At 34.3% G+C, this 72,089-nt stretch overlaps 1 non-coding gene across 1 annotated transcript; it reads left to right on the top strand.

Moving 5' to 3' along the window:
- The first annotated feature begins 42,180 nt into the window (after positions 1-42,180).
- On the top strand, positions 42,181-42,310 carry LOC126021074 (small nucleolar RNA SNORA22). The gene has a single exon (XR_007499688.1). It is a non-coding gene; the product is annotated as a small nucleolar RNA SNORA22 (small nucleolar RNA).
- Positions 42,311-72,089: the final 29,779 nt, after the last annotated feature.

Genomic DNA, 72,089 nt, shown 5'->3' with positions numbered 1-72,089 from the left:
GCAAGACAAACCCATAGACACATTAAAATTCTACAAAAATATGGCACAAAATTTCATAACAATAATCCCTCTCAGTGTCAATGGATTAAAGGCACCAAATAAAACGTAGAGTGACAAAATTTATCAGAAAATTAAATCTACAATTTTACTGTCTGCAAAAAGCATGATTAAATACAGAGCAAACAGAAACAAAATCAGGGGCCGGCGAGGTGGCGCTAGAGGTAAGGTGTCTGCCTTGCAAGCGCTAGCCAAGGAAAGGACCACGGTTCGATCCCCCGCTGTCCCCCCAAGCCAGGGGCAATTTCTGAGCGCGTAGCCAGGAGTAACCCCTGAGCATCTAACGGGTGTGGCCCGAAAAACCAAAAAAAAAAAAAAAAGAAGAAACAAAGTCAACAGTTAGAGGAAAATCCTTCAAGCAAATGGCTCCCTTAAAGAGACTCGGTGACTTGCTTGAAAAGACACATGAAAAAATGCTCCACATGATTAGTGAATCATCAGGGAGATGCAAATCAAAACAACGATGAGATACCACCTCACACCACAGAGAATGGCTCACATCACTAAGAATGAGAACAAGTAGTATTGGCAGGGATGTGGAGAGAAAGGAACTTATCCACTGCTGGTGGGAATGCCGTCTAGTTCAACCTTTATGGAAAGTGATATGGAGATTCCTCCAAAAACTGGAAATCCAGCTCCCATACGATCCAGCTATACCACTCCTAGGAATATACCCTAGGAACACAAAAATACAATACAAAAATCCCTTCCTTACACCTATATTCATTGCAGCACTATTTACCATAGCAAGACTCTGGAAACAACCAAGATGCCCTTCAACAGACGAATGGCTAAAGAAACTGTGGTACATATACACAATGGAATATTATGCAGCTGTCAGGAGAGATGAAGTCATGAAATTTTTCTATACATGGATGTACACGGAATCTATTATGCTGAGTGAAATAAGTCAGAGAGAGAGAAAAACGCAGAATGGTCTCACTCATCTATGGGTATTAAGAAAAATGAAAGACATTCTTGCAATAATAATTTTCAGACACAAAAGAGAAAAGAGCTGGAAGTTCCAGCTCACCTCAGGAAGCTCACCACAAAGTGATGAGTTTAGTTAGAGAAATAACTACATTTTGAACTGTCGTAATAATGAGAATGTATGAGGGAAATGGAGAGCCTGTTTAGAGTACAGGCGGGGGTCAGGTGGGGAGGAGGGAGACTTGGGACACTGGTGATGGGAATGTTGCACTGGTGATGGGTGGTGTTCTTTACATGACTGAAACCCAAACACAATCATGTATGTAATCAAGGTGTTTAAATAAAATTAAAAAAAAGACTCAGTGACCATACTAATAGCATACAACATAGACTTGAGGCTCAAAATGTTTATAAAAGAAAGATGTCATTTCTTAACGATATAGGAATATGTATATTAGTAATAAAACCTGCTCTTTGACTTATGTACCCAATGATGGGTCAAAAAAATTAAAACAACTGATAATAAACTTGACCAAAATATCAATAGCAATAGAATGGTAATTGGAGAATTCAACACCCTTGATTTGTCAATCAGGGTAAAGTTCAAGGAGGATATACTGGATTTGAAGGAAAATAGGAAGTGAGGGGCTTAGTATATATATCTTTGAACACACAGAAGATAAATACACATTCTTCTCCAATGCATATTAGTTATTTTCCAATATAACCACATAATGGGTCATAAGACATACTTCCATAAAATCAAGAGAACATAAATTGTATCAACTATTTTCTCAGATCATGATGTACTAAAATTAGAAGTGAGTCACAGGCTAGGGAGATAGCACAGTGGTAGAGTGTTTGACTTGCACACACTTGATCCAGGATGGGCCTGGGTTTGATCCTCTGCATCCCATATGGTCCCCAAGCCTGCTAGGAGTGATTTCTGAGTGCAGAGTCAAGATAATTAACCCCTGAGCGCTGCCTGGTGTGGTCTGAAAACCAAAATTAATTAATTAATTAATTAATTAATTAATTAATTAAATAGAAGTCAGTTACAAATGGAAACAAATTGATAAATTTAAAACATAGAAATTAAACAGCTTACTACTGTAAAATATGTGTGTAATAAAAAAATCAGGTAGGAAATCAAAAGATTGCTAGAAATAAGTGAAAGTGATTTTACTTTTTCCATCATACATTTTAGTTGTCTTCATTCTGTAACTCTCTCCCTCTTTTTCTCACTTTTTCTATTACGTTGGTTTTCTTCTGATTTCCATTTCATCAACATCCTAACATCATAGCTTTAAAGTTACATTGAAGTTTGAGAACCTTTTATCTTTATGGGATTCTTTCTGAACTTTTATTATCATTTGTTAATGCAAGTGAATGGCTTCTCTTTTCATGGTGCCTAGAGCTGTGTGAGGACTAAGAATAAGTGTATTGTTTTGTATTTTTGTGCAAGCCTATATTTCAGTCTGATATTTATATATACTAATTTCAGCAAAATAGACAGCTTTTTCTTTCTCTCTCTACAATGCACTTGAAAATTTTCTCCTAACTTTTTCTTTTTGCATTTACACTACATATATTTTTTGCAGAAACTATAGTTTTGCAGCCTTGAGAATAAGAAGATAAGTGTTATAGCCCAACCTTTCTGGTACCTAACAGTGGCTGCCTTATTGATATCCAGCTAGCCAGTACAGAAAATAGGTGTACTTGAACATGACCAACAAATAGCAATTGTAGTATTAAGCATTCTTGCATAATTACAGGGTATTTTCATTTGTTGTATAGCTACAGCTATTTTGCTAGGCTCAAGCAGATCTGGAAAATATCTATGGTCTAACATTATTATGTTAGTATTATGTCTGTGAGTCCATATTGGACACTTCTTGGTCTCCAACCAGAGCTACAAATATTCCCAAAAAGGAATAAATAGGACACAGAAGGTGATGAAATATCCAGTGCATATAATTTTGTTATTGATATGACAATTTCCTGCCAGCTTGCAAGAAGTTGCTGAGATAGAGGCTGCCATTATTTCCAGTCCTAAATGCCTTCATTGATTTAGTTATTGCCCATAACTAAGTTCAGTAAGATATAACTAAAAGTGGAGTGCTAATGTTATACCTGTTGCTCTTTTATCAAGACAAGGCTCTTCATCTTTGCTCCAATCCACACACTTCCATGAGGGGTCAGGCTCTTTAGCTTTGATGTCCCAGTTGCTCCTTGTTCTACAGAGTGTCTTTGCCTGGATATGATGACTGTATTCTGTAATAAATTATTTTCTATGAGATTCCTGACTAATTCTGTATTTAATTCACTTTTTGGTGTTGCTATTGCAGTGGTACTAAAAAAAATGTTTTTAGATACCACTCTAGTCTGCAAAATATTTTCTAATTTCTCAATTTACATCTTTTTTTTGGGGGGCCACACCCATTTGACGCTCAAGGGTTACTCCTGGCTATGTGCTCAGAAATCACCCCTGGCTTGGGGGGACCATATGGGACGCCAGGGGATCGAACCGCGGTCCTTCCTTGGCTAGCGCTTGCAAGGCAGACACCTTACCTCCAGCGCCACCTAACCGGCCCCAATTTACATCTTTTAATTAGCAATAATACTCACTTTTTCCATACATCTTTTTTATCAGTTTTACTTTTATTTAGTAGAATTTTATTCACTTACCATTGGTTTATAATACCCTATGTTTCTGGAGTACAATTTCACTTGCATAAGCAAATTACTTATAAGAAGTAAATTTCATTTCCTATACTTTCCATTTTCCTCTAGAACAATGAGAATTCTTCATATTAGACATAACAATCAATTTTATTTAAAGTTTATTCTATTTTCATCAATAGAAATGTATTGTTTATTATGTGAAGTACACAATATGATTTTAAGTAGTAAAATCTATCATTTTTTAGTTTTTCAATCTCTTGCTGAAAGGGATTTTAATGAATTCTGATGATAACAAATCAGGTAAACTGTTTATACTTTCAAGTTGTTGTCTCTAATACATTAGTTGGATTATAATTATTTCATCAATCATAAAGCCTTAATTTTTCACCTGTAGTTCTCATGTTTCAATTGTTTCCCCATTAAAATCTGACAATTTTTGGAAAATGATTTTAGTATATAAGTAGTGCAATAGCTGGTACAAAAATAATTTCAAATAAATATATACATGTATTAGAATAATGTAATACCTCAATAAATGACTCTTATGTATCAGTCATTCAATGATATATTTGAATTATAAATAGATGACCTAACTTTATTCTATCTAAATAAAAAAAGGCACTAGTAGTAAAATAAATTTTGGGGTCAGCTTCAATTTATGGCTCACATTGCTGGGAATTGGGTAGGAATTTTGCATGAAATCTGGAGATGATATGTTTTAATGGAGATGAGTCCTGCTTTTCTGACTTTAACATCTGAGTTCTTGATTTTTGTTTATTCTTACTATAATCTAAATATTCACACAGTTCAAAAACCATACAGTTCTCAAGATAATACTTCTTAGTTTTAAAATGAATACTTCATAGCATAAAAACACCTACATTAATTATTTTAAATTTGGGGAATTAGAAATATAAACCAGGCTTTACCACTGAAAGGTAAGGTGTTTTCAGAACTGTGTTAAGGGAAAAATTATTTTCCTGTATTCATCTAGCTTGTATTTATTTATTTTGCTTGTTCTGGTTCTGCTTAATATGAAATTTTAGATGAAAAGCCTAGCCTGGAATAAAATAGCTCAGGCCAAATCCAGGGCATAGAGACTGATTAATCTGCCATTTCTACCCTATAATGCACCCAAAATATAATATGCCATCATTTCTTTTTGCATAGGCACAATAAAATGGGGAATTTTTTTTTGTAAAGAAACAATCTCTTATTTACTAGGGATAAGAACTCATAAATTTTATGGTATAGGGGCATCTCCCACCCTGAACATTTATCATGGGAACTCAACATAGAACACATGAGGTCCGACATTTACTGTTCAACCCCGAACCCCAGATCCCAATCTTTGAACTGATACAGTTCTTTGCATCAGCACCAGAAACCAAACTCCCCTTGGGAAAGTCTCTAATACCATTCTAGCACCATTTTGCACCAGGATAGGTGTATATGACATCCTGAAAATGTGGGAACAACATGATCTAAGGGCAGGTTCCCCAACCTCATCACCTAACAGTGTGATGAAATCAGAAGACACTCGGCTCTTTGTCCTGTGCAAAAACCAAGATCTCTAATAAAAGAAGGCAGACTTTGACAACCACAACTGAGCAGAACATTTCCTGGCACCATAAAAAACCTTGGGGTTCAACAATGAGCATGGCCCTAGCATATAGTTGATCCCATGACAACATGCTTCAAAGATGGAGAAACCCTAAATCTCTTAGACCAAGGGAATTTCCTTTCTATTTTCCCAATTACTATGGTTATGCAAAAAAAAAACAACAAAAACAAACAAACAAAAACAAACAAAAAAACTTGCCACAGCATTGCCCTCCATTCTTTAAAATTTGGTGTTGTTAGTTTTGTTCTTTTATTTTTTTTTTATTTTTTTCTTTTACATTTAAATTCATAGCTTTCTCACAGTGGCTTATCTCTTATTTTTTTTTATAACAGAACCATAGAACATGAATCAGATGGTTCTGCCTCATAAGTTGAGAAAGAAAAACTGGATGATACCAGGGGCAAGCAGTCTCATGAACATTGAGTGGAAATAAAAAAAAAATCAGCCCTAAATACCCAACCCAAAATCAAAGACAAAAAAATTAAGAGACCCAAACTACAACAAGCTATACACAAAAGTGACCTGTTATGCTGATAGTCCTGGAGGCTAAGGGTGGAGACAGGGGAAGCATGCTGGGAACAGGAAAGGAGGAAGGTGAACCCTGGCGGTGAGAACTGCCCTAAAAAACTGTCATTATGACCTTAAATATAACTGTGAAAGACTTGTAATTCACATTGGTCTCAATAAAAATTATAAAAAAAAATAAAAGAAACTGCCAACATTCATTGACTCAATTCTTTCATCATTGAAGTCTGCAATGGCCAGCCTTTATTTTTCTTACAATGAATAACCCTGAATTTCAATCACATGTATCATTTTTTCCTTCCATAATTTCTCCAGTGGTTGGGGACCACAAGGATTATATCTACCAATATTTGAGGGTTTTTAAGATTCTGGTGATCAGAATTGAGACATTAGGCTTATCTTGTTTATATACTAGCCATTTATGTTTTCTCTTAAGATCCCATTCTTGATACTCTAAATAATTGGTCTATCCAGGAAATCCAGAAATATCTCTCGGTTTTAAGAATTACTTTCATTTTAACTGAGATGAAATTTCTCTTTGCCATATAATTTAACATATTCACAAATTCTAGGTATTACAACATGGTTTTTATTTTGTATGTTTGTTTTTAGTTTTTGGCCACACCCAACAGCCCTTTGGGGTTACTCCTTACTCTGCTCTCAGTTATTACTTAGGCTTGAGGGACAAAATAGGATGCCAGGGATTGAACCCGTATGAGCTGTATTCGAGGCAAACACCCTATCTACTGTTCTATCACTCTGGCCCTACAACATATTTATCTTTAAGGGACGATTATTCTGCTAACCACTGTCCTCAAATGTTGCATAATAAGAAACAGAAAATGATTATCTAAACTTTTAGTTTTTTGGTAGACAATTCTGAAACTGATTAATATGGTTCTTTTTAAAGTTTATAATACCACAATGTGCAGATGTAATAATCACGTAGTGTATTCTTTATATCCTTTGCTGTGGCACATTCCTTCTATCTTTTTTTTTCTATTAAATTGACAAATTGGCTCCTTCAAAGTCATTGACTCATTGACTTAGGTTTACTTTTTGTTAAATCCAACTAAAATATCTCTTACCTATTATGGTTTTAAATAGCAACTTCAAAGAATGGTGATTTGGTGCAAAGTATTCTATGAAAATAATTATTCTTTAAGTAGAAAATAAATTTCAAAAGATTCTGTGTTGACTAAAGCTTTGAGAATACTATGACACAGCCAAAATATGTACATAGTCATACAGGTTCAACAACGGTAATTGGTTTTATGTATCCTATAGATGAGATATATATATATAGAATATATATTTATATATTATAACTATATTATATATTATATATAATTATTATATTTTATTTATAGCAGTGGTCCTCAAACTATGGCCTGCGGGCCACATATTGTATTTGTACCTGTTTTGTATATGCAGTGTGTATAAGAATTCGTTCATAAGTTTTGTTTTTACTATAGTCAGACCTCCAATGGTCTGAGGGACAGTGAACTGCCCCCTGTTTAAAAAGTTTGAGGACCCCTGATTTATAGTATTATTTTTGTAATTAATAACATGATATATAATATTATATAATAGGATATATATAAAGGGGTATAGGCTTAGTGGACTGCATTTAATTTTGTGAGAACATTATATTCAATATTGAAGTACTACTTATTTTCCAAACCCAATAATCAAGTAACTCAGAAGTTATCAGTTTAAATATATTTTTATTCAGTTTTCTTCAAGTTATAACCTATCCTGACTTATGTACCATAAAACTAGATAGATCTAATATTATAACATTTCACTTGTAGAGAGGAACGCTATATTTTTTTCAAAAATTAGTACTTTTATTCAGAACCTATTATTTTTATATTTCTTTTTTAATTATCTTTATTTAAGCACCATGATTACAAATATGATTGTAGTTGTATGATTACAGTCATGTAAAGAACACCCCATTCACCAGTGCAAGATTCCCACCACCAGTTTCCCAGATCTCCCTCCTCCCCACCTCCCCACACCTGCACTCGAGACAGGCTTTCTATTTCTCTTATTCATCCACATTGTTATGATAGTTTTCAGTGTAGTTATTTCTCTAACTGCACTCATCACTCTATGTGGTGAACTTCATGTCATGAGCTGCACCTACATGGGTAAATGGAGGAAAATAATGGTTGGGACTAAGGCAGTACAAGATTAGAAATGAGCTTTGTAGGGCAGTATCAAGGTCACAATACAAGATAGATATTATGTATATATAAACTATATGCATATAATACTATCAATATATATTGTACACGTGGGGGCACTAGCCCTCGCGTGGTTTTTGAAATCGAGACCGGAGAAAAAATTTCCAGTGACTGCCCCAACATAAACCAGTGCTGCAATGGCCCGCACTCCTCCCAAAGCGCATTCCCATTAGTGTAGGGAGAGGTAGGGGGAAAGCCTGATGACCCATATAGAGTCCACCTGGACCGGCATCCAGGGAAGGCCTGGAGTCCATGGGAGAAGGAAGGGGATGGCTGGGAGCCTGCCAAGCCTCCCAGCAGTCCCCAGGCTAGGGAGAAGGCCTCCGGCATGGGGCCTCCCCAAACCCCATACCTGAGAAACGCTATATTTTTCATGTCTTAGAGATCTAAGTCATATTCTACAATATCCCAGAGTTTGTAAATAAAACTTTCTTTTTGGTAGAAAAATGCTGTAAAAGTAGATTTTAAAGTTATATGGAATACTTGAAAAGGGATTCCTGCTTATTGATCATCAATGTCTTGGAGCAAAATGAGTACCCGGTATATTGAAGTACTTTTAAACACAAATCTCTAAGGGTTTTCAGAATGGCAATGTAAATTTTGTGTTAAAAATAGCAGGTATGTTCAATGAAAAAGGAGGTGAGACAATTAACATAAAGGCTCAATATTGTTAAATCTACTCTGTTTAGAAAATGCTACCTCACTTTCAAGTAGTCAATTTTATGTATCATGATAATGGTAACATATACGTGTATAGAAATATAGTAGATATCTAAATATGTGATAATTTAGGTGCCAAGATTATAATAGTATTAGCACATTTGTTCTGATGTACAAAATTGCTATCACTCTAGCACAAAAATGCCATTGACCTTCCACCTCTAACTTCTTAAAAAATGGTGTACTTTAGGTTATGTGTCTATAATAGTGTTTATATTATGAATTTGGTTCACTTACTTGGGAACCCACTCAATAATAATGATGATGATGATAACAGGATTGAAGTACACTACTTTGCATAAAGACATTAACTAATAGTTGATCTAGGGACACTGCAGATTAATTATATTTAACCTTCCTCCAAATATCATAAATTTAAAACAGTAACCAATGGCATGATTATACTTTGAGACAAGACTTTAGGACTATTATTAAGATTAAATAAAATCATAATTTGTGGGTCTTAATCTTGTGGTGTTTGCAATCTTAGAAAAGAAAGTGGAAGAATTATTTTTCCAGTTCATTGTGGAAAAACATATGATGCTAAGTAGTGGTTCTCTGTCATGAAGAAAGATACTCGTTATTGTCATCAATTGTGATGTGCAGTTTAACATGGGAAGTCTAATTTCCAGTACTGTTTTGGTTGTGTTTTTTTTTTTTTTTGGTTTTTGGGTCACTCCCGGTAAGGCTCAGGGGTTACTCCTGGCTAAGTGCTCAGAAGTTGCTCCTGGCTTGGGGGACCATATGGGACACCGGGGGATCGAACCGCGGTCCGTCCAAGGCTAGCGCAGGCAAGGCAGGCACCTTACCTTTAGCGCCACCACCCGGCCCTAATTTCTAGTACTGTAATATATATATATATACATATATGTTATGTATAAAAGCTATTGTGCATTATTTAAACATGGAAGGGAAACACTAACCAAATATACAAAGATGATACACTGTTCTAATACTTCTTTGACCTTAAGAATCATTAATTTATTTTATCTTAGGTTAATAAAATAATTTTAGCAGCAAAGTATCTCTTACTTATTGTCATACTTTTTCAATTTTGCCAGTTATGTGTATTTAATTGAGGATCTTTTATATGTAATTTTATCTTAATTGGTAATATTTTACCCTATGATTTTTGAGTGTTCACAAACATTTTTTGGCATTTATTTTCAATTTGTTGAGTTCTTGTTGTTGTTCATAGGGAATGCATGTATTAATTCTGTGTCTAGTTCTATGATGTGGTCTTTTTCTGCAAGTAAAAGTTGTATATTCAGCCATTCTCATAGAATACCTCTAGCTTTGTGCTTAGAAGTTAAACCTAGGCCGGGTAGGTGGCGCTGGAGGTAAGGTGTCTGCCTTGCAAGCGCTAGCCAAGGAAGGACCGCGGTTCGATCCCCCGGCGTCCCATATGGTCCCCCCAAGCCAGGGGCGACTTCTGAGCACATAGCCAGGAGTAACCCCTGAGCGTCAAATGGGTGTGGCCCAAAAACCAAAAAAAAAAAAAAAAAGAAGTTAAACCTAGTGATGTTCAGGGACCAAATTATGAGTTGAGTATCAAAATTGAGCCTTCTACATACCATGCATATATTCAGCCCAATGAGCTATAAATCTCTAATTCAATGAATGGTTGTTGCTATTAAATAATAGCCCTTTTGAAGGTTCAAAGAATACTTGAGGTATTCAACAAAATATTTAGTTTGATTGGGCTAGGCTGGCATTTTAATTCAGATATCTCTGATTAGCTCTTATTCTTAAAATGTCTCTTTTCTGCCAGACCATAGATGTATGCTTGGCACCTGAAGAGGACAATCAGACTGCTGAGCAAATATAAATTATTTTCCTGCACATTTCCATTATCTTTTATTATTGTTATGAGAATTCCAAAATCTAATATATTCTCTAGTCCTAGATTTATTACCTTGGGAAAACAAACAAACAAAACAAACAAACAAAAAAAAAAACAAGAAATGTGAGGCCTATCTGATTTTTCTCTTATTTTCAGTATCAAACTTCTGGAAGCAGGGAAAATATTTCAAAGAACTGAAGCTCATATTTTTTATGCGTGAACTCATGAGTTTAACCGTGGCACCACTTGGTATGGTGGCTGCTTATGACCCTTGCACTGATGATCCCGGACAGTACTGATGGATCCAAATACTATGCATCACACTGAATGGTCAGGTCCAATATACATCCAAGCCCTATTAAGCATTTCTTGAAAGCCTCCCAAGAAAAAAAGAATCAGACTTCTACTTTATAGAAGGAAAATAGAAAAGAAAGATTTGAATTATATATTTTGCCTGTGTTCAAAGTTGTTTACTATAAGGGCACAAACTCAATACTATTTATTCTGTCATAGATAGAGAAAATTGTAGTTATAGCATACTATAAAATTATTATTTTATAAATTATATTATTTTATAAATTTTACTATTATACTAAATTTTACAAAATTAAATAATTCTTTTCTTAAAATATATTTTTTCTTAAAATCTTTGAACTTGGGGCTAGAGTGATGGCACAGAGGTAGGGTGTTTGCCTTGCATGCAGTTGACTTAGGACAGACCACAGTTTGATTCCCCAGCTTCCCATATGGTCCCCCAAACCAGGAGCATTTTCTGACCCCAGAGTCAGGAGTAATCCCTGAGCATCACCGGATGTGGCCCAAAAACAAAAACAAAAAATCTTTGAAGTCTTTTATTTATTTAATTTTAGTATTCTTTAACAATTAAAAGTCAACCCACAATACTTTTAGAAAAGAAAATTAAAAATTAAAAATTTTAATGTTAAAATCTTTTTTATAGTTTTGTTTGCAGTTGTTTCTCTGATCTCTTTTCCTTTGAGCTCAAAGATGGCAAGTTTTCTACTTGCTACAGGGTCAAGATTTAATTATCCATAGTTGCTTTTGTTTATGTTTTATTATGATTCATTTATTTTTTCCTATTTGCAGATGTGAAACCATTGTATCTTGAAACCCAGTGTTTCAGAATTTATGGGTGGTCTTTAATCTCTTTCTCTTTAATCTCATTACAACTTTTTCACTTCATCCCTCAGTTCTTTTATCAGATAATCTCTTTACAATCTTGTCAAATGTAGTCAATCACAGCTAAAACATACTAATGACATCTGTTCCCTAACCTCTTCAAATAGAACTGTAAATTCACTTGGTTTATGTTTTGTCTTGCAATTTATGAATGTTAACACTTACACATATATTTTACTGCTGCATACCAGGCATTATCATCCCCCAACCTTAACAATTCTTTTCTCATCATTTTCTGTCTTTTCTTAAAACCGAAGCCAAATAATTTTTGTGAACTTTTGTTATTTTTCTCAGGTTATATCACTTCTCATATTCATTTCTTGTCCCAATAAGCTTTCTATATGTTCAGACACAATCTTTAAAATCTTGGTGGATTTTTTAACAATAGCGTTATCTTTGATCCAACATGCCAGCAGCATATCAGAAAGTTTAGTCCTTGAGGTCTAGGATGAAAAGCTAGCACTGTCTGTGACACCATTATGATGCAGTAAAGAAAAGAAAGATAGGAGGATATTATGCATAGGTTTTTAAATTCTACTCAGCAGTAACTAAAGTCACCTGCAGCTATATTTAATTTGACAAATAAAGTAATATGACCAAGTCATAAGAGGGATGAAAACCATAATCCTTATATAGCTGAGACTTTGTGCTAAAGGGCTTTTTAAAGGGGAAAATATGCTAAAACAATGAATATTTTAGTAATGATTTAAAGTACCTCCATGTTTAACTTTCAAAACATTATCTTTGGTTTTGTGTTGGAGAAAAATTTGTAAAATGTGTAGCAAAATAAATTCATTAAAATAAAATAAATCTATTATCAGGAGGTTGGTTTCTGTATATGTTTTTAATCTATAGGTAGTTGAGTATTGGTTAGCTGATTATTTACTATATAAGTAAGATATAAGAATTATTTCAAGGGGCCGAGAGATAGCATGGAGATAAGGCATTTACCTTTCATGTAGAAGGTCATTGGTTCGAATTCCGGCATCCCATATGGTCCCCCGTGCCTGCCAGGAGCGATTTCTGAGCACGGAGCCAAAAAGAAAACCCCTGAGCACTGCTGGATGTGACCCAAAACCACACACACACACACACACAAAAGAATTATTTCAAGGTTTAGTCATTGGCTTAATTTTTATAACACAATTAATCAAATTGCAAAATTTAAGAGCTTGGTTTTTAAGATAATTTTGACATTTGAGACCTTTGAAAGTTTATGGATTCCCCAAATCATCTCTAGAAATGTGCTAGACATACTCAGAGAACTTACCAGCAAGCTCTCATGTTGACATTCATAATTTATTGTAGATACAAATACACAGAGAAATAGAGCAATCGTAGAGATAGCAGGATATTTTGCCTTGCACTTGGCCAACCCTGTTTCAATCACCAGCAACCCAGTGGTCTCCAGAGCACCACCAGGAGAGATCTCCGAGCATCATAGAGTGTTTGTGATGGGGGGAGGGAGAGAAACAGGTAATTGGACAATAAGATCAATTGGTAAAGTCTTCAAGGATTCCATATTTATTTAGCTTTCATCATCCCCTCTTGTGCACTAAGAACTCTTTATAATCCTATCATCAGTGTGAATGTTATATAAGGAAATTATGTAAAGAGAGGCTCACTCTAGCTGTGGCTTCAGTATTTTAAACTGGATCTCTTTTTTTATGTGCTCATACTAAATTGTTTGCTCATGAAGTTGGTTTCTGTCACCAGGTCAGCAGGTTACCTGTGAACCAAATCTTATACCATAAATGTTTACTGGCACAACCATCTTCTTGAACTTACAAGAAGATATATTCAATCTCTTAATTAAATGATGTTTCTAATTGAAATTATATAAAATACCTTTTTTAATTTCAAAATAAAACTCTCTTAAGAAAAGCCAGTTTATTCTACATACATTCCTAATTTAAAGCTAATTATTATGGTCAGTAAGACTTTTAATAAATCAAGTTAATCAATATCCTCAAGCTCGTGCTTTCAATTCATGAACATGATAGAACAGTAAAATAAAGCTTCCTAACATAATATAATATCTCATAATATTAAGAACAAGTATTATAAATAAATTTTAAAAGTAAAGTCTCTTATAATCTTTTTAGATGTAAGAAAAAAAACATGACAAGTGCAAATATTTAAAAAGTAATGGGCTTGAAATCATTTAAAATATTTTATATAATTATATGTAAATATTTATTACTTATATCTTATCCTTCATTAAAACACTGGTACAAAATTCTTAACATAAATTTTACAATAAATTTAGTTAAAAATCTGAATGAGCTCCCATATGACCCATTAAAACACTGGTACAAAATTCTTAACATAAATTTTACAATAAATTTAGTTAAAAATCTGAATGAGCTCCCACATGACCCAGCTATACCACTCCTAGGAATATACCCTAGGAACACAAAAATACAATACAAAAATCCCTTCCTTACATCTATATTCATTGCAGCACTATTTACCATAGCAAGACTCTGGAAACAGCCAAGCTACCCTTCAACAGATGAATGGCTAAAGAAACTGTGGTACATATACACAATGGAATATTATGCAGCTGTCAGGAGAGATGAAGTCATGAAATTTTCCTATACATGGATGTACATGGAATCTATTATGCTGAGTGAAATAAGTCAGAGAGAGAGAGAGATGCAGAAGGTCTCACTCATCTATGGGTTTTAAGAAAAATGAAAGACATTCTTGCAATAACAACCTTCAGACATGAAAGGAAAAGAGCTGGAAGTGACAGCTCACCTCATGAAGCTCACCACAAACAGGGATGAGTTTAGTTAGAGAAATAACTACATTGTGAACTATCCTAATAATGAGAATATATGAGGGAAATAGAAAGCCTGTCTAGAGTACAGGCGGGGGTTGGGTGGGGAGGAGGGAGATTTGGGACATTGGTGATGGGAATGTTGCACTGGTGATGGGTGGTGTTCTTTACATGACTGAAACCCAAACACAATCATGTATGTAATAAAGTTGTTTAAATAAAAAAAATAAAAATCTGAATGCTCAAACTGTTGCTTTTCTAGGAATTAATTCTTTCAAATAATGAGTTATTAAAATTTTGCCTAATAAGGGGAAAGACAAAAATATGCCATGCTAAATAATTATATATACATTGTGGAATATTAAAAGAAAGGAACTGTTGTTATTTTGCTGAGGTCAGTGCTGGAAGACAAAACTCTAAATCCAGGGTTAAATTTTATATGGATTGTGACAGAGTTTAACACATAAATATTCTACTTAAAAGTATTTATCTGAGAAGTAGTGGGAAAATAAAATTCCTTAACCACTGCTTATATGATTTTTGATTAGTTCAACTTTTTTGTAAACCATATGGACACATCCTAAAACTCAAAATTGAACTTCCTAATAACCCAGAATTCCATTTCTTGGTATCCTATACCGAGTCCAAAACTTTATTCTAAAAGGACATTTGTGCTCCTGTGTTCATTAAAGCACTATTTGCAATAGTCAAAATATGGAAATAACAAAAATGTCCAATAACAGAAGATGTAATAAAAATATAAAATAATATACTCAAATGGAATGCTACTTGGCTATAAGAAAACATAAATATTTACAATCTGCTGCTTTGTGAATAAATGTTGAGAATACAATGCTGAGAGAAGTAAATCAAAAGGTGATGGGTAGATATAGAATGATTTATTCCATATGTGGTATATTAAAAACAACATAGTAAACAAATAACTAATGAACAAAGGGAAAAATTTGATAAATATTCTATGGAATTGAATTTACCATAGTGGGAAGACAGGGAATGGGGCAACAATAAGACAATGATGGAGGGAAGTGGTTGATATCCTAAAGAACATGGTGTTAGAATACTGTGTGCATGGAAACCTATAATTAACAGTATTACAAGTCCTGTTGCCTAAAATAATACTATCAGTAAAAATAATTTAAATAGAAAATACCGAGGAGAAAATCACCTTTAAAAAATAATATGCTGGGACCGGAGAGATAGCACAGCGGCATTTGCCTTGCAAGCAGCCAATCCAGGACCAAAGGTGGTTGGTTCAAATCCCGGTGTCCCATATGGTCCCCCGTGCCTGCCAGGAGCTATTTCTGAGCAGACAGCCAGGAGTAACCCCTGAGCAACGCCGGGTGTGGCCCAAACCCCCCCCAAAATAATATGCTGTAATAATTTTGGGAGAATGCTAATTATTTTGTTATATAATTAAATCTTTGACATATCCATTTATAATTTTTCAAAAATTATTTGATTTCTAGGGGCTGGAGCAATAGCACAGCGGTAAGGTGTTTGTCTTACACTCGGCTGATCCAGGTCAGACCTGGTTTCTTATATGGTCTCACAAGCCAGGAATGATATCCGAACGCATAGCCAGAGCAACCCCTGAGCATCACTGGGTGTGCCCCCAATTATTTGATTTATAAGTAGATATATACAGGAATAATGCATTTTGCGTTGCTGTTGGCTGACCCAGATTCTACCCCTGGCACTGTGTCTGTGTTCTCACACACATCACCAGCAGCTATATCTACACAGAGAGACAAGAGTAAGCTCTGAGCCCTGTAAGTTATGGCCCCAAAACACAAACAAAAAATTGATTTTAAATTACCAGTGAAAGATCAATAAGTTCATAAAATCAAATGTTAAAGGAACGATATAAACATTGTCAATGAATATAGGTTATGGAAACTGAAAACTTTGGCTTTTAGTACCAAAAGTATTCTCTGGGAGTAAGTAATCTTTGAGTGATGAGAGGAATAATTCAATACTTTAAATTCATATAATTTCATGATAAAAATCACAATGTAACTAACATCTAATACTTTACAAACTCAAAATGGAGTTTGTGTTATGTTTTAATCCTTTCCTTTTAAATTAGCTCCATGCCTAAGCAAATAATAAAAGCCTTTAATTCATAAATGCTTACAAAATGGTAAATTATTTGATAGCCTTTATCACATTTATCACATGATAAATATTTATTGTGCATTGTGTGAACTTCTCTGAACAACTTGCAATTAAATCATTACTGCTAAACTAAACAAATTATCTTGACTCAGAGTTAATCCTTAAATTATTAAACACTTTGTTTCTAAACTCTATGTATAATTTATATTTATAATTAAATGTATTTGAACAAATCAAAGACCTGGCAAACAGCATACTGTTAATATTTCTAATAGGTGTTTTTCACTCCTAGACAAATTCTGTGAAAATAAATTACTCCAGAATAATTTATATTCTAAGCTTTGACAACAGAAAAACCTCCTTTAAATAAACCAGTTATATAGGTAAATGACTAATGGAGTACTTATTAATTAAGAATTTGGGGAATTTAAAATTTATTTTAAAGTTATTTTATTTTAATAAAAATTATTATAGATCTGACTCTACATTGTATATTCCCCTTAAAATATTTTTATGTGGGGCCGGAGAAATAGCATAGAGGTAAGGCGTTTGCCTTTCATGCAGAAGGTAATTGGTTCGAATCTCGGCATCCCATATGGTCCCCTGAGCCTGCCAGGAGCAATTTCTGAGCATAGAGCCAGCAGTAACCCCTGAGCACTTCTGGGTGTGACCTTAAGCCCCCAAATATATATATATGTATATATATACATATACATATATATATATATTATATATATAATGTAAAACTGGCATAGAAGAATAGGACTAAATGTGCATAAAGGTTTGAAATTCACTTAAATATCTAAGAAGTTAAGTGGAATTAATTATATTTATCCTAGAAAATAAATTGTAATCAGACATGTAGACTAAAATTGGGCATTATTTAATGCATTTGATTGCTTTAAGGAACAATGATAAGTATAGTACACAGTTGGGTTTTTTCCCATCTAAATTGCTCTGAGAGTAATTAGCCTATTACTCTATTATTCCTTAATACTTTAATGTCTATTTCCTACAACCAAGAACATTTTTCTACATAATCTCTATGTTAAGAGGACATTGAAACTATTAGCTTACCTCCAACTCATCCTCAAACTCTTCTCAAGTTTTACCAAATTCCCACAAATGTCAAGTCTCCTTTGTTTAATACTACAGAAGTTTCTCAGTCTTTTCCGGATTTTAGTCAACTTGGAGGTTATAAATACTCCAGAAGTTCAATTGTTCAGAATTTATCCCAACTAAGAGGCTTTTCATATTTAGTCAGCATAAATAATTGAGGATACCATCAGTGTGAGAAAGTGTTTGTTATTCTTGTTGTGTTCTCAGATTATTTATTGTTTCAATTTGGCCCATTGTCAAGCATTTCCCTTTATCTATATGATTGAGGTAGTATCTATGAACTATCTTAATTCTAAGTTTTTCTTCAATCATAATCAGGTTTTTTGGAAAGATATTTATGTAAATAGTGACTTCCCTCACCAAGCTTTTATTTAATTTAGTTATAATGTAGACTCCTATTTCTACTATATCCCTTGGTTATAATTACTTAATGCCTAATCTTGCAAAACTCAGATCAAAACAGTAAAATACAGTAAGAAAATGGATCCTTATTATGTCCTCAAATATTGACACTAAAAATAAGGATAGAAAACTAGTAAATTGAACTAAAAAATTAAAATGTTATGTATGGCAAAAGAAACTGGCCTACGGGCGGTGGCGCTAAAGGTAAGGTGCCTGCTTTGCCTGCGCTAGCGTTGGATGGACCGCGGTTCAATCCCCCGGCGTCCCATATGGTCCCCCAAGCCAGGAGCAACTTCTGAGCGCATAGCCAGGAGTAACCCCTGAGCGTTATCGGGTGTGGCCCAAAAAACCAAAAAAAAAAAAAGAAACTGGCCTAAATTAAAAGACATTCTGTCTTTAATGGGAGAAATTATTTACATATAATATTTTGGATAAAAGACTAATCATATCCAAAATATATAATGCAATCATAAAGCTAAAGAACAAAATAATTTAAACTCATCAATAAATAGGAAGAGGAGATGAACTAGCAATTCCCCAAATAAGACTTTCAAATAAATGATAGTTGAAAAATTTATTTATTCAGAGAAATTGAAGTCAAAATAACAGCATACCATATCATTCCAATGAGAATGGCGCAACTAGGAGTGGTGGGGTAGAGGGAAAAAGAACCTTTATTCACTCTTTGGAATGTCTGCTTTAGCAGATAAGGAAATTAATACAGAGAGTTATCCAAAAGAGTAAAAATTAGAATTCCAATATGATCCAGAATTTCAACTTGTTGGAATCTACCCCACAAAATACACAAAACCAACACTATTTTGATTAATACAAAAGCATATTTGTCTTCATTGTAGCCATGATATGGAAACAATCCAAACATGTAAAAACAGAGGGAGAGAGATAGAGGCTCTAGTGTTTCTATATAATAAAATACTATACAATCATTTGAAAAATTAAAACATTCCATTAACTGCAACATGGATGGAACTAGAGAGCAAAAGTTACACAAGTCAGAATGTGAAAAAATAAATACTGGATAATCTCAGTATCTATGGAATTTAGGGGCACAATACAAGATGATGAACAGTATAGATAGAACAAAGACAAACATTTGAATTACATAGTAGTGGGAAATAAGGACAGGAAAGGAGTTCAGAGATGACATACAAACAGTGGTGGAGATTGTGGGTACTTGCATGATGGTGAAGTATAATAAATATATATATATATATACACACATAAACCATAAAATCTAACACTATTTAACTATATAAACTATAATAAATAATTCCAGCCTACCAAAATAAACCACAGTTTAGATCTTACATGTGTGTGCTATTGAATAAAAATATCAATATACTGAGGCTGTAGAGATAGCACAGCTGTAGGATGTTTGCCTTGCACGTGGCTGACCCAGGACCAATGGTGGTTTTATTTCCTGTATCCCATATGGTCCCCTAAGCTTGCCAGGTGCGATTTCTGAATACAGAGCAGGGAGTAACCCCTGAGCATCTCTGGGTGTGACTCAAAAAAAAAACAGACAAAAAATATCAATTTAAAAGATAACATGATAAAAATGAAATATAGAAAGGAGAGTAGAAACTCTATTTTGCATTGTAATTATTTAAAATATTTTCAGTTGATTGAAGTAACCTATATATATGTTTTAAATAATAAAATGTGTTTCCATTTATCAAAAAGAAAGATATGCGTATATTATGCATTAATAGGAACATATCTATTTTTTCTGTTAAAAATTAGAGCAGGAGAGTTAAGCATTGTCTTTATTCCAGAGGCAGAAAAAAAATGCAGAATCTAAAAACTATAAACTGGAATATGACAAGGATGATGTGGATTTGTCTTTCTATTATTGCATCAATGCACAAAAGTTATTATTTGTCTAGTTACTACCACAATGACTAGCCCAAACATTCAATAAAAACAGAAAAAAAAGAATTAAATGAAATATTCAGGATCCAGTAAGACCTGAGATCACTGAATGTGGTGGCTCAAAATTCAAAAGAAACATTTAATTCAAAATATCCATCAACAAATCTATGAACCTAAGCAAATGATTAATTCTGTGATTGCAGTTGTCAAATGTGATAACCTAAAGGTAAGTGAATTTGAGCTTAAAATCTTGTTTGAGAATGTAATATAATATATTCTTCTTTGAAAAAAATTCTTATCATTCATATCATTCAATAGCCACAAACCACCACATACATTTCAGATCATATTCACGTGGGCATTTATTTCAGGATCAGGTATTCAGATTCCCTTTGGCAAGCAAATAAAACTGCTAATTGACAAAGTCTGAGTTAAATAAAATTAGCATCTTGCAGTAAGTTCCTGATACAACTTATTTTGTGTCTTTTCTGGCATGTTTGATATTGTTGCCAGCATGTCACTATTAAATTTTCCATTTTTCTCTGAACTTCCATAAATTATATTCTACCTAGACTTCTATAATTACATATTTCACAGGGTAACATTTGCTTCCATGATCGATGGATATAAACGATTGAGCAGCTTGAGTAGAGTTGAATGTCCCTCTGAATCTTAATATCAGAATATAATTACTGACATATGATGTTTAATAAATATTAGTTATGATTCTATGATGACTCATTATCACCATCATAATGAGATTTGGAGAAATTTATTCCAAGGCTCTATCAGACGAAGAGATCTATATTTGAACATAAATCCTTTGATTAATTCTTACTTTAGATTTCTTTGAGTATACTTCACTTCTCAATATGACCAATTGACCTCAAATAGTAAAAAGCACCAGTGCATTATACCAGCTGGTATTATACACTCAAGCCAATTATTACTTGGGTTCAGATAGAGATAAGAACAGGAGAAGGAAAATGACTAAAACTATGCTTCTCTCCTTAGCTCCTGCCCAGAACCTAGTATTTGGATTGGTAAATGTAATATTAGTTATGAACAAATGAAAGTAAATGATTTTTTTTCTAATCTTCTTCTTGTTCTCTAAATCAATACTGGTCCCAGCTAATGACCCTAACCTCATTTTTGTTACAGCATCACTGTCTTCTTTCTTTTCCAATATTATAGAATTGCAATATTCTATTATCAGAAGTAGAACTTTAAGCTTTTAACAACTTAATGTCTTATGGGATATCTAAAACTGTCATTTGGGGACTAAATTTTTTTCTATAAGTTCCAGTAAAATTGCTTATATAACGTATCTCATAACATATTCCAATAATCTACAGATTTTTTAAATTGTGTGGTTTGGGCATTTTGGTTTTGTCAGATTTTCTGTTTGACCCTGGCAACTATTTGTAAATTCTTATTTGACATTTTTTCTTTCAGATGCTCTATATTTCTTCCCTCTGGATACACACAAACAGATTCAGAGATGAATTTAAAAAGTCTTAGTTGTTAATCTTGTGATAATCTTGAAGTTTAAAAATGATTTACATTTAGTTTATTATTTAACAATGTAATGAGTGATGATTATGTCACAAATTGTAAGTTTCAATATTTTAATAACTTCATTTTATAGTCACTTTAATACATAATTATTAAAAATTTTATAAGTGTTCTGACACAAAAATAAAATCCATTAGATAAATTTAAATAAAATAGACCAGCTTTAGAGATTGGTTTGACTATGCTATCATTTTCTGTGTTCTTGTGGCTCTGGAGTTTGTAAGATTTTTAAAATGTATTCAATTATTATTATTATTATGGTATCATATTTTATAACATTATTGAGATTAATGTTTTACCATTACTTTTGGATAATTGATCAAAGAGAATCTACACTCAGAATTAGCTCTTTCTCAAGAGAGCAATTTCTCTGAAACAGCTTGAGAGATCAACAAAACATTGAGATAGGACCACATCCCTCTCTCCTATTTTCAAACTCAAACACTCACACCCATCTGTATTTTCTAACTCTAAAAAAATAAAAATAGAAATAAAACACAAAGGGGCATGTATGGGGCAAAAGAGTCCATCTTTACAACATAGACTACCATTTTTAAAAATATTAATTCCTAAATATACTCATTTTATGAACTAATATAACTAATATAACTCTCATTCCTTCTCATAAAAATCCATAGTAAATTCTCTGAGTCAGCTTTCTCTCCTTACCCATTTCTGCCTCTGTGGTTGGTTCTTTTCTATGTGGCTATTCATGATGAGCTATGCTTTCTTGGCCTATGAATCTGTGAATCTGAGCTTTTTTCTTTATTAAATGATTTCTGTGTTAGTATATCTCACTATACTGATTAAAATTAGGTAACTTTCCAAACAAATGCTTAATAAAATAAACTCTCAGAAGTAGATAGGAAGCTAGTAGAAACGATGTAGATGTAATATATGTGTATGATAAAAGATAAAAGCAGTATGACGTCCAGATTTTTTTTTAGTAAAAAGATGCGACTATCTTAGTGATGAATTTCTATAGTTTTATAATACGAATATACTATGGTTCTCTAATAACTATACCTATGGTTACTTCTAATACTTGAGTTTTAATTTTACATGGTTATTTAGAAAATTTATCACAAAATACATGTATCTATATATTTTCTAAAGTGATTTAAACCAGTTGATTTTATATTGACTTACTATATAAGGCTCTATCACTGAAAGCATGTGATTAAGTGTGATTTCAAATAGACAGTAACATTGGAATTTCTCAAAAAATTTGCATATAGGTGCAGGGAATATAGAAAATAATGAAGGCACACTGTGAGATTGCCTAGAGCAGGAAGAAGAAAAATCACATTTTCTTAGGCATTTAGATGGCTTTCTGTAAAGGAGAGTGTTTTATAGCTAAACAATTAATAATTGTAAATGATCATCCATGATTTGAAAATTAGAGCTTGCTCAGCAGTTTGAAATTATTAACTCTTGAGAAAGCCATGAACTAAGGTCACTTTATAAAAATCAAGTCACTTATAAAAGTATGATTAAAAAGCAATAAAACTCATGTTGAATCTTAATCCTAGATGTCCCATATAAAATATTTATTTGAATGTATATTTGAATATGTTAGAAGAAAATACAAATTATATTTTCTGTCAGCTGAAAGGGCTTAAAGGACTTTTTTATTAACTAGAAATGATGAGTTATTCCAGATCTATAGACAAATATTGGATATTTTTAAAAAGTGTTTCATTCAGCACCTTGTTTACTAAAACTTTGAACAAAGCTTTATCACAACTTTATTCCCTACAAACATCCCTGTTTACACAAAATTAGTTCTAACTAGACCATCATCAAACTATGTCATCAAACTGCAATAAATAACATTATCTTGAATTGATTTATTGATGTATCCTTGCAAAACCTACCCACCAATCAGGCAAGCATAGTGTTTTCCAATATAAACACATAATAAAATGAAACTACTTCCTACTCTTAGCTGGTGCCATCACCTATGTTCCAACTTCTGTGTTTGTCTAAAGAGAATATAAAAATATCCCTTCACTGGCTATCTGGGTATTTTAGAGTCCTTAACCCCCCCCTTTACATCTTTAATAGTTACAACTAATAAACCTTAGCTTTCAACAATATCGTTTTGTATACAGAATGATACACTCTAACTGTTGAACCCCTAGCATTTGCTAATAAATTAATCAGGTCTTAGGAGTTCTATAAGACCTCCTACTTGCTGTCTGGCTGCCCCTAGCAACTCACCTGGAATCATTTTGGTTCAGCATTTCCTAGATAAGCAAGTGAGTCTCTGTGCTGACACTCTAATTAGTACATTTCTATCTTTATGATTTATACTAAATTGCCGAAAGCTCTGATTTTGAAAGTGTGCTGGCAAAGGGAAATTCTGAGATAGAAAAGTGCTTTATAACCCTAAGGGATTTGCAGCAGAACTATTGAAGATTGAAACCTAGTTAGAGTTTGATGTAGCAACTTTTATCTTTGGATGATCTAGTTAATCATTTAATGGGACAGGTTGGATCATTGCTAGAGACCCAAGCAATGAGAAATCAGGAAACTAGCTAATAATCTGAGAAACGCTGGGTCTCTCTTCTGTAAGAATTTCTTCACAATATTTGACACATGCAACCTGGAAAGCCTCCATCATAAGTACCAGTGAATACAGGGAAAACTGTTTAGAAGTAGAAAGCAATATAACCTTTTCTGGGTTAGAAATTGTAAAATAGTCTCCAGCAGGTTTTGAAAAACTTTCTTGGCAGCTGGAAACTACTAATATGGAAAAGGGAAAATCATCCTTTAATTCTTACCAATTCATAACTGCATTGTATATCATTGAAATTAATTTAACTGTATTTCACAGAAAGAAGAGAAAGTCATTCTCTATGTGCAATACATATGGCTCACACAGAACAAGGGAATCAAATCCAAATGTACATTACAAGATATTGACTTTCAAACATGCAGTTCATCTTTAGCATCCCACTTTTGAAGACTCTTCAGTTGGTTCATTTGATCACATTCAACAAAGAAGAAATAAGTATGGAAACTCTCTGTCATCACTTGTTCCTAATGCTTTTCTCATTAGAGTCTATCAGATCATACACCTCAGAACAAAGAAATGAGGGACTATTTCATATCTTAGAAAATAGAAAAATATAGTCCTCAGATATATGAGAATACTGAAAAAGAACAGTAGGTTCAAATTGTTCTCAACTGATTGAGCTGTAATTATAAGGAGATCAGTGGCCTAGAACTTGAGGGAAAGGAAAAAGAAAAGAGAAAAAGATAGTCTGTTAACAATGATCCTTGAAGTCTTCAAAGATAACCTCAGTTTTCCTTGCAGATAGCCTCAGGGAAATGTTTCTAGCACTATAATTGGATTTACCAATGGTCACTAGTGAAACTGGGGTTAAGTCAATCTTCTCACTTTAATAGTTAAGGATATTGCAGATGAGGCATCCTAGACATTCTCAAAGAGGGCCAAGGAAGTTTTCAAATTAGTTAAAGATTCACAGGGTCATAGGACCCTTGTATGGGTCCAAATTAGATTATTCCAATTTTAATCATCTCCCCATTACCCCAGCCACTTGGGAAATGGGGGAAAGTAGGATTTCCTCCTAACTGTGGAGCCTCTTTTTCTTTGTTGACTTCTTCAATAAAAGGTCTACTGTTGCTAGAGAAATTGTGGTCTAATTACCTGATCATTTGTCTGTATGTAGGTCTTGCTTATTTAAATTTGACCACTTGACTGTGTAGCTTAATGAAAAGAGTTTGAAATGTAAAGGGAAATTACTTGAATTGGCATCAAATAGAACTATGTAAAAGTTGTGCTTCTGAAATCTTAAAAGGGAAACTGTGAGGTCTCTCTGTCTGAATTTATGATTATGTTTCTATACTCCTATCCCTTGTGAGTTATTTTGCCTCTGGATGACATTATTGGAGTAATTGAGTCAAAATGTTTATAATGTTGGATAATTTTGGTAAATGAAAACCAATGTATAATTAGTAATTGAATTTGAGACATAAAAGCTTTCAAAATTAGAATATTCAATATATATGTATTACTCTACCTTTACTCATTGGTCAGGAAATTACTCATGTCTTCTAAAAAAAAATGAAATAACTGACTTTTTTCACTAATTTTAATAATGTAAATTTTCCAAACTTTCTATAATTTTATTAAATGTCCTTTATTGAATTTAAGTTTACTTTTGAAGTTAGTAAATTATGTTATACGTAAAGTGTGCACATGTAAAAGAATACTTAAAAAGATCCAAAATGTTACTATGAGTAAAGAGCTCATATTGTATATGACATACCCATGTTCAATTCCCAATATTGCATATGGTACACTGAGCACAATCACATATGTTTCTTGAGCATATGATGTAATTCAACACATCCAAAAGGAAACACCAATAAATGAATTAAGTGTTATAGATCTTAAAAATATACTTATAATTAAGTCCTATGTTCAATGGTGCTATTGTAAAATTTTTCCAACTGTAATTTTTAATTATGAAATTAATATTTTGAGATTTATAGAATGTAAATTAATAAACATGATGGAGGCAAACAAATAATACAGTGTGTTTGTTACCCAGCACTATATGGTCTCTGAGAACCACCAAATGCAGACCTGGAGGCTCATAAGGACCAGGGTTTGACCCAGGTATGCATTGGATCATGGCTTGATGGTTGAAAAATCAGGAGAAAAATACAAATCAGCCCTAAGAGACTGAAATAAAAGAATTAGAACTGTCACTTCAGATTAGTTTTTTTATTATAAATCATAGGCACATATTATCAATATGATTATTTATGTCAAACTTGATCATCGATTAAGTTATTATTTGTTAGGTTTCTCCACTGGGAGGTACATTTTCTATAATCTTGGTTGGCAGTTTTTATGCACATTTCATACTAAAGAAATGTGAAGAGACTGGAGCAGTGGCGCAGATGTAAGGTATTTGCCTTGCATGCGGCTGACCTAGGACAAACTGCAGTTCAATCCCTCGGCATCCCATATGGTACTTCAAGCCAAGAATGATTTCTTGGGGCCAGAGCTGTGGCACAAGTGGTAGGGCATTTGCCTTGCATATACTGACCATGGTTTGATCCTCCAGCATCCCATATGGTCTTCCAAGCCAGGAGAAATTTCTGAAAGTGATTTCTGAGCAAAACCCCTGAGCATCACTGGGTGTGGCCCCAAAACCAAAATAAATAAATAAATGAATAAATAAATAAAAAGAAGCATGAAGATATGACGTTTTCCATGAGGAAATGATATCTATATAAAATAGTTGGAATTTATTTCTTCTTTCTAATTTGATTATATATTCTATTATTCATTCTATCATTTCAATTTGGATTCTTGTTATTTTTTACTTTGAGTTGTATAATTCAATCACTGTTCTATTTGTTGCTTATATAGTTTGGCTTTGGCCTTTCGAAGTTCTCTTAATTATTTTACCCCTTTTTTTATATTTTAGCATCGAGAGTTTTTTAGAACTTATTTAGGGGGAGAGCATGAGGATTCCCACTTGAGCTTTGGACTACAAAGGTGATTTCTCTGTGATATTGGCTGAAAAATGCTGGGCCTGATGACTAGGCCCGTTGGTAAACTGAGGTCATCCCTAGACCTGCATTATTATATTTGCCAGTTAGTTTTTATGGCAGAATTTGGATGTCAGCAAGAAACATAATGTAGTAATGCCTGGGCACATGAAGTATAGGGGATTAAACTCGGGCTATTATATACATGCGTAGGTTATGTAGCTATAAATGTCCTAGAATCATAGTTAAAGCTAGTTTATTGATCCCAGGCACAATATATAGACCCTAAGTACTGTTTACTTTGTTTTTATTTCTGGCAGAAAACTTTTAGAATTACTGGCATTTCCTAAGTGATAAGAGGATAAAAATGTTTATTGTTATGCTATTGAGGTAACTCTTGGAATGTCTTGAATAAGAAAAAATTCTGATCAGTGTGTCAGCCCTGTGATTTGTTTGTAACTTTCAATTGTATTCCCAGATTTTCAGGGAGGGCAGAGATTAGAAATGGACTTCAACATATGTTAAATGATTCAATCAATCAATTAGTGGAAAAGCTATAGAAGGACCTGGTTCAGAAAAATTAGAAAGATTATCTTCCTCTCTGGCCCCATGCCATTGTATTTCATGTATCCCATGCCAATGAATTTTCTTATCACCGTGTTAAATATTTCATAATTCTGTATTTTTATCTGATATACTTTTAGCATACAGACTTTTTTAGATACAGATGTGGAGAAGTGCTTGTGGCCCAGAAACTTATAGGCTAGTCAGTCATTCTTGTCTCAGACATCCTCTTCTTTGATTATACTATGATCTACCACTAATTTGTGTCCATGTCTTTAGTGCAAAGATTAAAAAAAAAATCCTTGTTAAGGAAACAGTCATAGGAAGAATTCTAATAACCTTGGTATATATCGACCAATAGTTTATTCTTGAGGAATAACTTTCTATAGCTACTCTTGAGAAGAAATGTTGAAATTTTATAAAATATTTATTAAAGGGGCCAGAGTGGTGGCACTAGAGGTAAGGCATCTGCCTTGCAAGCGTTAGCCTAGGACAGACTTCAGTTCAATTCCCCAGTGTCCCATATGATTCCCCAGGAGTGATTTCTGAGTGCAGAGCCAGGAGTATACCCCTGAGCTTCAATAGGTGTGGTCCCAAAACAAAACAAACAAAAATATTTATAAAATGTATCCAAATTAAACACAAATCAAAATGTATGAATAGATATTATATAGCCTGCTATGATCATTAATGAAATGTATTTAATAGACGTTGCTTATTTAATATTATACCATCTCAGACTATTTTGCACTACAAGTTAAAATAAAATTAGTAAACAAAAGGAGGAGGTAACATGAGAGAAATGGAGAAGCAAAAAAGGGAGAAAGTAAAAGGAAAACGAGAGGATGGATGTTAGGTTGAGGAAGAAAAAGGAGAGTATTTGTCTATAATTCTTTCCTAAACATGCTGTTTCTCATCTTAATATACTTATTATGTCATTCTATAAATACAAGTAGTTTGGGGCACCAAGCTCATCCAGAACAAACATCTGACACCTGGAGATATATACCACCTAACTCCTAAATTGGATTTAGCTGTCAAGATTTTTTCTTTTTTTTATTTCAGGGACATTACACAATGTATTCTATGAGGTCAGGTTAACCAAAAGAAAAAATTACCCAGAGGTTTTTATTCTGAAATAAACATACAATAGGCTAGACAGAAATTGTCAGCCAGTCATTACAATACTGGTTGTTAACCACCACAATTAAGGCAGACTACATATCAATTATTATTTGTCTGGAACATCAACTTCCCTAAGCATAAAAGGAAGTGAGACAGCCTGCATTATTGTCTCCCCTCTTCAGCTAATTAGTACTGTTTTTAATGGCTTCATCTGCCCAGGATCAATTGTCTAGTAGGAACAGTGCTCTGTCAGTTAATAAGGTGAGGAACTGTAGAATGTGATTATGTCTGGCTCCAAAACAGTGCTTCAAACAACACTAAAACAATCATGCAGTGGAATAAATAGACTAATAGATCTAAGCAGTATTTTTTGTCTAATTCCTGTACAAGCAAAGTGTTCCAGTAACATTTATGGGAAAAAATTAAAAAGGAAAATTTTGAGAGATAAAAATAAATTAAAGGACATTCAAAAATAAACACAAAATAATACACATATGTACATCCACCATACACACACATGATCTCTAAAAGCTTTAGGAGGAGCCAAAAGTTTTATAAACTGGTGTTTAACAAGTATTTCCATAGGGAATGTTAATGTGATGAAGAGCCCTGGTGTCCAAAAATGCTTTTTGCAAAAGTAAACCATTCTGTGGTTGAACTGATTGTAATATAAACTGTTCATTTACTAGTCACAAAATGCAACTCACTAAGGAATTAAAGGCCGAGGGTATTAATGTATAGCTCATTGGTTTTTAGCATCTAGTATCAGACTTAAATAACAGCATTGATTTAACTAGATGAAATTAAACAATAGCTTGATTCATAAAGACTCATATAAAATATCAATTAATACTCTGCTTTCTAAGTTACTGTCAAGATTGTGGAATGAACCAAGTCTAATTATAAGAATGACTAGAAAGTCATTTTAGGAGACACACAGGCTTTAAGGGCTTCTGCACAAGAGTTATATTACCAAATTTATATTCCGATTCCATTATTTACAAATTTTTCATACCTTGGATAACTTGCTTTACTTCTCTATATCTTATTGTTATAAGTAAAATGAGGATGATAAAATAAAATTTACATCAAGATTGAGTGAGTGGAAGTTGACTTACATTCTGGTATGAATGCCAGGACTGAGTATGAGCACAGAGCCAGGAGTAATAACTGAGTGCCACCAGTGTGATCCCCCCAAATATATATTAATCAATTATTTGAATATAGACACCAACAAACATGTTTACTGGGCCATTAACTCTGTCATACCTTCCTTCTATGGTTTATCATTATTGCAAAGGAGCCAGGCAGTTAAAAGTTTTGAATTTTAAAATATGTCAACTCATTGCAAGATAGACAGTATAGTTGAGACCACTTGCCTTGCATTCAGCTTACTGAAATTCAAATCTGGTATTCCATTAGATCCCCTGAGTTATCCAAAAGTGACTCCTGAGCACAGAGCCAGGAGTGGACCCTAAGCAAAGCTGGTGTGTACCAAAAACATATTTAAAAAGAAAATATGTCAACTTTTGAGGACTGGAGCATTAACACAGTGGGTAGGGCATTTGCCTTATACAGTCAACCCAGATTCAATCCCTGGTCATTAGATATGATCCCCTGAGCACAGCCAAGAGTAATTCCTGATTACAAAGCCAAGAATAACCCCTGACCACCACCTTAATTTAAATAAATTTAATTTAATTTATTTAAAATAAAAATTTAATTATTGGAACTGAGAGATAATTTAGGGCAAAGGCACTTGCTTTGCATGTTGATCCTAGTTTTATTCCAGCACCACATCTTATACACCGAATCCTTCCAGAAGTGGTCTTTGAGCACTGATCTGAGAGTAAAATCAGAACACTGCATGGTGTGACCCAAAATTTCTAATACAATCACAAATATATACCTTGAAATGATTCGAGGACTAGGTTGTGCAAAAATTGAGCCTGGATAGAAATATACTCTCCATAATATTTCCCTGAAACATGTTTAATATATTATTTTAAATGTCGAATATAGGAGTAGGAGGATGGCTCAATGGTAGAGCGTTTTCCTTGCACACAGCTGATCCACAACTGACTGCAGTTCGATCCCCCAGTGTCCCATATGGTCCCCCAACCCAGGGGCGATTTCTGAGCACATAGCCAGGAGTAACCCCTGAACAGACTAGATGTGGCCCAAAAAATAAATTAAAAAAACATATGATTTTAAGAACACTACCACATATTATGACTGAAAGTTAGTCATAATGATGTCTATTGACCTTACCTGACTAACCTGAAAATTACTGTATTAATCTGGACAAAGTTTAAAACCAGGAACTTTTTAATAAAATTATATATTTTCTTTTGAAAAACTAAACTTTTACATTATTGAACCTGTATTGCCACAAAAATTTTCACCTTTTTTCACAATTTTTGTTGTAGTTGTTCTGTAGTGTAATTTAAAATACTGTTTACTTAAGTACCATTCATTTGGATTAGAGTTTTATTGCTTTTAGTTCAACTGACTACTCACTTTTCATACAAGACATGAGGTATCTGTTGCTATCCTCCATCAGAAAACAAGTCTGGCACAGGACTAATTTAAATGAAATATCATAATTCTTCCATACCATATGTCCCTTTTTAATTTTTCCACTAGTAAAATAATAAAATAATTTTTTTGACTAGGAAAAGATTATCAGGGCGGGATTTCTATTTGCAACCTTGATTTATTACTTTATATATGCATTGTACTTAATTTGTCAGAGACAAAATTCTAGAAAAAGAAAAAATAGATAATATAAGAATATTGATTGAGAGATGTTATATTCATTATGACAAATGTTAGCAAAGAAAATTCGGGGAAATGAGACTTAAGAATATGAGCTAAAGGAAATATGCATAAGATATTGGAGTACCTAAATTTGGGAATAGTGGTTAGCCTAGGCATTCATATAATGACCACATTATAACTCATAGATCACATGTACTATCAGCATCTAATTATGCACACAGGTTTTTGCATAATTTAGCATGTTTTGGGGAGGCTTAATGAAGATAGAAGTGAAAAGGGACCAGGGTTTTATACACTGAGCATATTCCAGTAGTTGAATGGATAATTTTATGAAGTTGTCTCCTACACAGGAAGTTTGTAAGCACGTTAATTTCTGAGTTGGAGTCATAGAAGCTGTTTGATGTTCTTAAGCTTATATAGGAGTCCTCTTTGTTTATTATTGTTTTTGTAAACAGTTATTTGCAATGGGTCTACTGGCACACAATTCCACCACCCTGTATCACCATTCCATCTTCTCAGATTCCCTCTCATCCCCAATTTGACTCTTAAAAAATAAATCTTTAAGTTTATTTGTTGTATTTTCTATTCTGTTCATAAGGTAGTGTTGGATCTAGTGGTTTACACATTAAAAGTTCATAAAGCTCCTTACTCTTGCCCCCTCTCTCCACTTTCGTATCACTATTCCACTAGCTGAGTGTGGCTTTGTGGAATTGAGCTAGTCATTTAACCTCTTGGGTCCTCTGACTGTACTTCTATAAAATGAGGAGGCTGGACTCTGAAAACTTCCATCTCTCATAGTCTATTCTGTGAATCTAGGATGCTGAGGGCAGACAATTCATTTCAGTGTCTTGTTAAATGACATCCAGTGTCATGAAATAATATATCAAGAGCAACAGCAGGGTCTTTCTATCCTGAATTTGGTTTGAAGCCAGCAGATAGGGTTGCTTGAATTCATTTTCTTTCTTTGGTAAGGGGATAGGTTTGATGACCTAATGGGCCTTTTACATCTCTTGTATCTTTGATGAGGTTACTAGGCCTCTGCATAGGGAACTGCAAAGAGTTACTATAGTGAATTCTTCTTTGTAGTGATTTTTCTCTTTTTTAAAGTGCTTGACATTTTTGCAATTGCACTTTGATTCAGATTATAGTCACTGTATAGTTCAATATGCTAGTGAGCTGAATTCTTTTTAAGATATAAATGTTCAGGTACATAAATTAAAAATAATGAACATTATTGCATATAACATACATATAATTTTATAATTTTGGTGTACTCAATGAAAATCTATAGTGGCTTTCAAAGCATCAATAAAAAGTAACTATATAATTTTCTGTTTAATTGGTAAATAACTTCAATATTCATTTTTATTTTTGAACAGTTCATGAGATGCATATGTCTTTTTAATCCATTTCCCAAAACAAAACGCATACTTTTTGTAAATAAACTCTAGTTAGAGGGATAATTTGACCTCAGGCAAAATAGATTTTTATTTTTAATTATTTTATTTTTATTCTTTCTTTCAAGAAACAGGAGACAAATTGTATGCATAATATGCTATCAATAATATGAAACATAAACCAAAGTGCATATAAAAAGAAAAAACGGTGCCTGATATAGAAACAGAATGTGATACAGGAGAAAACTTGCAGACATTGGTGGAGCAAAGTGGAAACAATTAAAAGAATTGAAATTAGAAACACTGTACACCTGAAACACAAACATGAATGACTAATTTACAGTGTTCAAATAAAAATAATAAAATTAACATACAATTAAGTTATAATTTATAATGAGGTCAATAGAATATATATTTGCTTCCAATATAAATGAGAGCAAAGTTATTTTAAAAAATAGGGGTATAAAAATTAAGAGAAGGAAATTTAAAAAGAGGAACAAAGGGGCCAGAGTGGTGTGGCATAGGGCATTGTCTTTTATCTTGCACACACTGACCTAGGACAGACCCTGGCTCAATCCCCAGGGTTGTCCCATATGGTCCTCAAAGCCAGGAGCGATTTCTGAGCGCATAGCCAGAGTAACTAGGTGTGGCACAAAAAACCAAGACAAAAAATAGAAAGAAATAGAAAAGAAATAAAAAAGAAAGAAAAAAGGTAGGAAGGAAGGAAGAGGATGAAGGAAAGGAAGGAAGGAAGGAAGGAAGGAAGGAAGGAAGGAAGGAAGGAAGGAAGGAAGGAAGGAAGGAAGGAAGAAAAAGAAGAAAGAAGAATAAGGAAAAGAAAGAAAGAAAGAAAGGAGAAAGAAGAAAGAAAGAAAGATAAGAAGAAAGGAAGAAAGAAAGAAAGAAAGAAAGAAAGAAAAGAAAGAAAGGAAAAGAGAAGAAGAGGAGAGTAGGTGAGGAAGAGAGAGAGAGAAGAAAGAAAGAAAGAAAGAGAAGAGAGAGAGAAAGAGAAAGAAAGAAAGAGGAAAAGAAAGAAAGAAAGAAAGAAAGAAAGAAAGAAAGAAAAGAAAGGAAAGAAAGGAAAGGAAAAGAAAGAAAGAAAACAGACACAAGCAAATTGTGAAAACTATTGTAATCTTTAATGAAGGTCATTAAGACAATTGCAGAGAAACTGGAGTAATACCACAGCAGGGGTAGGAAGTTTTGCCATGCATGCAAGCAGACCTAATTCAATCCTCAGCATTCCCATATATTCCCCTAAATCTGCAAGAGTGACTTTTGGTGCAAAGCCAGGAATAATCCCTGAGCACTGACAGGTGTGGCCCAGAAAACCAAAACAAAAGACAATGGCAGAAGATTTGGTATACACTTGTTAGTTGTCCCATTTTGTTTATTTCATTTGTTTACGAATATTAAGTGATCTCAGCTATGCATTGGTATCTAAATCGGTGTATTCTATGGGAATGACAGCGTCAAATAAATGATGTTGTCCAGAAATTCAATAGCACCCATTACTGCAGCTTTTTGTGGAATTTTGGTTGTTTTGTTTTGTGTTTTTCTCACTTTTTTATGTCTTGGATTATATCTCTTTCGAGAAAAGTGTGAATCTACAGAGCTGGTCTGGTGTGAGCATGGAGTCTATATGGGCCTGGTTACAGCTGCCAGGTATCCCTGAAGAAAGAATATGTGGGTCGGGGGAAGAGTGGCTGCATACATTTCAAAAAAAGCCCTAGTAATATGAGCTCAAATACCAGCATATCTGAAGTTTGGTCAGGTTAGTGTCTCCTAAGAGATTTATCGAGGAGTGCTGCAGCAGGGCCATAGGCAAAATTGGGGATTAAGGGTAATGGATGCAGCAGGTGTGGCTTTGGCAGGGTGTGAGCTTGGCCTGCCCTCTCCTCCTGAGGTTGTCAAGTTTCAGCTGCATGCCAGATATACCCATGATTTTTCATAGCTTGGTTTATATCTCTAGAGGAAAGAGTGAGTCTATGCCATATGAACATGGCAACTGTGTTTGAGCTAGAATCTAGATTTATTAAAATAGTGCACAGTACCCCATCTGTAACTGAATGTGGAGTTAATAAATTTTCATTTTAAAATGAACTATAACTCATTATTAGGAATAAGCCTTATAAAGAATAATCACTGTAAACACAATGTTCATGCAGAAAGAAGCTTTGATAGTAAGAATTCTTAAAATTAAAGGTATAATTATATTTGTCAAATAAGCATACATACTTTTTTTAGGTGGGGCTCCACCCGGTGACTTTAAGGAGTTACTCCTGGCTATGTGCTCAGAAATCGCTCCTGATGATTTTTATTTTGGGGATCATATGGGATGCCAGGGGATCAAACTGCATTTTGGTCATCCTGGGTCAGCCACATGCCCTACCGCAACACCATGTATACTTATTTTTATCTTCCTTTCTTTTCCCTTTTTTCTCCCTGTCTCTCTGTGATCTCTCTCACTTTCATCAAATCCATTACACAAAGTTTGAATTTAAGGGATTGCTTTACAATTTTAAAAGTTTATAAAGCATACCTATTTCTACATTTAGAAAAGCATAATATTCCTCAAGGATTTTAATGACTTTCAAAGAAAACCACTGAAACACAAAGGAATTGTACATTTTAAAACATAAGACTAGAGGAAATATTTCAAAGAAGAGAAAGAAGATAAAATATTTTATTAGCATTCTACAAAATTAGTCATAGTTAAGATAATTTAGAAATTAAAAGTATAAAACGTAAAACCATATATTTTACTAACATTTTCCCTTAACATTATAATACAGGCCAACAAAATTAATATGAATTGTGTTTATATTCTTTAGAAATCATGACAATGATTAGTAGTAAGTTAATTCAATGTCTCAGATCTAGTTATTATTGCAGGTTGTTGCCAAATTCCTCTTCCATTAAAAAGCTCAAATAGGAAAATAAAAAAATATTGTTTACATTAAAGGAACATGATCATGATTAATAAATACTTGAAATATCAGAGAGTAGCAAATCAAAACAACAGAAAGTAGTATCTCACACCAGTAAAAATAGCATATGACAAATAAAAAGGAAACAATTACTAATGAGGGTGTACTGAAAATACAGAAGCATACATTCACTTTTGATGGAAATGTCATTTAGTCCAGCTGTTAATAGAGACTTGTCAAAATAACTAAGAATGGAGCTTGCTTTATGACTCAGATATCCACTATTAAGGACCTAGCCCTAGACACAAACTCATCAAATTAAAAAGAATGAATGTACATCTTAGCTCTTATCACAACAGGCAAGTTAGGGAAGTAAACCAAATATCTTACTACAGATATATGGATTAAAAAGTCAGGGCCCGGAGAGATAGCACAGCGGCGTTTGCCTTGCAAGCAGCCAATCCAGGACCAAAGGTGGTTGGTTCGAATCCCGGTGTCCCATATGGTCCCCCGTGCCTGCCAGGAGCTATTTCTGAGCAGACAGCCAGGAGTAACCCCTGAGCACCGCCGGGTGTGGCCCAAAACAACCAAAAACAAAAAAAAACAAAAAAAATAAAAAGTCATGGTATGTATACACATATATACATAATTTCAGACATAAGAAAATGTCATGCAGTTATCAGCAATTTGGGAAGACTTGAAGTGTGTCTTACTGATGGAAATACGTCAGAGGTAGAAGGAAAATATAGGATAGTCTCACTCATATGTAGTATAATAAATAATAATAATAATAAATAAATAATAAATTAAGGGATAGGAGCAGTATTAATTGTAGTTCTGTGAAAGGCAAGTGCCTATCCAATATACAGCTCTCCCCCCCAAAATATATATTTTTATATAAATATTTTATTGTAGAAAAGACAGAAAAGTTAGGATAACATTAAAATATGAAATTGAGAGACCACTCACATTGCAATTGAAAGATATATATACTTGAAAAAGCCATTTACCATTGAATTATATGCTTATTTTCTAAATTTCATGGCCAATTAATGGGATTTTTCTTAAACTACTTTTTCTGTTTGTTTGCTTTCTGGGTTTTGGGCACAGACTGCAATACACAGGCATTACTTTTGGTTCTGAACTCAGAAATCACTCCTGGCAATGCTCAAGAAAACATATGGGATGCCTGAGATTGAACTTGAGTCAACCATGTACAAGACTTGCTCCTTACTATCTCCCCTGCCCTATTTTCTAATTTGTTAACCTTTGTATACAAAATATGTTATGTTTCAAACATAGTAGACTTACAAATATGATAAACCTTAGGAAGTTTTAGTATTCAAGTTTAAAATATAGTCAATTAGCAGTAATTTTAATATTATGTGTTGATTCTAAGTTAGCTTTCTTAAAAACATGATACATTTTTATGCTATAAAATGAGACTGTATTAACTCTTTTCTACAAATTAAGGATTTGTATGCAACTAATCCTGATTCAGTTTTTAAGTATTATTTTAACCATCATGATATTGATGCATTGATAGTAATGCATCAATATTTGGGAACATTTAAATATAGTATATTTTTTATTAGCAATGAGTTAATAATATTGATATTTATGTTGCTGCTTTATCTCAAATGGCAGCCAGTACAGGTAACATAACTCAATTTCTATTCATGTCACCTCTCCCTTTTCCACATCCATAATAGATAATGCAAAATCAAATATTTCAAATCTATCTTCTTTTCAGTAAGCAAATGAGCCATGTGACAATAAAAAAAATGCAATTATTTTGTTTTGTTTCTTTCTCACCAGACTGAAAGAAAAACAACTATGTGGATACAACTTTTGGTAAGACTATAAAAAAAAAAGACTTCTGATATCTCAGAACATTTATAGTGAGAAATGATAAATATATAGGATTAATATTCTAGAAAAAACACGCTCATGTGTGATATATGGAATATATCATATAGTGATGATAAAAATTAAGATATCTAAGCCTGTCCACACCTGCCATCTTTCCAGCAGAAACATGGCTCAGCTTCTCTGGGCCATAAAGCTCTAAAAAATATGATGGCTGCTGAATGTTCCCAGGTCATCTGATCCAGGTTGATACTAGGGTCTTCTCAGAATGGTGGGGCCAAATTTTCCTTAATGCCTAAAGGCAAGGCATTACATCTCCATACGTAACACACGTCAATAAAGAAACATCACAGTCCCACAACTTAACCTTATCAAACTGTCAATACAACTGATTTGTTTCAGATTTATAGATTCTGCACTAGGAGCCTCATGATACCTCAAAATTTCGTACTAGTGTCATTCCAGAAAATCTGAATGGGAAAGTTACATATATTACTATGAAATCTACCAACCTCAGTGAGTCTTAAACAGTTACATAAAATGTTTAGCTAGCACCAACCACAGCTCAGTAAATTCATCGCCACTGACTCAAGTAACACCATGAAGAGATATGCAATTATTGCAAATTGACTCTTCTTGATTTATGTTGATCATCTCATTTGGCTTTGTGTTGTATAAAAACAATATGAAGTAAATTTGTTTGTGCCTGTAAAGGGGCAAGCTAGAGTAGTAGGTAGGTAGGTAATTGGGGACAATTGTGAAGGGAAGGTCACTCTGGTGGTGAGACCGGTGTTTGAACATTTTTGCTAGAAACAACTGTATCATGAATAACATGTTAAATGACTGTTATATTATTTTAATTTATTGTAAATATATAATTATAAATTTATTATAAATTTAACTCCAAATTAAAAGAAAAGAAAGGATTAACATTCCATTATTATCTACATTGGTAGACAATTATTGGATTTTTTTAAATTTTTTTAAATTTAAGTCACTGTGATTTACAATATTATTTTTTCATTTTTGTTTTGGGACCATACCTAGCCTAAACCATACCTAGTCTCTTATTCTTAATTTTCTGGTCAGGAACCACTCCTGACAGTGCTCATGAGACCATATGTACTATCAGGATAGAACCCATTAGTCATATCAAAGCAAATATCTCACAAGGTATATATATATATATATATATATATATATATATGTTGGGGACTGTGACTTGTTTGAGGCCATTTTGCTGTTCTTTCTGCCATAATCCAGCCTTTCATCTAAAGGCTACATGCAGTCTTGCTGTAAGTTCTTGGGCCAAAGAGAAAGGAATGTGCAGCTGCAAGAGATAATTAATCTTGTAGCCCGGAGGAGAGCAACACGGCCCGGTACCATTCCCAGAAATGAGGTCTTACTCCCTCAACTACATTCCGGAGTCAACAAGGCAGTTATTATGTGTATATGTTACATTGTCTGTACAAAATTATTTCTGTAAGAACATTGCCCCCACCTTATATCTGTTAAAAGTTTAGATATGCAGCTAGAAGGTCACAAGAAATTTCCATGGAAACAGCACGTTCATCATGACTTGCAGGTAATCCTGCCTCCTAGCCCACTGCCCATTTCCTTATTTGGAGAATGATTTACTTTCTTTGTTCCTTGTAACCTGATATGTATTCTTGCCTTGTATGGACCTTCGCACCAAAAGTGTGATTGACATTATCTTTGTACTGCCCCCTTCTCCTTCACTATATAAGAAGGAGCTGTAGCCAAATAAAGTTGCCCTTGAGCAGTGAGACATTGCCTTGGGTCTTTATTATTAACCTCTCTCAGATTTTTACAGGTGTGGTTGTTCTTCTACCCAGCAAAATAGGAGTGCGGTTGTCTGAGAAGTCTTCCCAGCTAATTCCTGCTGGCCGGGCCCCCCTGGGGGGCTTCAGGACCCCGCATTTTGGTGCCCAACGCTGGGCTCGAAGACCACCGCCACACCCCGAACGACTACGGGTCGGCGAGTCCGGAGCTGTTTCGTAAATCGCAGGAAATACCCCATCCGGGTAAGCGTTGAAACGAGTTAGCCTTAATCAAAAATTTAAACTGCAGTTTTTTCAGTCATTCTGATCACCGCCCCTGATTGGCTCTTGGGGCTTCGCCCGTTGGCTTCACTTCCATGGGTGTTTCGTTGAGTACTGAACTTAAATTCATTCGAGATATACAGTCTGAATTGAAACGCAGACATATAGAGTTTACCAAAAAAGATATTTGTAATTTTTTAATGTTTGTTCATGATGTTTGCCAGAAATCTAGTGTTCCCGGGCTCCCTCTCGCTCTGACTCTGTCTCTCAGTTTCCTTCCTCTTCTGACCCTTCATCTTTACTTCTGCCACTGCACCCTCTGTGCAAAATCCTAAACAGCCCTTCACTTCCCTAGCTTTAGCTCCGTCCCTGTCTCACCACCCTCCCCTCCTTAGCCAGCAATTGCAACAATACAAAGCCTTTAATTGGAAAAGCCTCAAAGAGCCGTTTCAAGCCGTAACCTCCTATGGCCCCCAAGCCCCTTACACGCTCTCCTGCTTAGAATCTAAAAGCTGAACTCTTTGTCTCTTGGGAAGTTAACTTTTTTTTTCCGCTGCAAAGCCCTTGCAGATAGGCAGGAATCCTGATCTCTAAGCTCTTATAGCTGGCCTCGCCTCTTTTCATACCTTAAAGGTACAGCACACACTTTCCAGGTCCCAGCTTGCCAACATGGCTCTTGCTGCCCTCTGTGCCTGGAAGTCGCTCCCCAGAGCCAGCATTCCAGCAGCTCCCCCACACGCGGCAACAAACTTTTGCTGCTTTCTCCCCCCCCCCTTTCTGACTTGAGTTCCCAACTCACCACAATTACATCTATGGTGTCTCACCTCTCTAACAAACTTGATAATGCTCTTAGCTCAAAAACCAGTGCTACTACCTTTCCTGTCTTTCTCCCTAATGGAAAAAGTCTCCCCCCCCTCCCCGCCTGCTCAGCAGCCTCCGCAGCTACCTTCTCAAACGCCTCCCACTGATCCCCCGCACCCCAGGGGAAAAATTCTAAATGCCCAAGACGCTCAGTCCCTAACCATGGCAGATTCCCTCCTCTCACCGCTCCCCCTCTTAAAGCTATAGAAATGAAACTACTTGGCCAAATTGAAAATCTTAAACAAATCTTAAGCCTTCAAAAACAGGCTGCTTCTCTTAATTCACAGGTTTCTGCCCTTCAGGCGTTTCCCCCCCTCCTAAATCTATTGTTGTCTGTCCTCTGCCCACTGAATTCTACGGCCAGGCCCCCCCTCTTGAGAATTCAAAGGAACAAACTAATAAAAGTCAGGCTGAGTGCCATAAAACAGAAACTGCTGCAGTGCCTACAAAAAATTCTAAGGGCACAGTGAGCAGGATAATTACAAAGTATCATCTGCTAAGCCATAAAACCTTGCGATATCTACACTTTGCTGTTAAAACTTCTGAGCCTAATGTACCCTTTACTCAGTACATTTTGCTCAAACCAGTCCTCAGCCTCCTTCAGCCTCTTTCCTACCAGCCTTGGGAAACAGCCAGCTCAGGCCCTGCCACTCCCACTTTAAGCCTTCCAATTCACCTTGAAATACCCAATCTTTGTTATTCAAAATAAATCTGAAAAGTGGCATCTCTTGCATATTCTCAAATCAATTAATAAAACCATGATCCCCATGGTGCTTTTGCAACCCAGACTCCCCTCTTCGGTTGCCATTCCCTCTAATTCCAATAAATTAGTAATTAATCTTAAAAGATTGCTTTTTTTTCTCTATATCATTACACCCTGCAGACTGTAAATAATTTGCCTCTAGCCTTCCTGCTGTTAACTGTGCTGGCCCCTCCCCGAGTTATCAGTGAAAGACTCTGCTTCACCTTGTTAGCCCTACACTTTGTCAGATATGTGTTATTAGGTTTAGTGCATTAAGTGGTGTAAAGTAATTATTAAAACATTAAAAAGCAACATGAAGATAAGGGCAATAAACTTTTTTTTTCATGCCTCTCAGAAAATTTTAGAGCAAGGTCATAATTCTGTCACTTTACAGATAACAAAATGTTGGTAAAAGAAAAACTTCTTTGTGTTTTAAAATCCAAACGAACACAAAAGTGTTAAATTTAAGTCTTATATTTCTATTAAAAGTTTTATTTTAATTTTTAAAGTATTTACAAAATTATGTGAAAAATAATGTGGTTAGCCTTTTTAAACAATATAGTTAATTTAATGCACAGTGAACACCTAGGTGTGCTTTATAGTACCCTTAGTTTTAACTTTGTGCTACAGCAATGGTTTTTCTTTATTTCTGCATTGAAAGAACTATTATTTTAAGTGCATTCAAAATATCAGCACATTATACAAATCTGTATATTTGTGTCGCAGTGAAAAAATAATATAAATGAAAAATATATTATATATAATTTTATAAGTAATATATAAAAGTAACTAAACTTTATAAGCAAATTAACTAGTATTAAATATAATTTTAGTCTTAAGTTCTAGGTGTGTAAATGCATCAGATGTCTTTAACTATATTTTATAATAATCTAAGCATTTAGTTAATTTAGTATATAATATTTTTTACAAATTATTCACTTAAAGTCTTCATAGTAAAAACAGTTGTTTGTTTTTTAAAATGAGTTTTTATACCTTTAATAATCATAGTTCATGCTATTGTGTTTAATCATAAAAATTTTAACACTTTATTGCAGCTGTCTTACTGTTCTACTGCAAAACCAATTTAAAGAAAACCTATTCATTTACAGCAAATCATTTCATACTTCCAAGTAGAGACTCCTTCTACAGTGCTCATTAACCATTTTACTTAATGTTTTAAACTTCAAATTAAAATTGTTTTAAAAATGTTTTGTGTTAAATCTAAACCTTAAAATTTATTTTCAGCAAAGTTCCACTCCATCTACATTAAGTACTTCTCAAAACTAAAAAAAGTTTTTCTACAAAAATTTTTTTTCTTCTCACAAACATGCTAGCTAAATATTTAAAAGCGCTTGTCAATTTTTTATAAATAAGTCTTAAATCAATCCTTTTGTCTGTTTATGTGTCTGTTGTGATGAATGAAAGTGGCCACAAGTGTAAAATGTTGTGTTTAGTGTTGTTTTGTTTTGTCTGTTTATTTGTTATCTCTACATTTTATAATAATACAATTTTTAAAGCCTTATCCATTTTTCAAATTTCAATTAATTTTTTCAACCTAGTTCAGTCTGGTCAGTTCACAAACTGGCATCTTGCAACTAAAAATCATGTGCTAAAAATTATGTATTAAGCTAGCTTTGTCCTTCTAAGAACATGGCGGAAGGTGTGGGAGATGGCAAACCCCAGATTTCTCAATGGCCATCGGGGATAACTTTTCCCTGGAGAATTTCTGGACTTTGCAGTCACCCGGCTTTCCTGTTATGTGTAAGTTCAGGCCTATAGAATATGTATTTATGGCTAAAAAATAGCATCCAGCTTTAACATAATAACTAAAAGTTTAAGAAAAATCCTTTATATTCAGTTTAAAAAAATTTTTTTTTAATTAGCAATTGTTAATTATAAATTTTCTTTTATGCCAAAGTCTAACAGAAGTCAAATAACATTCCCGTGGTATTCAAAAATAACTAGTGTAATGTAAATTGCTAATGTTTTCTGCCTGTAAACCCAAGCCAAAAAACTAAGTAAATTCTTAATTTTTATATGAAGTAACCATTTTGCCTCCTGCCAAGCTGTTTTCTTATAAACCTCCTGCTAGCCGCCATTCCTGCAAACCTGTTTCTAACTGACTCCACCTTTGACAATGCTGAATTAGACACTCTGCCTAGCTGCCTTGGTTGCCCACCATTGCCACCAACAACCTCCATTGTAAACAAGTCACGGTCGTGGAACTTTGCTTGCTCGAACCATATATGTGCCCGCCTGTTCAACAATCAAACATTTGCAATCAAACCATTATTGTCAACAACTCTTCCATCTTCATTGAAGCCCCCAACTCCACTTATTTTGTTTGTTCCACTGGATTTTCTCCCCATATTGTTACTGAAATGTTTCTTGCTTATCATGATTGTTATGTTTTAGCTTTGTTAATGCCTAAAATAACCATCAAACCTGTTGGTCCGGTTTCCACCTTGAACCTCATCCTGCAAATGGTCAATGCCTCTGCCCAAGCGCTCTCCAACACCAGCTATGAACACTGTTAAATCTGCAATTCACCGGTTTCGCCGTTTTATGAAAGCATCACAACGTTTAAATCTCCTATCTACACCAATGACTCTAAACTTCTTCTCTGGAAAGTTCAGCCTCAGCGTCATTAACTCACTGTTGGGCAAGTTGTGAGCTACGGACTCTGCCTTCTGGCCCATCCTCCTCCTCTCAAGTTATTTTAAATATTATAAATGCCTCTGCTCTAGCCCTCACAGACCCAGATTATGAACGCTGTTGGCTTGGCTTCTCTCCTCAACCCCTACTCTTATCCTTCCGTCTTTCAACAACGTCGCGAGCCCTTTACAACTGTCACCCTTGCAGTCCTCCTTGCTGTTGGCGCCACTACTAGTGCTGGCATAGAAATTTACTCCCTTGTTTCCACTCAGTCCAATCTTCGCATTCTCACTCAGGCTGTAAAACGAAACATTAATGAAATCAAACATAGCTTACAATTTCTCACCGATACTGTTAGTTCCCTTGCTAATATAGTTCTTCAAAATCGCCGTGCTCTATATTTTGCCCTTATGTAAGAGGGGGGAGTCTGTGTAGCCCTTAAGGAACAATGTTGTATTTTCAAAGATAAACCTGGATTAGTTAGGAATAGCGTTCAACACATTGGTGACGGTATAAAAGACTTCCAAAAACATTTCGATGAAAAACAAGGTTGGTAACAGGGTTAGTTTTTCTCTTCTCCTTGGATACATACATTACTGTCCACTATTTTGGGCCCTCTTATTAGCCTCATGCTGCTCCTTTCCTTTGACCCATGGGCTTTCCGCAAACTTACTGCCCTTGTTAAAAACCAGGTAGATGAGACGGCAAAAACCTCTGTTCAAGTTCACTACCAACAGTTAACCCAACGTGACTCCTGTGAAAACTTGGCTTTTGTCACCAAGCCGCCCTTCCAGCCACTAAGTTTTCAGGAGATAGAGCGCATAGCTAACAAACGGAGCTCGCTCCGGTACTTGTGCTCTCGGCTGTGGAGACACCTACGACGGGATTAGCAAGGTCCCAGTTAGGACACGGCCCTAAAAGGCTACAAAACATAATTCGAATCTCTGTGCACACCCATGGCGCTTGTAGCCACCTTTTAAATGCGGCTTTGGCCGTGTCCGACCTGGTCAAACCTTGTAGCCTAAGACACGGTTCTTCCACCCGCTCACGACTTTCCTTCTTTTATTAGAAGAGAAAGGGGGGAGATGTTGGGGACTGTGACTTGTTTGAGGCCATTTTGCTGTTCTTTCTGCCATAATCCAGCCTTTCACCTAAAGGCTACATGCAGTCTTGCTGTAAGTTCTTGGGCCAAAGAGAAAGGAATGTGCAGCTGCAAGAGATAATTAATCTTGTAGCCCGGAGGAGAGCAACACGGCCCGGTACCATTCCCAGAAATGAGGTCTTACTCCCTCAACTACATTCCGGAGTCAACAAGGCAGTTATTATGTGTATATGTTACATTGTCTGTACAAAATTATTTCTGTAAGAACATTGCCCCCACCTTATATCTGTTAAAAGTTTAGATATGCAGCTAGAAGGTCACAAGAAATTTCCATGGAAACAGCACGTTCATCATGACTTGCAGGTAATCCTGCCTCCTAGCCCACTGCCCATTTCCTTATTTGGAGAATGATTTACTTTCTTTGTTCCTTGTAACCTGATATGTATTCTTGCCTTGTATGGACCTTCGCACCAAAAGTGTGATTGACATTATCTTTGTACTGCCCCCTTCTCCTTCACTATATAAGAAGGAGCTGTAGCCAAATAAAGTTGCCCTTGAGCAGTGAGACATTGCCTTGGGTCTTTATTATTAACCTCTCTCAGATTTTTACAGGTGTGGTTGTTCTTCTACCCAGCAAAATAGGAGTGCGGTTGTCTGAGAAGTCTTCCCAGCTAATTCCTGCTGGCCGGGCCCCCCTGGGGGGCTTCAGGACCCCGCATATATATATATATATGCATATAATCCATTATGCATATATATATATATGCATATAACCCATTAGAACATTGTTAACAATAGAATTTTATAAATTCAATGTTTTATACATATCTTTTATACAAAGCTTTATATTTAATATAAAGCAATGTTAATACAGTATTACAACATCACGTTCTCAACCAAAGTGTCTTCCTCCCTCTAACATTTTCACAGTGTTTCCACCCCCAATCTACCTATCTCCATGGCCACTCATTTTTTTTTTTTATTTTTTCGCCACGCCTGGTAATGCTCAGGAGTTACTCCTGACTATGTGCTCAGAAATAGCCTCTGGCTTGGGACACCATATAGGATGTCAGGGGATTGAACCGTGGTCCATCATAGGCTAATGCATGCAAAGCAGACACCTTATGCCCTGTGCCATTACACCGGCCCCTCCATGGCCACTCATTAGGGTAAACTCACTTATAGGGTTTTTTTAATTTGTCCAAATTTAACTGTGAGTATACCTGCTTTTGTAACTGCATCTAAATTTTAACCAATTATTAGCAATATTGAAACTTTTCTAGAAGTCAACCAGCAACAGTATTAATACAAGTATTATACTTCTAAATGTTGATTAGTTTTCATCACATACAAAAAAAAATACTTCTAAAGTTGACAGTCAATTGCTAAGCACTATGTATCTGAGAATTCTCTACCTCTAAAATACCTTGCTTTCTATTATTTTTATATTGGGAGGCATAATTTTGGATATAATATTTTTTCTTTTTACTTAGTTTTACTCATATTTTTCAAGATTAAGTGTTATTTGCTTTAATAAGTATAAAGGCAGAGAGCATTCCTGAAAAAACAAATGGAAAAAAATTTATCAGAGCCACATCAGCCAGATGACCACATCACCTAGAGGATGAAGGATCTTCTTAGCTATTCCTTCTGACTTTTGGCTCCATACAAAGATTAATGAGGAGACAGTAAAGAACTGTTACGTATATGAAGGTTATCATAATAAAGTAACATTAATAAAATTCTGTTATAATAAAGTAACATTAATACAATTCTATTTTAACTTTTGATTAAATAGAAATAGAAAACATTTAGTGAAACTACTATCCACTTAGAAAAAGAATAATATTAACTTGTATAAGTGAATTTCAATGGTGAAGGAGTCCTAAGAGTTAGTGCAAAGGAAAATCAAATTGCTAAATATCTGATTTGACCTAGCTAAGTTTTATAAGCTCTAAATAAAATTTTACTTTCAAAATTATCCCTTAAACAGACATTAATAAGCATAATTTGATTGAACAAGGCATAAGAACAGTTTTGCAAAAGGCAAAGGCTCATTACAATTAAAGATTTTTATCACACATAGTTGGCAGACATGTGTTCTTTTTTGTGATATACAACTTTCTAAAATACTCAAAATTAACCTGAAATGTATAGTTTCATTGTATTCAGTATTTACAGATAATTTTAGGCTATCCTTCTTCTTATTATTATTATACACATATATGGTAAGAGGATAGACCATACCTTATATAACAATGTTTTCCCATGAAGTTTAACACACCAAATAGGGGGTCAGAGATAAAGGAGAGTGGATAGGGCAATTCCCATCACCACATATGGTTCTCTAAGCTTCACCAGGAATAAAACCTGAAATAAAAACCAAAGAAAACAAACTAAACCATATCAAACAGGGCCAATACATATGTATTTCCTTTTGCAGAAAGGGATAAACAAGTATTTAAGTGTCTTAGTTCTTGTAAGAATTTCTATATTTCTCCCTTTATTCAATCAAGACTTTTAGAAATTAGATTTCCTAGAAGTTTTGTTTCAGGGCATTAATAGATTTGAAGCATCTACACAGATTACCATGAAACAATACTCAATTACCCAGTTGAACAACAACAAAAAAGTAGAAAATATTCAAAACTGCAAATAAAGCTCAACTCTCCCAAACTATGACTAGGTATAATTAAAGATTTTATGAGAGCCAAGGGATAGTACAGTGGAGAAGGAATGTGTTTGTACTCAACCAGATTCAATCCACAGTCCCTCGAGACTGCCAGGAGTGACTCATAAAGGGAGAGCCAGAAAAAAAAAAAAAAAAACAACAACCTGAACACAGCTGGATGCTCCCCCAAAATAAAATAAACAAAAAAGGATGATAAAATTTTTGTTATATATTTATTTTAATAACATATATGTATAGTGTAAGCACACCAATTAAATAATTCAGTCTGAAAAACTCAGCCACAATCTTAACAATACATTTAATCTTTTAGCAAATAAAACTTAAAATATGATTTGATTCAGATCTATTACTTATATTAAAGTTTAATTTTAAATTATTTATAAAACTTCGGCTTAAATATACAAAGCATCTCTAAATTCCCTGTTTTGCTAAATTCAAGTCTTAAAACCTTCTACTCATTCATTTATATATGGTCCTCTAAGATTTCTTCACAGTCAGCCATTTTAAGACAGAAATCTGGGGCCGGCGAGGTGGCACTAGAGGTAAGGTGTCTGTCTGCCTTACAAGCGCTAGCCAAGGAAGGACCGTGGTTCGATCCCTCGGCGTCCCATATGGTCCCCCCAAGCCAGGGACAATTTCTGAACGCTTAGCCAGGAATAACCCCTGAGCATCAAACGGGTGTGGCCCGAAAAAAAAAGACAGAAATCTTTATGTCCTTCCCTCAACAAAGACATTTCCATTCTTTGACTATTTGCTTTAGATAAGTATCTATTTGTTTTGTAGAGAAACTAGGTCTAAGAAATAATTACAATTTATAAGTTATAGAACTACCTGAGAAGTTACAAAGTCTATATTATAAAGCCACACAACACTATCATACCAACATATTTATAGAAGCTACATGCCAACACATTTTATATGGTTACTGTTATTGGTGTGACCTAGAAGATAGAACAACGTTCATCTTTGGAAAGGATGTTTTTCTCACCAGATGAGTTTGTGCTATTTCACACTTTTCTCTCCATCAAATGACCCCGTTTCGCAAAAAATGGTCAAATTTGATTCAAGGCCCTGTTCCAAAATGAGCAACAGATAGCAACAGCAGACAACAGCATGAAGGTACATGATTGATCTTTCTGATACACTGGTCCAGAAACACCCTTCCCAAAATTGTTTCTTTGTGTTTTTCTTTTTGCTTTACCCATTCTTCTTACCAATCAGCTGTTTCCTTTAAGAACATGATCCCCTCATCTTCCAGCCTTATGGTGAGTTGCCAATAAAGCTCTATTTCAACATGTCAAAATAAATAAAAGAAAACTGAATATATAATGATGCAATGCTCTCGCTTTTTAATGAAAAATTCCTATATCTTTAGAAAGTTTGGATTCACACACAAATATTGTCTTTAGTTTGTCACTTCTCACCCCAATTTATTTTCCTGCAAAGTTCCTTTTTCTTAAGATATGTGCCAAATTAGTGCTTAAGGAACTTTTACCCTTTCTATCACAGTCAATAATTTCATATTTATCACTTAGATTGCAGTGGCATTGGCATTCTTCCCAAACAACATCAAGGTATTCCCAAAGAGGAAAAAAAAAAAAACAGGGAGTGTAGGCTCAATGTAAATGATTAGACATTTACCCCAAAATGACTGCAATAAATCAGGTAATAAATATAAGGCAAAAATCTTGGGAACATCGCCTTCAATTACTGTAACAGATAAAGACATAGGCATGCAGCTTCAATTTAAATGGAAAGATTCTGGCATGAGTGTGATAAAAGACTTCATGATTACTCTATAGTGACTGTTTCTGAGTTTCAGAAACCTGCACATATCAAAGTAACAAGGTTAGCTTTAAATGTGATTGAATATTGAGTGTTTTGCATTTTATTGTTGCAGTGAAAATCATGTCATGAATACTCTATTTATGTTTCCATATAAGAGTGTTCCCAATTAATCTGTTATTCAAAAGCCACCAGGATTCTACTAGTAACTGCATTATTTTGTGACATTGACTAAAGCCCAGAAGCAGGTTCTTATGGCCTAATTAATTTTGTTAAATCCTTTTACTCAGTGGGATGCTGCATACCTGGATCTTTGAATGAAAGAATATTAATGAAGCTGGATTGCAGATGATTATATTGAAAGTGATGAAGAATTTATTAGAAAGACAGCCATCATGGGTTATGCAGTATATGAGGCATAAAACTGCTATAAGTAATGACAGAGTGTAGTTTAGGCAAGTAATGGGCAGCAGAGCTACAAAAGGAGAGAGCTTGGAGATATATTATTTAGTAATAAAGTTCACATAAAAATTGAAATATGAGGTTGAAAGATTAACATGGTCATACAAGTCATCTTTAATGTTCATAGCCAAGTTCTGCCTTTTAGAAAGAGTAAACTGAATTTATGCCTACAACAACATGTAAGTCAAAACCCTTAGTTTATATATTTCATGCAAATGACTGCAGACCTTTGGTTTGTAGTTACCAAATTAATATTTAGTAGCATTTAAATTTATTACGTTAACATTGGACCTGGAGCTGTATTTCTGCCTGTCAAATGGCTAACATTTCTGGGTCATATCATCAATAAATAGACTAGCTGCTGTTCCCAGCACTGATTGTACCAAACCTATGAATAAAAAAATTATATCTTATTTTATCTTAAATAAAGTAGAGACATGCTTGCATTTATCTGATAATTATACTACAATTCTATTCACTGATATAAATATTGTAGTCCAGTGTCATATTTCCATACAATGAATGCATAATACTATAATTAAAAATCAGGGCTTTTTATGGAGACATTCTAGAAGCAAAATCAAACATCTTGACAGTCAGATGCCAGAACGGTCACCCTGGTCAAATGACAATACTGGTCTCATTTTTCTTATATCTAAGCGTGACACAATGCTACCATAATAACTTCATGACATTAAATCCCATAAATTTTTGTACATAAAATATATGTAGTCTATGGCTATAAGATAAATTATTATCATCACAATAATAACGATCAATATATTCCGTAGACTATAATAAATGTGGTATCAAAATTCTTGGAGGAAAGTAAGCATATTTGAATTCTCAAATGTTCTCATCTAAGCTTTAAGTTAACTATTTTATATTGTCATGTATCTGATAATGTAAGTCTTTAATTTGACAATTATTGGATTTTATGCAAGTAATTTATAACATTTTTATAATTTACAATTTATTAGATTATGAATAAGATTAAACTGTAGTATTAAACTAATTTCTATCAAGAGAGAGGACAAGGGACCATATAGTACAACTGGTAAGGTATTTATTTGCCTTGCACATTGCTGACCCTGTTAATATCTACAGTGCCCCATTTGGTCCCAGTGTAATATTTGAGCAAAAATCCTAAAGTTATCCTTGAGGACCACCAGGTGTAATTCAGCTCTACCTCTAGCTCTCAGAAAAATGAAAGGAACATAAACCTTTACAAAATGCTTGATACTGACTTTAAAATACTTTCTAGTAAAATCAGTCATGAGAATGAACCTAAGATTGTAATATTAAGTAAAGTCTTCAAAGATGCCTTCATGAGAAGATGGTATATGAGAAAAAGGGCTAAAAAACTGATAATTATCCCATGTGAAACTCAGAATCATTCGAGTAATGGAATGGACAATGCAAACCCATGGTGTTAGAAACAGAAAAGACATTGAAGGAGTCAAGTTGATAATAAAGTAGATAAAGTAGGAAGGGCTATTACCTTATACCTGTTGATCCAGGTTCTATCCCAAACATTCCATATGGGTCCCCAAAATAACTTCATTAGAAGTAAAAGAAGCAGGAGTAAATCATTAGCAATCCCGGGTATGGCCCCAAACAGAAAAACAAAATAGAAAGAAGAAAATGAAAAGAAGAAAGAGGTACATAAAAAGGGAAGGAGTAATAAGATGAACGTAATTCATTACGATTGGAGTCTATAGGTGTTCCAGTGTCCTAGAAATTTTCTTTAGTAATAAAATTGATTAGTTTTGTCTTTGTAATGAACCACAGTAAATTATGTTCTGGGTAAACTTTTGTTGGGGCAGAGGTGTGGAATCTATGTCAATTGTCTTAAATTTTAAGCATTTGCTGCAGTTTTCATTGAGTCAAGTGGTCTACTTCCTCCAGCTCTTCTTTGGTGTATCATTTTTTTGGAGCATAGTAAGAAGAAAGATCAAGGAAAAAGTGTGTCTCCATCAATATATAATGAGAGCAAGAATAGTGGATGAGAAGGACATATGAAAAATAGAATGAATAATTGAATGCGTTTGAATTTTAAGATCAGTGTAGACCTGGATTTTTATTTATTCTACTTTTTAATTCTACTTTTACTCTATTTTTACTTCCATCTATAGATGAAAATCCATTGAATAAGTGAAGACTTACCCATGTTTCTATTAACAGTTTGCAATGTTGAATATTGACTATAAATGGGGCAGCTGTAGGAGAAGCAAAAATTATAGCAAAATACACAAAAATATTTCTTTTTTTTTTTTTTTTTGGTTTTTTGGGCCACACCCGGTGACGCTCAGGGGTTACTCCTGACTATGCGCTCAGAAGTCGCTCCTGGCTTGGGGGACCATATGGGACACTGGGGGATCGAACCACGGTCCATCCTAGGCTAGCGCAGGCAAGGCAGGCACCTTACCTCTAGCGCCACCGCCCGGCCCCTACAAAAATATTTCTTGACTATTCTAAATACCTTTTATGTACTAAATCATCTTTCAAATTTTGTACATTTTATAGTTTTTGTAATGTATGCTGTAATGCATTTTACATTATTTTTAAAAATATTAAATTTTATTTATATATACTCATTATATTCTACCCTGGATGTATGAGACTGAGAGTAGTTTATCAGTTTCTAGTAGCCCATGAAAAGAGGATAGTAAACTATAGAGAAATGAATTGGCATCACTTGGGAATTAAATAAGTCAACATGGATACAGGAGTAAGAATTAGAAGTTATAAAAGGGTGTGCTGTGTCATCTGGTGCATATCTTGAGAAGATAATTGAATTATCTATTATGTATTGTAATTGAATTATGAATTAGGCTTTCAGGGAAACAAAATTTCTTAAATTGAGATCCAGGTGGGGAGTTGTTATCCTGAGAGAAAAATTATTCACACTAAGTATGAGAAATATCTAGCAAGATGCCAAGGACCTACAGGTAAGGCATTGGTCCTCATGAAATTTATAGATGCATATGAAGCACATGGTAATTTAGCCATGGAAAACAGTAATAACAAAGGTTAGAAGTGGAAGCGGTACCACTAGTAAAAATGTAAATAGAGGTTGAATGAATTCAGAAGTAAGAAACAGAAAGAGTTGTAAATAAATTAGAAGTGACCTTCAGTGTGTCACAGAGATACTATAGCACATGGGGCACTTGTCTTGCATGCATTCCACCTTAATAACAATTCCTTAAATCCTATATGTTATCCCAAGTTCACACCAATGGTCCCTAGAAATAGAGCCAGGAGTAAACACTAAGCATAGCTGGATTTGGTCCTAAAATAAACAAAATAAGTAGTTTTTAATAAGAGTTAATAAGGCAATAAAGTAGCTAAAAACATGAACCAGAAAGAAAGCATATGGGTTAAGACTTTGTCCTGCATACAGCTAACACCAGTTTTATCCCCAGTACCTCATATGGTCCTTTGAGCATCACTACAGAGTGATTCCTGAGAACATACAAATCCAGGAGTATAGTCTATTATAAAATGATTTGATCCAAACCCAGCCCATCCCCAAAAAGGTATGTATTTAGAAAGGGTATGGACAATAGACAATAAAAATAAATATGGGAATATAGGTGATGGTGGTTGACATTGGTGATGGGTTTGGTGTTGAAATAGTATATGCTTAAATTTTAACTATCAACAACTTAGTAAATCTTGTTTCTTTAAGTAAAATTAGAAATTAAGAAATAAAAATAAAATAAAATATGGAGAGAGTCAGAGAAAATGTATAGTGAGTTGGGTGCTTTGTTTTACATGTGGCCAACCTGACTTTATTTCTCAGCGTCCCATATACATCCTAGAGCACTGCCAGGAATGCCTTCTGAGTACAGAGCCAGGAGTAATCCTGAACATCACTCGGTGTGATTCAATAAAATAAAATAAACCATAAATTCTTAAAATAGAACTAAGATTTGTAAGTGAGTGTGAGAGATGAAGCGAATTGAGGTTTTTGGCAATTTGATGATTGTAGAAATGCAGTAACTTTGTACTCTAATACCATACAAGTAATACATAAGATACCTCAGTCAAATGATAATTAAACATTTATATATAAATGAAAAATCAAGTATTAGTTCATAATATGAAGACACTATTACTGATTAAAAAACATAGGCGTAATAGCTAAGTGATACAATTGAATAGCACACTGTTATAGCAAGCTCTTTTTATACTAACATCGAAATATATTAATATAGTAAGTGAAAAAACAAGATTGTAGCAAAAATCAGGAATCCATTAGGATTTTTTGTTTAAAAAAAAAAGAGAATAGCTCACGCCCTAGACTAGGGCTTTTTTATTGGTCCCAAGATACATACAGTCCAGCCATGGTTCTGTCAGCCAGTCATCTCTAAATCGCCATCTTGGCATTTGGATAGACCAAAGGGTGACAAGTCTTCTGATTTTCTCTTATTGTTAGCTGGTGAGGTAGGATAACTTGCTCTTAGGTCAAGTTGTTCCCATTTTCCTCGTTGTCAGGGTATCATATTAGGGCTGGCACTTGTTGGTGTCCAAGCAATATTAAGGATGTCCCGTTGGGATTTGTTTCCTGTGGCTGTTGTGAAGAAGTGTGTGGTTTCTATGTCTGTGGTCCAGGGTTCAAGGCTGGACGGTTGGTGTCTAATCACCTGGGGTCTAAGTTGGGTCCACGTGACATATTTTCAAGGTGGGAGATGCCCCTGTATTGTAAACAAGTTTGAGTTCTTATCCTTAATAAACAAGAGCTCGTTTTTATACATAAGATTTCCCCTTTTTTTAGTGTGCCTTTGCAGGAAGAAATGGTGCTACATTATATTGCTGGTGCATTTGAGGGTGGAGAGAGAAGAAAACAAAAACAGGTCACACACCCAAAAAAGATAAAAATAGATATAAAAATATATGTGCTCACGTATATATGTGAAAAGAAAAATATTTTTAAAAAATGAAGTAAAAAATTAATTAAAGGAACAAGGTGATGCAAGAAAGTATCTTGCATTTGGGGAAAAGCAGATAAAGAGGTCTTATACTTATGATGGTAGTATAGGTTTCCCCATTGTCTTTTTGAGATTTTCTTGTGGTGTGTGGGTTCCCGGGTGCCTTTTCATCTCCCAACCTGACCTTCTGGAGATTGGCAAAAGATTTGTGGCAGGGAGGACTTGGGAAGAGTTCACGCATTGGGGTGATACTTGTAGAGCTAAGTCCGGTCATGATCTCTAGTCCCAGAGGTCTGCCTGAGACTATTGCAATGAAATGGGACTTCTGGAAACATAACGGAAGATGCTCTCCCAGGCCCCTTCCTAGGATCAGCGCAAAGACCAGGACCACCAACCACAGAAGACGAATTAAAACGACACTGAGGGAACAGAACTTCTAGAACCACAAAGAAAGACATAATCATAAGTTCAACGCCTTGACTCGTGCAGATACCGAGATTTCTAGATACAGAGGTCTGATTCTATCACCCAGGACGGCGCAGAAGTCTTACATACACCACAAAAGCACCAAGGGGAGAGTAAATGAACCTGAAAGGAGTCTATAGTTAATCCCATAACAATATACTTCAAGGGTGGAGAAACCCTGTATCTCTTAGGCAAAGGAAATTCCTTTTTGAATGACCCCAATATTTACTGCGCATCTGCAGGAGGGAAAAGAAAAGGCAACAAAAAAGCACAAAACAATTTTTTATTATTATTTATTTATCTATTTCTTTGCTGATTTCTTTGTTGTGGTTTGGCTATTGAAGTGGATGTCTCCATTTATATTTATTTATTTTCTTCTTTTCTTTTCTTCCTTTATGTGCTCTGCCACATTTCTTATCTCAATACCATGGCTTTTATATGGTGCTTACCCTTTTCTTTTCTTTCTTTTCTTATTTTTTTCTTTTTTCTTTTTTTTTCTTTTTCTTTTTTTTTTTTTTGAATGTTCACTGGATATTTTATCTGACAGTTCTTTATGTACTGTTGTGGTGTTTCACCTTCTTTTTCCCCTTTGTCTCTCAAACCAAGGATGAAAGCCTCTAGAAGGACTCTGCCCATTTCCGGAGTATTTGATTTATTTTTCCCCTTTTTTCCCCAGGTTATTACTTTTCTTCAAACAAAACCACATAACTTGAACTAATTAGTCCCGCTTCCCAATTGGGGGGGGGGATAAGGGAGGTACCAAGAACAAACAGGTGTAAGGCCACTAAGTAGTAAGCTAGGCACAGAGGGAACCACTCATTCTAGCAGCCCCAGGGGTAAGGGAAGAGGATATGGGAGGTAGGACGGGAATGGAGGTGGAGGGAGGACAATTCGGTGATGGGAATTCCCCTGATTTTGTTAATATGTACCTAAAAATATTATTTTCAATGAAATGTAAGCCACTGTGATTAAAATAAAAATTATATTAAAAAAGAGAATAAATATTTGCATCAACTTGTACATGTATTTTAAAGCATATATTGTACATGATGCAAATATAGTAAAAGATGCCAGTTGAATGGAGAAGATGAAAACAAATCAAGTAGGTAGTTGTGCAAAGGAAGGATGTAATAACCACATTTTTGAAACTTCTAATTTTGTACACTATGAATTTTAGTTAATAAATGTAAAGCAATGGGCAAATTCTCATTGGTAAAGATATATATGATGCTTAAAATAGCTATATAGTCTACTATATATTGAAAAATAAATTTTTAAAAAAATAGGGGGGCAGGAGCAAGAGCACAGCAAGGAGGGCATTTGTCTTGTATGCTTCCAACCTGGGTTCAATCCCTGATATCCCATATGGCCCCTGATCCTGCCAGGAGTAATTTCTGAGCACAGACCCAGGATTGTTAACCCCTGAGCACTGACTGTGATGTCCCAAAAACAAAAAAAGAGAGAGGGATTATTTAATAGTTTTTTTTTTTATTTTGACCAAAGTGGATTACAAATCTTTCACAGTAATACTTTAGGCACATAGTGACATTGAATAAGGGGCATTCCCACCACCAATGTTGTCCTCCCTCCACCCCTGTTTCCCAGAATGCACCCCATATTCCCCTCCTTAACCGCCAGGGCAGCTAGTATAAGTGGTCCCCTCTGTGTCTAGCTTGTAGATTGGGCATTGATTCTGTTGTCATTGACTTTGGATTTGGTGTTTAAATCTGATCATTTTTTACTTCCACTCAATGTTCATATGACTATTTGGTCTTGGTACCATTCATTACTTCCCCTTAATTTGTGAGGCAGAACAAGATGGTTCAAGTTATGTGGTTCTGTTTGAAGGAAGGATAAAGATAAAATGGGGCAAAATTCAAACAAGCAAAAAATGGGAGGACTCCTTTTATAAAGGAAGTTATAAATAGCAATTAAAGAGAAGAAAGGGAAAAGAAAAAGAAAAAAAACATAACAACAATACAAAAAAAAGTCAAACAAAAAAACCAAAAAGCACCACAGCAATAAAGATATTAGATTCCTGGCTCAGACATATTAAACTTCTGGAAGAGATTGTTTTTCAGTCTGTAGTTATTTGATGATTTTATTAATAGTTATTTTAAAACACATGTAAAATTCTATAAATGTTATTTAAATAATTTAGTCATGCACTAAACGTAGCTTCTTTTTTTTATAATCACATAATTTTACCTTTGAGACTATGTTTCATTTTATATAAACATAAAAATTTAGAAAAATACAAATAACATGTTTCCATATGTTTACTGACATTTAACATCTGCTTTATTTAATAGTTTTATTCTATCACAAATATTTTAATGCTTTATGTAACTTATTGGAACTTCTTGGTTCCCCCTTGAATGTGTCTTAACCCTAGTAATATAATTGGGTCAATTATAACCTCATATCTAAGAATATTATATCTGAATAAAAATTTTGCTTGGGGGCCAGAGCAGTGGCACAGTGGTAGGGCATTTGCCTTGCTAGTGGCTGATCTAATACAGACCTCGGTTCTATCCCCTGGTGTCCCATATGGTCCCCAAAGCCAGGAGTGATTTATGAATGCATAAATAGCCAGGAGTAACCCCTGAGCATCACCAGGTGTGACCCAAAAACCAAAAAAAAAATTGTGCTGGACCTTATGCAAAAGTCAATTCAAAGTGGATTAAAGACCTTGAAATTAGACCCAAATTCATAAAGTTCATTGAAGAAAACATAGTCAGAATACTCCAATACTTAGACCTCAAAAACTGTCTTCTATGATAGGATTCCAATTGTAAGACCTATAGAATTCACTGCAGGTGGGAATTCTGCCTGGTCCAACACCAATGGAAAACAGTATGGAGGGTTCTCACAGTAAACTCAATATTGAGCTGTCATATGACCCAGCAATCCCACGTTTGAGTATCTATCCTCAGGACAGAGAAATATTTATCCAAAATGTTGTATACACACCACTATTAATTGCAGCATTTAGTATAATAGCTAAGACTTGGAATTCACCTTAGAAGTCCACCAGCAAATGAATGGATCATGAAGATGTGATACATATATACAATGGAATACTACATAGCTGTTAGGAATGATGCAATCATGTAATATTCTGCAACATGAATGGAACTAAAAGATATGTTAAATGAAGTAAGCAGAAGAGAGATAAATGAAGATATCACTTACATGTGGTATGTAGAGTGACTGCATGAAGAAATGCAATGTTTTAGTTGGGAGTTGTCTCGAACAATCTTGACCCCAGAGATAGCCAGGTGATGCAAAGAAATTGAGGGGAGGAGTAGAGAAACAAATATGAAATGATGGAGACATGAAGCCAAGCAGTCTCAGGTGCATTGATGGCGTTAAATAAGTACAAAACTGAATATCCAACCCAAAGTCAACAGCAATGGAATAAAGAGACCCAAACTTTAACAATCTAAACATAAAATGTGTCTGATATATGGTAGGGAAGGAAGAAGGAGATGGTAGTCTGGGATGCACTTGACGAACATTGGTGGAGGAATGCCAACACTAGTGGTAAGATTGGCCCTGATTCATTGTATTTCTGAAACCAAACTATGAAGGTCCATGTAAATCCCAATTGTTTCTATATAATTTAATTTAACTTTTAAAATATTGTGCTGGAGAGATAATCCATAGGTTAAGGATCTTGCCCTACATGGTTGTACAGCAGAGGCAATGTGTTCAAATTTGGCATCATTTTTTTTCTGGTTTTAGGGTCACACCCGGCAGTGCTCAGGGGTTACTCTTGGCTCTATGCTCCTGGCAAGCTCAGGGGACCATATGGGATGCTGGGATTTGAACCACCGACCTTCTGCATGAGAGGCAAAGGCCTTACCTTCGTGCTAGCTCTCCGGCCCCAAAATTTGGCATAATATGTGATCTCCTGAGAACTGTCAGTTGTGACCACTGAGCACAAGCAGATGTGGCTTCACCAAAACAATCATATATTACATTTTTCATATTTTTTGTATTTTTTAGATTCAATCTTCTTGCCTTTGACATTATGTGCAACTATGAATATGCCTCCAGCTTCTTAGTCAAATGATGTGCTATAAGAAATAATCAATGACAAAATTAATAATTGAAAAGCAAAACAAAAAGATAATTTTCTATTCTTCATCTATATTTTTGTGTATTTCTAGAGTAAATTTATATATTCAAATAGTAATTGCCTCTACTTATAATATTATGTATGATACAGCTATAGTTGTTCATGATTGAATTTCACTCATACAGTCTTCAAATAGTCACCCTCTTTTACCCTCCTGCCTACCCTCCCCATTCTATCTTTAAGGTAGATATTCGAAAACTACTATTTTGCATGTAAACTGCTCAAAAATTACTAACTTGATGTCTTATTTTAATAATTAAACACCACCATGTTTTCCAGATATAATATTCTTCAAAAATATATTTTTTTATTTTTAATATCTTTATTTTAACATCTTGATTACAAATATGATTGTGATTAGGTTTCAGTCATGTAAAGAACACCCCCTTCACCAGTGCAACATTCCCACCACCAATGTCCCAAATCTCCCTCCATCCATCCCATCCCACCCCTACCTGTACTCTAGACAGGCTTTCCAGTTCCCTTATTCATTCACATGGTTATGGTAGTTCTCAGTGTAGTTATTTCTAAAACTGCACTCACCACTCTTTGTGGTGAGCTTCTTGAAGTGAGCTGGAAGTTCCAGCCTTCCTCTCATTGTCTCTGAGGATTGTTGTAAAAGTGACTGTTATTTTTCTTAAAACCCATAGATGAGTGAGACTATTAAAGGAACAATTACTTTATTAACCAGATAAGATAATGTATTGCAGAAATTTTTTATACTTCTTTTGCTTGTTTGTTTTTGGGGGCCACACCTGGGTTACTCCAGTAACAATAGAGTTACTCCTAACTCTGCACTCAGAAATCGCTCCTGCAAGCTCAGGGGATCATATAGGATGCAGGATTGGGGGTGGGGATTAAATCCTGTCTGTTTCTGGACAGCAGCATGCAAACACCTTACTGCTGTGCTTTGTCTCCGCCCCCCATTCTTTACTTTTTTTAATTTTCACATCAGTTATATAATTACGTTTATTTTAGATTTTAAAAATAGGGGTCAGTAATACTACTTATAGTTTAATCAAGCATAAGGTTTAACTCTATTCTAATACAATGTGCCACAAATGTTTGAACATTGTAATTTATATTAAAAGTCAGCAAAGAAATAGAAACATTATTTTATGATGCTCTTTAAAATATGTAGCTGTATTTTTTTTTATTTAACTTTACTTGCCTTTTTCACTTTTAAAAGTTGCTCGAGATAGCAAAGGTAGAAAAGTTTGCAAGAGATAGTACTTTTTTAAGTATTTAAAGATTCCTCCAATAAAACTATTATTTGTAGCTTGCAAAGAGTTTTGTTGGGAGCAGGGATCTGGCCTCCTTATTATGCAGAGCACTACTGTTTCTTTGTCTTGCTTTCACTTGCATTTCAGCTAAGATTAAAATCCTGATAAAATTGTGGTAAGTCCCACTCCCTTGATTCTTTTGCACCTTAGCCCATACCAGTCAGGCCTGCAATTCCTCTTAAAAAATGTGTTATTAGGTGAGTGATATAGTTTGACTTTTTAGATCAAAAGCCTTGCTAAAAGGAAGCAATCTTTAGGGTGTTTTACTGAACATCCAAACCCTTGGAGTTTTCTTGCCACTTGCTTCGTTCTTTCTACACATTACCGTGTGTTTTAAATTTTCTTCCTAGAGCTTTTATAGTTTGTACTCTGTCCCAGGAGCAGTTTAAATGACAGGCCTTATGGAATATTTTTTTTAAGATCTTAAAAGGGAAAGAAGGAATACTTTCCAAAGGAAAAAAAAAAGTATTTATTTGGAAAGAGAAATTCTCTAAAGGATATATCCACCATGAGTAGTTCTACTTTTTTACTATTCCTTCAACTCCACCGTGAAGACTTATCAGCCATGTTAAATGGTGAGAAGAGATTTGGGAAAAAGCAAAGGAGCAGAGCAGGATGATCTGAAGGTGAAGAAGAAAAAGAAAAATCGACATGAAAGCAGTATGATGTTCCTGTTAAGAATGAAAAGAGACCCCAACCCAGTAGATATAATACAGATGTTAACAATGGAGACTCTAGGTGGATCAGCCCTGGGGCACCCAATCTTGGAAAAAAATACTCAAAGAGAAGTAAAACCTTTCCTTTGAGAAAAAAAAAGCTCCTTTAAAGTAAATGCACTCACCCCCAGAATAAAATGAAATTAAAAATGTGGCAATTTGATTAACCTTCTAAGTATAGTCTGAAATTTTCCTAAAATGTACAGTTTACTCCAGTTTTCACCCCAGTTCAGTTTAATGTATTAAAAATGGTGTTGCTTATTCAGCAATTTCATTAATGATATAAAGAATGTAAAAAGAAAAAAGCCCTTTTGAACCCCAAGACTATTTTCAGGAAATATAAATTGAAGCAAAGTAGGAATGTGGTTTTTAGAAAGTCAAGTGAGATAGGAAATTTTAATATTCCACATTATGATTATAATTAAAATATAATTATATTGTAAGGAAAATGGGTCAAAAGTATGGTTTCAAATTTTAGATGTTTCTCAATTTTAGGTGATTTTTTAAATATGAAAACGATCCTTTATTAAAGTAAAATAACAAAATGGGAATCTGTAAATTTTGTTTTGAAAAGCATGGTAATATAAATGCAGGATAATATAAAATTAGTATTCAAATAAATCATAACATCATGCACAATTATAGAAAGAATGGCTTCAACAAAATTAATTTTTTACTATTCTGGAGACTGAAAATTTATAAACAAGGTACCATCAGAGATGCTTTCTGGTTAAATAAACTCTTTCTGGTTTACAGAGCTGTCTTCTTGTTATGTCTTCACATTTACATTTAAATTTCTGTTGTTTACATTAATTTCTACTTAGTAAGTAGCAAGTGCAATTTTAACCTTCTTACCTATTCCGTAAATACGCTGTAGCTCTAATGGAAGGAATAATACCTAATTTATGTGCCACCACAATTTCCATGTTTAGAAATATTCGATCAGTGGGAGGCGATTAAGTGATTCAGTGAACAAATGAAAAGTTAAAAGAAAATAACCTTATATCGCTTCTGAATCATCTTCTAAATTTCAGAATTTTTATCTATCTATAAAATCAGAATGATCAAAAATGAATACCTAATCTCTTTGGTAGCTCCATTCCTGGTAAAGGGAGAAGTGTAGTTTCCAAATCTAAGTTATCTAATATAACCTGGTGACTTATCCCTATATTTTTCTTTATATCTATTGAATTTGAATCTGTGAAGCTAACGTTTCATTTAATCAAGCAAGTCTAGAATGGATTTATCTATGATCATTATAAATATAAGAAAAAATTCTGATTCTCAAAGTTATAGAAGAATTTACAAGGAGCTCACAGATATTTAACAATTATAAACAGGTACTTTAAATTCTGAAACTTCTGAGTTATTAAAAATTTTAAAAGAAACTTTAAATGAAACTTTATGAAATAAAACAGATCATATGGTTTTACAAGGGTAACTTACTTGGCTAAAAGAAAATGATAAAGAATTTTAACAGTATTTAACCTGAGCAATAAAATACAGAAATCTTTACTGGTAAGCTATTTATTCCATATAATTTTGACTCATCATTTTTTGCAAAAACAAAATGAAATAGGTAAAAATTCTACCTTCATAGAAAATATTACACATAATACTATATTATTATTACTGCTAACTTTTACAGTTTATTTCAATCATTTAGCAATTTTCTATGATAGTAAAAACAAGAACTCATGCTTTAAGAAGACAGTTTTCCCTATTTTTCTTAAAAATGGCATAATCTTATGTCCAGTATGTCTTTCAACATCAAAAAATGTCCTTGACTTTTCCTTCCCCTGAAAATTTCCTGATATTCAAAACCCAATTTTAAGCAGGATCATTTGCTCAAAGTTCTATTTTACCAAGTTGCATTAAAATGCATATCTCTGTCCCATTGTGATGAGTTATCTCACAACATTTTTTAAAATTTCTGTCACTTTTTCACTTTTGTCTCTTGCCCAGGAGCACAGCTCTTATTACATAATAGACATTCAATAGACATTATTATATAATAGAAATTACATGATAGACATTCATACTAGACATAGAATAAAAGTACAATAGTGACAATATTTTCTGAATCTTTAATTGCAGTCTTTTTTTCCAACTTAATTTCTAATAACAGAAATATGAATTGAAAACATAAAGGGCCTGCAGTTAGTGTTCTCACTGAACCTCATATATACAATTGGTCTCCTCATAATTTTATTGTATATTCAACTACCAGATATGTGTTTTTTAATATTCTTCACATATAAAAATTTTAGAAACAGTCTATACACTTTGCATCAGGTCCAATCTTCTCTATATGACTTTTAATAATAGTTTTTTGTCCTAATTTACTATATAATTACTGCCTACTTTGATCTTTTTTTTGCATTTATGCATAGAAACCAGGCATATTCCACAGTTTAATGCTCATTTCTTCATTAGAACTAAAATGATCAAAGAAGATGAGGGCAAGCTATAAAAAATTATAAAGGCTGTTTAAAATAAAACTTTTCAATTGCAAAATAAGCAGATTTAGGAATATTGTCTCATATTGTGACAATAGTTGACAATACTCTATGCATTCATGCATTCAAGTTTCTAAAAGAATAAATCATAAAAGTTGTGTCACAAAAATAATAATTATAACTTGTGTGCTGATGATTGTTAGCTAGACTTAAAGTTTTAACTTATTTTAAATATGTATAGATATCTAACCATTGTGTTATATAACTGAAAGTAATATAAGTAACATTATATATAATATTATATAACATTATATATGTTATATATAATGTTAATGACAAAATTTCAGTTTTAAAGAGACAAAGACTATCATTTTTAATTATTTAATGCATAGAAAGAAGTTCTGTGGAGCTAGAAAAATTACTAGCTAAGTCAAATTAATATTAAGAACTGAAAGATTGGGGCTGGAGAGATAACATGGAGGTAAGATGTATGCCTTGCATGCAGAAGGTTGGTGGTTCGAATCCCAGCATCCCATATGGACCCCTGAGCATGCCAGGAGTGATTTCTGAGCATAGAGCCAGGAGTAACCCCTGAGCGCTGCCGAGTGTGACCCAAAAAAACAAAACAAAACAAAGCAAAAGACTGAAATAATTATCCTACTAAGAGTTGTTTACTGCAGATTTAAATCAATGTCTTATCTTACCTGTGGTCTTATTACCCTTAGAAGAAAGTAATGTGTATTTGTGAGAGATAGGATCACTATTTGCTCTGTCTCTTGGTCAACTGGAATAATGGTCAAATGGAATAATAAGTCAAGCAACTGGAATAATGATTAGCTGTGGTCCATATTTGTTCAAATCTTGGTTTTGTTTAACAAGCTTTTCATTCGCAAGAAAGAAACTAAAGAAAACCAGATGACAAGAATTTCAAGTTGTAAAATACTTGGTTGTCAATTTTGAATAGGGATATCCTAAGTACTGGCCATGCTGGTTGGTGCCAATTTCACATTTTGTTTTTCAGTCTTAGTAGAAAATCTGTTTTGCCAAGACCTAGCTAGCAGTTTAAGAATTTTCCAGGTTCCACAGTCATGTGAAAATATTTTACTTTCCATAGTGCTTCTGCATTCTACTCAGAAATAATAATATTTACAATGAAAATTGTTAAGATTAATTATCCAGAGAGAGATGCTTTAATTTTCTGTTTCCAGGTTAAGATCAGGTATAGTCAACACTTTCTCTAACGTGGCTCTTGTACTGAAATGAGAAGATACATTGCATTCAAAGTGAACTCAAAATTCACCGAATATGACCAAACTGATTAAGGAAAGTAGCCCAGTTTACCACAGAGACACATTTAATTCAATACCTAAACAAGTAACATATTGATTGTGATCAAGGACCAATACAGCACGTAAAGGGCTGAAAAAGAATATTACTCCACCTTCAGCAACACTGACAATTTGAAAACATGATTAACCTTTTCTCCCACTTGATTCGACCTGACATATGTATTATACCACTTTATATGCAAGCAGATTCTATGCTTATGGCTTTTATTAGGTAGCATTTAGCATCCATGAAAACTTTGAGAAATAATTACTCTGAGACCATAAACATTTCAGATAAGAAAAGAGAAATGAGAGGGAAAAAAAGATATGCAGGTAAAAGATACTAGGAAAAATAAGAAACAATCCAAAGAATAAATATATTACCATAGTTTTTTATTATATTGCATTTATAAAATGTGCTGGTGGCATTAAGAATGCAATTAATGAATATTAATTCACTAGAAGGAATTTCTCCAGTTCATGGCACAGTAAGGAAATCTCAATTCAGATAAATGTATGTGATTTTTATAATAATGATACCCCAACTGCAATCCCTAATATGCTTGTCAATCAGAACCTGGGAACATTAGTGGATAGCAGGTGATACTAGTGGTAAGATTGGTGTTGTGACATTGTATTTCTGAACTTCTGCTGTGAATAACATTGGGAATCCTGGTAACTCAATAAAAATAATTAAAAAATATATACATATATATTACCATAGTTTTAAAAGATAATCAGTTGATCATTTGCTTTATCTCTGCCTTTAATAAAACATCTTATCTGTTTGGTGTTAAATATATTTAAAAATATTGCAAAGAATTTTATTCAATCTGGTATCCTAAAATGTATTAACAAAAAAAAATAAAAATCTCAAGAATATAATGGAACATGATTTCTATATGGCTCTGGAATTTGTTCTTATCTATGATCTTTAAGAACCTATGGAATGTTCATATATTTTAACAGAGATATTTACTGAAGATACAGAAGGCACTTAAGACTGCTAATTCATTCCACAAATTTTATTTATCTATTGTAAAGATCTAATGGGTTTTGCTAACTGATTCGTGCATTGGGCACAGTCCCATTTTGCAAAAGTTTGTTGTGAAAAAAAATTTGAAATGTAAAGTTTGTGTTTGTTCTTTTAGTTAATTATTTTTTATAAAATTGTTAATATAAGAGTTGTCTCAGATATACAATGTTTTAACACAATTCCACTACAACTGTCTCCTCTTTCCACCAATGTATCTAGGTTTCCTCACACTTTTTCATTTGCCTCCATGAAAAACATATAATAAATTTATTCCATATTAATTTTTCTACAAAACTTAAAGGAATAATATATGGAATTATCAGAAAGGAAAACAATAAAAGTCAATGTGTGGTAATTGATCTCTTAATGGTTTTAACCAATATAACAAGATATTAGTTAATTATAGAAAATGTATAAAATCTCTTAGCAAGCTCTTAGTTTAAATATATCTTTCTAAACTAGTAAAGGGCAACCAACCCCGTGTATCAGTAGTGAATGCCATACTCAGTGCCACATGTTGGGAAGTATGTCCTGCCCTTTAAGAAAAGCACTTTTAGTGCTTCTTGTAAAACTAGGTTTTAAAGCAATTAATACTCTAAACTGTTATTTATCCATATTATTCCCTTAAATCTGATGATGATCTAGCTGTACAGAATATTCTTGGTGAAGTTATTATTTCATTGAATTTTTGAATTCTATCCTTTCATATTCTCACTCACAGTTTCATTTGATAGATCTGCTGTATATCTTACAAGCTTTCTTTTGTATGAGAATCCTTTTTTTTTTACCTTGTTGCTTTCAGTATTCTGTCTATAGCTTTGGATTTTTTATGTTTTTTATTTTTTTCCTTTATTTAAACTTCTTGATTACAAATATGATTGTGATTAGGTTTCAATCATGTAAAGAACACCCCCTTCACCAGTGCAACATTCCCAACACCAATGTCCCAAATCTCCCTCCACCCTACCCCACCCCCACCTGTATTCTAGACAGGCTTTCCAGTTCCCTCATTCATTCACATGATTATGGTAGTTCTCTGTGTAGTTATTTCTATAACTGCACTCACCACTCTTTGTGGTGAGCTTCATGAAGTGAGCTGGAAGTTCCAGCCCTCCTCTCATTGTCTAAGGATTATTGAAAAATGACTTTTATTTTTCTTAAAACCCATGGATGAGTGAGACTATTCTGTGTCTCTCACTCTCAGTCTGACTTATTTTACTCAGCATGATAGATTCCATGTACATCCATGTATAGGAAAATTTCATGACTTCATCTCTGCTGATGGTTGCATCATATTCCATTGTGTATATGTACCATAGTTTCTTTAGCCATTCGTCTATTGAAGGGCATTTTGGTTGTTTCCAGAGCCTGGCTATTGTGAATAGTGCTGCAATAAATATAGGTGTGAGGAAGGAGTTTTAGTATTGTGTTCTTGTGTTCCTAGGGTATATACCTAAGAGTGGAATGGCTGGGTAGAATGGGAGCTCAATTTCCAGATTTTGGAGGAATCTCCATATCGCTTTCCATAGAGGTTGGACTAGACAGCATTCCCACCAGCAGTGGATAAGAGTTCCTTTCTCTCCACATCCCCACCAGCACTGATTGTTTTCATTCTTTGTGATGTATGCCAATCTCTGTGGTGTGAGATGGTATCTCATTGTTGTTTTGATTTGCAACTCCATGATGATTAGTGATGAGGAGCATTTTTTCATGTGCCTTTTGGCCATTTGTATTTCTTTTTTATCAAAGTGTCTGTTCATTTCTACTCCCCATTTTTGGATGGGATTAGATGTTTTTTTCTTGTAAAGTTCAGTCAGTCACCTGTATATTTTGGATATTAGCCCTTTATTTGATGGGTATTGTGTAGATTTTTTATTTTTAATTTGAGTACAATATGTCTTGGAGTTTTCCCCATTAAGCTTATTTTTCCTGGGACTTGTTTTATTTTATGAGCTATAGTCCTCTACTCTGGGAAATTCTTATAGATTGTTTCTTTATTGTTTCCTCATCACATTTGCCTTCCTATTCTTCAGAGACTCCATTGATTCCTATATTGTTCTTTTGAACCCATTCCTTAGTTCACTGATATGCGGTTCTATTATCGGGTTTTTTGTTTTTTGGTTTTTGGTGGCGGGGGTTGGGGGGCATAAACAATGCTCTCAGGATTAGTGCTGCAATGAGCATAGGAATAGAGATGCTTTTTCTGCGTTGTGATTTTTTGGCCTCTAGGGTATATTCCCCGTTATGATATTGTTGAGTTTTACAGGAGCTCAATTTCTAGTATTTTAGGAATATCGATATTATTTTCCAAATATACAGGACCAGTGTACATTCCTACCAGTAGTAGATAAGAGTCCCATTCTCCACATCCATGCCAGCACTGGTGTGCTCCAGTCTTTGAGATGTGAGATGGTATTTAAGTGTTTTTTGATTTATGTGTACTTGTTGATTAAAAATATGTAGCATTGGGGGCCGGAGAGATAACACAGCAGTAGGGCGTTTGCCTTGCAAGTGGCAGATCCAGAACCAACTATGGTTTGAATCACGACATCCCATATGATCCTCTGTGCCTGCCAGAAGCGATTTCTGAGTAGAGAGCCAGAAGTAACCCCTGAGCGCTGCCGGGGGTGACACCACTCAAAAATATGCAATATATTTTCATGTTCATTTTGATCATCTGTATTTCTTCTTTAAGGAAGTCCCTGTTCATCTCTTCCAAATTTTACATAGTGTTAGATAACTTTTTCTTCTTAAGTTCTATCAGTGCCTTAGATATTGTAGCAGGGCCTTGCTGCAAGCCACAGTGGACCCACATTCTGTTTCTCCTAAACACATCAACCAGCATGGAACACTGTACATCTAAAAAAGCACCACCTGACTGGTGAGCAATAATTAATGACCTTTCACTTTCCCTACCATTTCTATAGATGGGCAAATTCATCTCCGACTGTTTCACTCTTCTGTATAGTTATCCTGTACTACCTGTAATAAACGAGCTGGAACACGGAACTGCTCCCAGAGGGTCTCTCGTGTCTCTATGACTCATCGTCCTCTCTTCGCTCCATATGGCCATTCACCCAACACCACCAGAGCTGCACTATATTTTAGATATTAAGCCCTTATCAGATGGATATTCCATGAACAGTTTCCCTCATTTTGGGGGGCAGCTTTTAATCCAGTCACTATTGCCTTTGAAGTGAAGAAGGTTATTAATTTAATGTACTTAAAACTTGTTTATCTTTGCTTCCACTCTTTGGTCAGTGATGTTTTCATCATTGAAGATGCCTTTAGCTTCAAAATCATGGGGAGTTCTGCCTATTATTCCTCTATGTACCTTATAGTTTCATGTCTAATATCAAGGTCTTTAACCCATTTTCATTTGACTTTTGTGCGTGGTGTTAAAAAGAGGTCCTGCTTCATTTGTTTTTAACTTGTAGATAACCATATTTTTTCCAGTGCCCATTTTTGAAGAGGCTTTCTTTGCTCGACTTTATATTTTTTTTGCTCCTTTATCAAAGATTAACTAATTATATACCTGAGGACTTGTTTGAAGATATACAAATCTATTATATTGCTCACAAGATCTTTCTTTATTCCAAAGTCATGCCATATTATTTATGACAACTTTATATTATAGCTTGAAGTTAGGGAAAGTGTTGCTTTCCTCCCATCTTCTTATTCTGAAAGATTTCTTTAGCAATTTGTGAAGGTTTCCTGTTATATGAATTTCAGAAGTGATTGATCTATTACTTTGAAAACTGTAATGAATACCACCAATACATGGCTTTATTAATCTGTATAAGGTTTTGGATAACACTGTCATTTTAAATATGATAATTCTTCTATCCATGAGCAAGATATGTACTTTCATTTCTTTGTGTTCTATTTTAATTCCTGAAGCAGATTTTTGTAATTTTTTTGTATACGTTAAAGAATATATAAAGAATGTATAAAGAATCAGCTTCTTTATTTAAGCTGATTCTGAGACATAACAGTCAATGAAATTGTTTTATAAATATCATTATTTTCTCTTTGAGTATTTTCATGTAGAAAAGCTATGGATTTTTGTACAGTAATTATGTAATCAGCCACTTACTATATAAATCTATTGTTTCTAGAAGCTTTTTAGTGGTGTCTTCAGGATGTTATGAATATAGTATCATGTCATCCACAAATGGTGAGAGTTTTAATTCTTCCTTTCCTAAGTGAATGTTTCTTAAAATCTTTTTCAATCTCGAATGCTATAAAATGTACTATATTAATGTACATATTGATGTACATATAAGATGTTTTATATTGAATAGAAATGGCAAGTGTGGACTACTTTGTCTTCTTCTAGTTCTTAGATCTAAGGCAAACATCCTATAGCTATTCTAATGCTCTGACCCTTGCGAGACTTTCTAATTTATTATTAATCTTTTTTTTTTCAAAGAATCAACTCTTGTTTTTATTGATATTTAGGACTTTTTTTTTGAACTTACATTTTATGAATTTATTCTCTAAATTTTATTTCTTTCCTCATGACTACATTCAGCTCATTTTGTTTGTATCTTCTAAGTTCTTAAGCTGTGCCATTATTTATAGCAGGGGTCTCAAACTCGCGGCCTGCGGCCGTTTGCGGCCCTCCGTACAATATTTTGTGGCCCTCGGCCAGCCTTCAAATATCGCAGTATTTGCGATTATTTGCTTATTGAATAATCGCAATAAAAATCGCATTAGTAAGAAAAAAATCACATTAAACATTCGCATACCCCGAGCAATTCCATTCGGGGTATGCAAATGTTTAATGCGATTTTTTGCGATTTTTTTCTTAGTAATGTGATTTTTTAATTGCGAATATTCGGTAAGTGAATAATCGCAAATACTTTGTGACTAGCGCAGATGTCATTCCCGCTGCTGCTCCTGCCCGCTGTCCCTTGCATTATCAGAGGCCTAAGGGAGAGAAGGGAGAGAAGAGAGAGAGGTTTATTACAGAATTAGATTTTGTCATACCTTCATCATGACTTCATCAAAGCCTGCAGTGAAGAGAAAGATTGATGATGAGCACAGACAATTTCAGAAAAAGTGGGAGATGCAGTATTTCTTTGTTGAGCACAGGGGCATCCCCACTTGTCTTATTTGCTCAGAGAAAGTTGCAGTGCACAAGGATTACAACTTGAAACGCCATTATTCAACTAAACATGCTGAGGAATGTGCAAAATATCAAGGAAATGAGAGAGCCAAGCGGGTTGCCAGTCTTAAAGCATGTCTAATAAGGCAACAAAATTTCTTCAAGAAAGCAACCAAAAGAATGTTGCATCAGTCGAAGCTAGTTACATGGTTAGTGAGATGATTGCTAAGGCAGGGATACCAATTCACAGAAGGAGAGCTTGTTAAAAAATGCATGTTACAGGTTGCAAGTATTATCTGTCCAGAAAA

The sequence above is a fragment of the Suncus etruscus genome, chromosome 10 (assembly GCF_024139225.1).
Source record: "Suncus etruscus isolate mSunEtr1 chromosome 10, mSunEtr1.pri.cur, whole genome shotgun sequence".
Classification (NCBI taxonomy): Eukaryota; Metazoa; Chordata; class Mammalia; order Eulipotyphla; family Soricidae; genus Suncus; species Suncus etruscus.
The sequence above is the reverse complement of the archived record's forward strand: the minus strand, read 5'-3'. Positions and strand labels throughout refer to the sequence as shown.